Source organism: Panicum hallii, chromosome 9, assembly GCF_002211085.1.
Source record: "Panicum hallii strain FIL2 chromosome 9, PHallii_v3.1, whole genome shotgun sequence".
In the NCBI taxonomy this organism is placed as follows: domain Eukaryota; kingdom Viridiplantae; phylum Streptophyta; class Magnoliopsida; order Poales; family Poaceae; genus Panicum; species Panicum hallii.
Genome location: NC_038050.1, coordinates 53,022,266 through 53,093,075, shown reverse-complemented (window position 1 = coordinate 53,093,075; position 70,810 = coordinate 53,022,266). Strand labels below are relative to the sequence as shown.

Sequence of the window (70,810 nt, the reverse complement as noted above, 5' to 3'; positions counted from 1 at the left end):
TTCCCAGGTAGGACTTGGTCAACTCTATAAGTCCCAAGCCAATTTGGAGACCATTTGCCATACACTGCATCCTTAGTCCCCAATGGTAACAACGCTTCCCAAACCAGATCTCCATCTTGGAACTATTTTGGCTTGACTTTCTTGTTGTATGCGCGGGCTACCTTAGCCTTATTTTCTTTGATCTTCTCAAGTGACCAAAGTCTGAGCTCCGTAAGATCCTCAATATTGTCGTTCATCAGAGCAACATATTCTTTAGCCGTTAGGTCATTTTGAAACTCTATGCGTCTCAAGCCGGCCGTAATCTCCCATGGTAATACAACCTTTTGTCCATACACCAGGTGATAAGGAGAAGTTTTTGTTGCTCCGTGACACAAAATACGGTATGCCCATAATGCCTCCGATAAGACTTCATGACAATGCCTAGGATGCTCATCAATCTTTCTCTTGATCAACTTGATAAGGCTCTGATTGGACGCTTCAGCTTGTCCATTCGCTTGAGCATAATATGGAGATGACCTGATCAGCTTGATGCCCATGTCAGTAGCGAACTTTTTGAACTCCTCTGAAATGAAGACCGACCCTCCATCTGTCGTGATGGTCTGAGGAATCCCGAACCTATGAATAACATACTCTGTAACAAAATTAATGACATCCTTAGATGCTACTGACTTCATATGGACTGCCTCCACCCACTTGGTAAAATAATCTGTGATGCCCAAAATAAACTGGTGGCCTTTGCTAGATGGAGGATTAATTTTGCCGATCATGTCCATGCCCCAGCCTCTGAATGGCCATGGTTTGACGATAGGGTTCATTATTGATGCTGGTACCATATGTATCTTCCCGAACCTCTAACATCCTTTATAATATTTGAAGCAATCTTCAAGTATGGTGGGCCAGTAATACCCTGATTGCCTAATCAGCCACTTCATCTTATGAGCTGATTGGTGAGTCCCACAAGTGCCTTCGTGGATCTCGTGTAAGAGCCGATTGGACTCAATCGGCCCCAAGCATTTGAGCAACAATCCTTCTAAAGTCCTATAGAACATGTCATCCCCTATCAGGACGTACTTCATGGCTTTGTATCGTATCCTCTTAGGTGCCCCCGAGCCGAATCCTTCAAGTAATTGAAGATATCGGCTCTCCAATCTCCTTGGTCCAGTAGGTGTACCTGAGGATCGGCTCTGTCTGCCACAACCTTGTATCCCGAAGCCATCTGTGCAAGATCATTGGTCTCTGAATTTTGTATCCTAGGTATCCAATAGAAATTATATACCTAAATTGGGCCATCAGCTCTTGACATTGTACCCATAACGGGAAGAGCAACGCGCTCTCACACCTATACTCCTCTGTGAGCTGAGAAATCGCCAACTTTGAATTCCCGAAAATTTCCACTGCTTTTGCTCCAGCCTCAAGAAGCAACTCCATACCCTTACATACCGCTTCATATTCTGCTAGATTGTTGGTGCAAGAGGTAGGTAATCTGATTGAAAAAGAATATGTTGCCCCCCCCCCGAGGTGACACAAGCAGGATACCTTTGCTACATCCATCTCCACAAGCTGATCCGTCGAAGTACATGGCCCATGCGCGCACGGAGAGTGCTGCTATGTCAGTATTGATCCTTTCTGCAATGAGATCCGCCAGTGCCTGCCCTTTGATTGCCTTCGCGGGTTGGTATCGGATATCGAACTCTGACAATGCAAACATCCACTTTCCAAGTCGGCCTTTCAACACAGGAGCCGATAGCACGTGCTTGATAACATCCGATTTGCAGATGACAATCGTCTTGGCTGATAACAGGATATGACGAAGATTTGTGCATATAAAGAACAAACAAAGACATAACTTTTCAATGTAAGGGTATCTTGTCTCCGCATTTAGCATTCTCCTGCTAAGGTAGAAACACAACCCTTTCTTTGCCGTCATGCACTTATATTACTACTGAAGCGATGGAGGTGTCACCTACTGATAAGTACACGTAGAATGGCTTATCCTGTTGGGGTGGAACTAACACAGGTGGTTTTGACAGATACTCCTTGATCTCTTCAAATGCCCGTTGTTGCTCTGCCCCCCTAGTGAAACTCATCATTGGCTTTAATTTTCACAAACTCCATAAAAGGCTCAATCCACCCGAAGAGATTGGAAATAAATCTTTTGACAAAGTTGATTTTACCAATGAGCTGCTGGAGCTCCTTCTTTGTAGCAGGTAGCACCATTGTTTTTACAGCTTCTTGACTCTTTAGGCCGATCTCGATTCCACTTTCATGAACCAAGAAACCCAGGAATTGACTGGCCGATACGCCAAAGCGCATTTCTTCGGATTCATCCTAAGCCCGAGCCTTCTGGTTCGTTCCAGCACTTGCTGTAGGTCCCCCAAGTATCCTTGAACCGACGCAGATTTCACCATGATGTCATCAATATAAATCTCCACTAACTTGCTGATCAGATCGTGAAAAATGTAGTTCATGGCACGTTGATAAGTAGCGCCGGCATTCTTCAACCCGAAGGTCATGACCACATACTCGAACAGTCCTACTACCCCGGGCACTATGAACGCGGTCTTGTTTATATCCTCTGGAGCCATAAAAATCTAGTTATAGCCAGCATTGCTGTCCATGAAACTTAAAATCTTGTGACCAGCAGCCACATTGATCAACATTTCCGCGATAGGCATCGGGTATTCATCCTTTGGAGTAGCCCTATTGAGGTCTATGAAGTCCAAATAGACTTACCATCGGCCATCTTTCTTTTGCACAGGTACGACACTTGAAATCCACTTGGCAAACCTACACGGCCTGATGAATCCTGCTTCTAGTATTTTCTCCACCTCTTTCTTGACTTCCACCAGAACTTCAGCCTTCATTTGTCGCGCTCGCTGCTGAAATGGCCGAAATCCCTTCTTGAGAGGGAGCCGATGCTCGACTATGCTCCTGTCCAACCCAGACATCTCCGTATAATCCCAGGTGAAGCAATCTGCATACTCCTTCAGCAAAGCTATCATCGGCTCTCGTAGATACGGGTTTAACTTTTTGCTGATAAATGTTGGTTGTGGCCTATCCCCAGGACCAATATCAACCTCCTCGAGCTCGTCAACCGATGTAAACCCGTATCCTAACTTTTCATCATCTGTTAAGTCAACGCTGAAAATGGACAAAGAAAATGACAAAAAGAGTTTCGGCCGATCGTTAAGATCGGCCACTTTATAATCTTCATTAATCTTTGAAACTTTACAATTGATGTATGGCCGGCTGCTAGAGCGAGCCTCCCTGTAACTGTTATGATCATGTAAAATGCTTGTCACTAAAAGTTTACATTCTATTTTTTGGGGCCGATCGCAGGGATTAGCCTTGCCAAGTGTGTCAGAGCAGCTCGTCTTTGTGCTTTGTCTACTCTGTAAGGCCAGTGGATAAGACCAGCCTCACCCTATTTTTTGTAGCTTTGACGCGATCACAGCCTTCCAAACTGATCCCTAAGATTGGCTCTTGATCTTCTGCATCCCAAATGCTCATGGCGGCATGTGAAATCTCGATCGAGTCATCCGCATGAACCACCTCTACCTCGTCTCTATCCCACTGAATCAAACATTGGTGCATCATGGAAGGGATGAAGCAGTTGGCATGGATCCAATCCCTGCCAAGTAGGACAGTGTATGTACTCTTGCTGTTGACGATGAAGAAAGAGGTTGGGACAGTCTTGCTTCCCACGGTCAGATCCACACTAAGGATGCCTTGTGCCTCTGATGTTTGGCCATTGAAATCACTCAGCGTGACGTTAGTTTTAATTAGATATCCAGTGGACCGCCCCAACCGTCGCAGCACTGAGTACGGCATTATGTTGACTGCCGCTCCTATGTCGACCAACATCTTATTAACAGGCTGGCCATTTATGTAACCCTTGAGGTATAAAGCCTTCAAATGCTTGTAGTTCTTCACTCGGGGCTTCTCGAATATAAATGGCCGCGGCCCCAAGTCAAGCTAGGCTACCGGTAACTCTTCACGGCGTTGGGCATGGAACTCCGCGGGTAGTACAAACACCATATGTACATCAGCCGATGTCTTCACATTGGCTCTAGTTGGCTTTGGACACCACTCTTTCTTGGGAGGGCGCGACTCCCTTTTCTGGGTGTAATGAACTTTGTTTGCCAAATCCGTGCACGCCTTTCTTAGTGTCTCAAGATATCCGGTCTTGGCTTCTTCCAGACTGCGCAGCCGCTGTACCCTGCGTTTCTAGGAACGATTAAGTCTATCAGGGCACCAGCGCGGCCGGTGATACTTATCTTCCTCTTCTTCAAAGTCCACCTTTTTGTACGGTGGCTGAACTCGCTCATGCTGGGGCGGCACGGGTCCCAAACGTCGAAACACCGAGACCTCTTCTGCATCACGCTTTCGGGATCTGCACTCCGGGCAATCTTCGACGGTAGGCAATCGGCTCATGCAGAATCCCAGCAATACTTGAAGAATGGGCAATGCCAATAATCACGTGTATCTCCCTGCTTCTTCAAACTTTTCCCAGTATGGCGCTCATATTCTTCCTCCTCTAACTCACGCTGGAGACGTTGCTAGTACTGGTATTCATACTTTTTGAGGAGACCGGAAGAAACCATCCGCTAATTCCTGACATGCCTTACTTGTTCTTCCGTGATATATCCCTTTTCCCCTTTTTGGGGCCGATCGCAGGGATCAGCCTCTTTGTTCCTAGTGTGGCAACGTGGTGAAAGCCCTTCCATATTAATACCAAGTGCGAAGTCCAATTGTCGTTTCGCAGATCGGTCATAACCCTCGACCATATTCATGCTTGGGAAAGGCTAGGTATCGACCTTCATGGCATTTTGACCTAAGATCAATCGGCCTTACTCAATAGCCGATTGGATTTGCCGACGGAGTTCTTTGCAGTCACTGGTGTTATGAGTGAAAGAATGATACCACTTGCAATATGATCTCCCTTGCAGCTCCTGTGCTATAGGTAGCTTACAGCCTTCAGGTAACTTCAGCTGCTTCTCTCTTTCAATAACAGATCAAATATCTGCTCAACTTTGCTCACTTTGAAGTTAAAACCTTTTGCAGGTGCCTGTTGCTTCACCCATTTATAGGACACAGGATTCGCCCCCCGAGTCCACTCTGCAACTGCTACTTCTTGGTCATCCTCAGAATCCTCAGCATTTTCTGTGTCGATCAGTGTTACTTGACGCTTGAACCTGTCCTGGTACAGTTCTGGGTGGCGCTGCTCATATGTCGTTAACTTCTGCACCAAGTGCGCCAAAGAATTGAACTCCAATTGGAAGAGCAGATCTTTGATCGGCTTTACTAGTCCCAAGGATGCCAACTCGACCGCCTCCTTTTCTGAAATACGGGTCGAGTAGCATCAGTTCTTGACCTCTCTGAAGCGTTGGAATATTCTGCCACGGTTTCCCCTCGCTTCTGCCGGACTTGTGCCAAATCGGCAATCCCGGCCTCCGCAGCTTCCGAGTGATATTGTATGTGAAACTGCTCCTCCAGCTGCTTCCAGGTGTGGATCGAGTCAGGGTCTAATGATGTGTACCATCCAAAGGCTGGCCCTGTAAGAGATTGCGAGAAGAACCTCTTACTTGCAAGGGATCCAACACTGAAATCATTCCTAATTGCGCCAAGTATCAGCTCACATGCTCGATGGAGCTAAATCCTTCCGCTCCACTGAACTTGGTGAACTCAGGGAGCCGATACTTGGGCGGCAGGGGAATTAGATCATAGTCACTAGGAAATGGCTTAGTATAAATTGCCCGCCTCTTTGGTAGAATACCAAATTGATCTCTTAAGATGGCACTAATCTGGTCCACCGTCTGCGCTCCAGGGGCCGAGTGCGTGCTGTCATGACTCGGCCCGGTGGCATAAGCAGCTAGCCACGCTTGTTTATCGGCATTTGCTCCAGAAACTCCTCCAGCTGCCCTCTGCACCGAATGTATGGGATTATTGTTGTCCGGTATATAAGCACACATGTACCCGTGCTGGATCTCCTTGGGCGGCTCGCTGAAGAACTGGTTATCCATAGGGTCACCTCCCACTTTGTAGATGACGTAGGACGGGGAGCCGTGTGACTCTGGAGCCGTGAGCGCATAAGGCAGCGGTGGCTTGGCCTGGAACGGCAATTCTCCTTTATGACTCCCCAGGGTAGGTCTCATCGAAGAGTACTGATGCTTCATGATCTCCTAGACCACGCGCAGCGCGACACGCTTAAAAGCTTTCACCAGGCTCTCAGAGTGCCGATGCAGTGAGTGGGCCACCATGTAGTTTACTTCCTGGCACAGAGCTCTGGTACGATCTTCTGAAGGGTGGATAGGTCCACATCATCAAGAGCGCCTTCAGGTGAGAACCCCTTCCACCTAACGCCGTGGTGGCGGGTCTTCTCAAAAGAGCCGATGAGATCGGCTTCGAAGAGGACCTTGATCTCATCGTATTTCTGCTTGTGCTCAGCAGGCAGGTCCTCGTACATGATTGGATCCTCCCTTGTCATCCCGATGGCAGAAGTTGATGTAGTCGATGAAGATGAGTTGATGAAGAGGGTCCCACCAGGCATGCCAGAATGTGTTGTCGGTCAAAACCCACCGGCGAGCAGTGGCAGGCAACACGAGGAGCTGGGAGGCTCCCGGGACTGCTGGTGGGCTCCGGTCCCTCGGTCAACGGCCAAGGATCTGGCACACGACCTCGTGTTTGGGTTTGCTAGGCGTGCCACCTGGCCTTGTACCTGATCAGGAAGGTGTAGAAGTGTTTTCAATTAGTTTCCTGCATACACAGACATGTTCAAACATTAGTCCGAGCCGTAATCAGCTCATTGGGTGACCCCCGATATCGGCTGTAAAGAGCCGATTGTGTTCCAGTATCAGATCGGATCTAAGTATTTAAACAAAGCGCATATATCCGATGGTAATATAAACTTGCTCTGTAATCGATAAGCTAACTCAATCTACGATAGTTAAGCCCTCACCGCACAACCGGAACATCCTACGAGTAATTGAGCCTAACAGATAAGAAAGGTAACAGAATATCAACCTAAACAGAGGCCTAAAAACCAACAGAGAGTTGATTCCCGGAACAATCCCTCTTTAGATTGATAAAAGCATCAAGCGTATTGCCGGAATGTTCAACCCGTTTGAAGGGCCTAATCATGCGGATATTAAGCTAAATTTTTTATGAACAAAGACCAACCCTAACAGATTGGATCTACTAATAAAAACAGAGCAAGGTGCTGCCCCCACACCCGAGATCGGGCACACAGACAGCTAGACGCTTACAGGTGACAAGCAACGCATGAATACGGTATGAAGAAGCCGATGCATCCTTGTAAGCGTAAGATAACTAGTGTTATTCGCCATCAACAACGCTTCAGTACGAGAAACACAAAGGTAAACAGGCAGGAACGTTGCTGCCCGCGATCTGCGTGATCGGGGCTACATGGCACTTACCTGAGAGAAACCCTAGAACAGGTGTGGTGATATGCCGAGAGTTGTTTGTGAATGGTTGTTAATTCCGTCCTTCATTCGTGACATAGGATACATATTTATAATTCGGAGACTTGCCTCTCCTAACCGATCCTAACTGACTACGACACGAATCCTGGCTATCTCTATCCCAACTAACTTAAATGCACATATCTATCTAGATACATGGCCATCCTGGCCTTAAACCGCCCTCGCTGGAGCCGATTCGGAAGCCCATTACAATTATCCTCTGAGCCCATCTTGCTCGCGGCCCACCTTCTGGCCCAGCCAAATTATGGTAATAACAAGTATCTATATTTAACCTTGGAAACTGAACTACGAATTTTCTAAAAATTTACTTCTAAAGTATAAGACATATGTAGTTGTAATGTGTATTTCAATTAAATATCCAAAAAATTATATAAATTACTAAAATATCTCAAATGAATGTGGAAAAATAAGAATCTTTCCTTATAACATATAAATGTATTTATTTACTTTTATAAAATGATTTGAGTCATAAAACACTACGTAATCTACAAATTTCATATACTTGTAATTTATGAAAAAAAACAAACTCTGAAAATATTTCCCTTGGCGGTTGCTTATGTCGACCGCCGACATAAACTCCACATTTCTGCTGGCGGCTGCTTATGTCATCCGGCAGAAATACCACCATCTATTGGCGGGGACGAGTGAAATTTTCCTAGTCCTTGCACGCAACCAAACAGCCGCCGCTAGGCTGCCCAATTTTTTCCTCCGCACCGGCCCGTCTCCACTCCGCCGCCACTGTCACCTCTTCCTCCGCACCGGCCCCTCGCGCCACCGCCCTAATCCCGGCCGCACTGCCATGGCACCATGCCGAACCAACTGCGTCATGCCAGACCGACGACGGCCGCGACTCCGGCCTCCTCTTCCTCTGCGGGCCCGTCCTCTTCGTCTATGCCACCATCTCCTCTTTCTCCGTGCCATGACCTCGTCCTCCGCTCCACCGAGACCTTGTCCTCCGCGCCGTCGCCCCTTATCCTCCACGCCGCCGGTTCTTCTTCATAAGGGTAAAATTTAGTCAAGTACACTACAATCTATCTGTCGGAATGAATTATTGTGTTTTGAGATAGGGTTATTTGAGTGTGACTTGATTGCAATTTGTTATTTGAATGAAATTTGATAGAATGTGTTACTATGATTAGGATTTTGTTATTTGTATGAAATTTGATAGAATAAAATTGTTGATGAATAGGCATATGGCAAGTCATGGCTTTGATCATGGTAGTGTTGGTCGTGGCCTTGGTCATGGTAGTGTTGGTCATGGTACGGAGCATCAGGATTACCCTTTACCCGAGGCTCACCCTCCAGGCATCATGTTCAGCAGAGTCAGCCGAACTAGACCGACTCGATGTCCTCAAGCAACCATACCAGCTCCAGAAATAGTAAGATCTTTTTTTTCTTATTAAGATCGTTTTAATCCTTATTAATGTTACATTACCTCTAATGCAATAGATCAATGAATCTCTTTTGAGACACCAGTGAGAGAAGATCTAGGAACCATAATTCCAATATCGCTAGTGGCAAAGAATCACCTAATGAGATGACTTATGAAAGAAGTGGCATGGAAGCTTGCCTGGCAGAATTTGAGATGCATGGTTATCTAATTTCGATTTTGTCATGGTTCAAAATCATAGCGCTTCAACAGAATGCATGATATTGTTAGTCTCTATAAGAGACTTGCACAAGGAAACCAAAATGACATGGTAGGTGAGTTTTTGCCAATTTAATAATATTATGGTACTTTCTTTCATTGTGTCATTGTGTGAAGCAGTTCATAATATTTGTCTACTATCCCTGTTGTAGGATGTGTTTGGTAACACCTTCACGGCGATGAGTTTACAAATTATTTTATGCCAAGTTTCGGAGAAGTTGGGTTATCATTGGTACGAATCTGGGACACCCCGTACTAGGGAAGGCCTATACCAGACTTTTATTGAGGTTCGATCTACCTCGTCTCCTGCGGCGGAACCAATGTTCACCATCTATGGCAAAGCACTTCCTCATTGATCCGTGCTTTGATTTTTATTGATGAAAGCCTGGGGTACAAAATTGACGATGTTAGCTATGTTCAGTACCTCTTGCTTAAGAATAATATCAACTAGATGATGTAATGTAGGCATGCAATTGAACATTTGCATCTTGGATGGAACAATTAGAATGTAATATGTATCAGCTTTATCGAATATTTCAATCGCCTTTATATTTAGGGCCATGCAGATGCAGATGTGGTTGTATATGTATATCAATCTATTTATATATATTTGATTTTTTGCAGATTGAACAAGCATTTGTGCTAGCGGGTCACCAACCACCAGCATATCATCTTTGTTGGCGGTCATCATCTTTGTTGGCGGTCAGGAACCGCCAGCACAAATGAATCATTGCTGGTGGGTTTGCTCAACCGCTAGCAAAGATCCATTTGGCGGTATAATTGGCCATTTATGCTGGCAGAGAGCCGCTAGCACAATGCCAATTAGACCGTCAGCAAAAACCTTTTATGTACTTAGTGTTTATTATAAGCTGTGTTAATATATCATCCAATTGTTTAAACATAGCTTAGATGCAGTTTCCCAGCTTCAACAAGTAAACTAACATCACAAAGCACCATCAGCTGTTCTAATCACGCTGCAAAAATCTTTCGTGCCAACCAGCCACATGATTTACACACTCAGACAGCTGAAGGACATTGAAACCAGCTGCAACCAAGTGACAAATGCTAGGAAACAATACCGATGTGTATGACATCAGAACCTTTCACCAAAAACAGAAGGAATCATCAAGGAAATGATGATTTACAAAGACCAACACTGGTATGCAATGCAAAGCATAAACACAGCCCTTTTGGGTTGCTGTTCTTACTACCAACTGGCTCGATCCCAAGTGTTTCTTTCTAACAGCAGATGCGTTAGGTGCTTCCTACTCAAACAAAATAAAACATGTTCTTCGTTGGTATCTCGGGTAAATGGATTGTACAGAGCAAAACTTATAGCAAATAATATTTCCGTTCGGCTGATCAATGGGTGGTTCCGATTCAGCACTTCCTCGAGGAAGAACCATGTCAGTGGCACGGGCCCACGGCATCTCACAAGTATTGAACACTGTAGGTAGAGTCTTGTGCACATCACGAGTCAAAGTCAGGAATTGTCACGATCCAAAACTAATAAACATGATAAAAAAAATTTAAAAACATCATCATGAGCATCATTCAAACATAATGGAGCATCATGTGCATGTGATTGTTTGAGTTAATTGAATTTCTTGCCTTGATGAAGAGAGGGTTGCGAAGAAAGTTTAATTTGCTAAGTACCTATGCTCCCAAAAATTTTACTCAAATACTAGATTTCAAATGGTGAATTTTGAATATTTTTCAAAAATTTTTGATGTTTAACCCGAGCCATAAAATTCTTGGAAAATTTGATAACTGCTGTTTTGTTTAAATCTTTGTGAGCGATCCATAATAGCTTTTTGAGTTTTTGTTGTTGCATTGTGTTCTTGGTGATTTAATCTTGCTCCACTAAATTTTTTGTAATTTTTGGAGCCCTGGAAGTACAAGATTTTGAATTTAGAATTTGAATTGCTGTTTTTCTTTATTTCTCACTCACCCAGGCCCACCCGTCAGCCCCTCACCCCCGCCGTCAACGCGTCCCGGCGTCGCCCGTTGGCCAGCCGCGGCAGCATCACCATGCCGTTGGCCGCTGGCTGGGCCAGCGTGCCCGCGGGGCGATGCCACCCTGGTGCCCGCCCTTCTTTCCCTCCTCTCTCTCTCTCTCTCTCTCTCTCTCTCTCTCTCTCTCTCTCTCTCTCTCGGGCGCATTCCTTTTCCCTCCCCGCGAAACCCTAGCACCGCCCGACCCCGCCACCGCTTATTCCTCCTCCAGCCGGCCGCCGTGATTCATTGTTGTCGGTGAGCCTCCGCCCAATCCCGCGTGCGCGTAGCACCCTCTGCACCTCCTCGCTCGACCCCGGCCCTCAACCGCCTCCCTCCTCCCTCGCAGCGACCCCCTCGATGCTCACCCCCTTCCGCCGCCGCCGCTCTTCACCGCGCCACCGCCCGTCGCCTTGAGCTGCCCGTCTATGCCGCGGATGAGCTCCTCCTGCACGCTCCGCCTTCGCCCGTTCGCACCCCTGGGCTACGGCCCCTAGCCGGCCACCGCGACGTCGCGCTGCGCACGCGTTCGCGCGCGGGCCGCGTTGTGGGCGCGCTCTGGCCGCGCCCCGCGGCGAGTCAAGGCAGCGGCCGGCCTTGACTCAGCCCGGGCCAGTCTGGCCTCCTGGGCCCACCTGTCGGCGCCTGGGAGCGCCAGATCCGGGTGGCCTTAGCTTTTATTCAGGATTTTAGTTTTGTTTTATTATGCTGTGAACTTGTAAATTGCTTAATAAATTGTGTAGGCATCCAAAAATTGTGAAACTTGATTTTTTTGGTTCCTAGGTGATAACTCTGCTTAGGAAAATTGTTGTTGTTCATGTTAATATCCTATACACTTAGTTATGATTTATTTTCACCAAAGTGAATAAATTGCTTGATAAATGTTAGGATGCTCTAAAAATGTCATATTAAATCTTATTGGAATCCTGGTGAAATTTTCTGTCTAGGGGTACCACTTGTGCAAATGAAATTATGCTGTTTTATAGGATTTTGGTGTGTTAAATGAATTTCTGCCTGCAAGCTTGTCTAATTTATAACTTTTTTTTAAAAGGTGATAAAATATCTAAACCACTTCTGTTAACTTTTCTGTAATGTTTATTTTCCCTGTTAATTTCCGGAGAATTTATAGAAATTTTTAACATGTCTTTTGAGATTTAACTTCTTTAAAGTAGCTAAAAATTGTGGATTTTATAAATAATTCTAATAATATAATTTTGCTGCAAATCCAACTCCCATGAGTTTCTTGTAATGTCCTCTATATGCAAACATTAACTCTTGATTTATGCTTGCTATACGAATTGTTTTGAGCAATCCTCGTTTTGGTCCTTATGTTTGCGAACCTAATCGGCGAGCCCCTTTATCTAGCATTCGTGTGTTTCTTTGTTTAGTGTGATGTTCATTTCTCTTTTCATCATTTCATTTTCATATCATCAATATCATGCTAATACATACATTCCATTCATGCATTATAGTGACCAAAACGCCGGAGAACGAGCCCGTTGAGCCCGCCGAGATCGTCGAAACCGAGCCGGGAGTTGAATTTGTTGTCGAGCCGGAAGATAACCAAGGCAGCAGCTAAGCATGATTTCTTGACCCACTTAACTTGATTTGGATTTAGTTATCTCACTCTGGTGTGTGTATATATATATATATGTTTATGCTAAATATTATCTATTGCATTGTCGATCCTATTTTTATACATTGACCTTCCTTGCTTTTATATACCCATGTCTTGACACTTATAGTTAGTAACTAATCAATTGAATAAATGCTTAGCCATGCTTAGAATTAATCCGTAACTTGGAAGAAATTGTTGGGAATAGGATCACTTGCACACTACATAACTTTTACCATGCTCGCGATTGTCTGGGTTTGGGATGTTGAAAGTTTGCATCGGTCTAGTTGGAAAAGAAATGGTTTCGTGATTTGGGCGGAATGTAGAGCCTCGAGAAAGGAGTCTCGTAGGCATAGTCTGTTTGAATCGGTTAAGGACCATCCGTGGATGACCTCGGTTTTGAGCATGTTATAGTAGTACCACATATCCAATCATGGTATGGATGAGCCGATTACCTTCTAAGTATTAATCTTTGATGCACGGTCCTAGATGCGTGGCCATAGGGCTTTGTAGAGAGGCTTAGGGGTGTCCCCGGTGGACCTAGGTAACTCTCCTCGCAAGTTAGGCGTGATGTTCAACGGTTGAGACTTGTCGAAAAAGGTTGATGCGAGTACCCTCTTGCTCAACGTGATCGGTTGGGTGAGTCGCATGGTCCTTGTGTCGTGTGGGTAAAGAAGTACACCCTTGCAAGGTTAATTAATCAATTCAAATTGCCGCGCTCTCGGTTATGAGTAAGCTCAATATCCAATGAATTCTTTGTAGGAATATCGTTTTTGTTCGGACTTGGTTCATGTCAACTCTTGATACTCATTTGTTTTGTAATTTATTAACTAAAAGTTGAGGTGGTTTGGGCAAGATAATTAAAATGCTAGGAAGCTAGGTGTTGGATTAGAGAGCTCATGCTTATGCAAATTACTTAACCCTAAATCCTTATCTTGTGAGCCTTCATTTGTATAATCCTTGGTTATTAATTAAATTGCGTAAGTTTTGCGAGTACCTTTGTACTCATGTTGCTTTGTTAACTAAGTTGCAGGTGAGCCAGAGGTTGTGTTTGGCCACTTCTACCCCGTCGACCCCGGTGCGGGCGAGGAGTAGGTCGATGCGGCCTTGATGGTGTCCTTGAGCAAGACCCCATCATTTCCCCATCGTTCTTTTGGGGACGACATGTTCAACTTTTAATTTGATAAACTATATCCCTTTCTAATGTTAAGTTGTATTTTGTTGTTGAACCTTAAATTTCATATTTGAACCCATCCCTTTGTTGAACTTATAATATTTAGTTGTAACCTTTATTGCTTAAAATTTGCCCTTTGTGGTCCATCAGCGATATATGAGATTGTAAACGGTATGTGTGTATGCATGATCTTGGGCATATGGTGGAGCACATACCGGGACTACCGGATTTGATATTATTTTTGGCGAATGACGAGTTGGTCATTTATGACTTAGATTTGGGTTAACACGTGGCACGCTCTTACAGCGAGCGCGTGTTAGCTCTCATCTTAATGTTAATGACCGGTGGTTCGCTTAAAATGATGTTAAATTAGGCGGTTCTCACAGGAATTCCCTAGAATTGGTTGAATTATAAGTAAGTTGCCCCCCCACAATTTTTTTCCCATCAAGTTAGCCTTTTAGGTGCAACTAGTGGAGACATGCAAGTCGACTCAACACTAGTACCAGCAATTACAAATTGAAGGACTGAGGATTTGTCTTTATTTTTCTAGCTCTTTTTCTTTATTTTTTTATCCGTTTGGCCAAATTCTTGATTCTTTAAGTGATAGTGTAAACTGTACTGCAATTATGGCATTAACTTCCAGATCCAAGATGACAACCACTAGTGATATGGCATTAACTTCCTGTTGTTAGTTTTGTGGGTTCCTCAAAATAAGCTTTGGATTCTGGCGGCTCCTGCTTCTAAGGCTTCCCAACTTGTCAAGAGTGCCACACTCTTTACTCATGTTAATCCTCCTATCATTATGAAGCACAAGCAGACTACTGAAACCGCGAGTCACAGGCTTCTCCAACACATGTTCATAGCCGGTTGCAAATAGTGAACAACATCTATCGCCACCACCTACCTACAAACATTGGCAATTCCCACCACTGCTGTGCCCGCGATAAGGTGAAGCTTCGAAGATGACTGCTGCTAAGGAAAGCTCTTCCGCGAAGGCAGCGCAACATCCTCCTATACCGTAGGTTCATCAGTCTCTGGGCCATGTACCGTGCACCCTTAGCACTGGACAGTATCACTCTCAAGCGTCAAGCCAATTCCAAATGCCACCCATTCGCAATACACATTACGTTTTCCCAACCAATCCTAACCTAGCCACTTCACAAGCTTTCGAAACTGTACATGTGGTGGCTGAAAAATGCAACCGCTACTGTCACTAGACAAGTGAAAAGGAGAGGAATCTAGTGATTATATAGGCCACCAACTTCACATTCCTCTCCTACCTCACCTTAAAGGTGTAAATTGGTATCCACATTTAACGATCGTGTCAATCTGCATTGTTTAAACCACATTGACAAACTGCACGATCGTGTCAATCTTTTGATTGTTTAAACCAGAGTTAGATTTTGTTTCCCACCTTCTACGAGTAACGGAACATCAGAAAGCACTACCTGCTTTCATAATCACGTGGCCAAAACAAAAATCCTTCCTGGTCACTAGTTAAATGATATACTCAGAGACAGCTGAAGGACATCCTATTAGCTGCAAGCCTGCAACCAAGTTCCATTACTAAAACCTTTCACTAGAAACATAAGGAATCAATGAAATGATACCAGTGGAGGCGGGGAGCATGCAAAGCATCTCAAGTTATGCATACCATAGACCTCACATTACTAATTTGCATAGCCAACGCCAAGCAGTCAAGCCACCTTTTTATTGGTTAATACTTAATATTGACCCTTTACAATTATGCTGACAAATAAGCACTTCCAGAAAAATGATATGAATGTGGTTTTAGTTTCTGCATGAAACTCAGCACACAACAGATGGCTACAATAGTGGTTCACAGCTCCCAATCCAGGGCACAGTAAAATTATACAACAGTATCTTGATTTTTCCATTCCGCTGATTCTACAGGGCATATACATATATAACATATGGAATTCTTCAACAACCCCAACATCTAAAATGGCAACAAAAGTGGGCCTCACTTCTCTCTGTTGAAATCAAAAGTCAGGGGAATGCAAAAATGCAAAAGCTGTTCTCCTAATTGCCTATTGGTTGCTTCTATCCACTTACGTAAGTACACAAACTAAACCCTTGCTCTAAATCCACTTCCTCTTGTAAATCCACTTTCTCTTGCTAGTATGCAAACTAAACCTCTCCTCTAAGCAGGCTTGGAAACTGGATGACTCATGCTGCTAGGTCTGCTAGCAGTAGAGAGGAGAGGAAGGCACAAATCTGGTTATACATATAAGCCAACAACCTTGCATTGTTGTCACAACTTATTGCCCCCCAGAAGCTACTCATTTGGTTGGAATTTAATTTGTTGGACTCATGGCGCCACATGCGTTGAGCTGAGCACTGAGTTGCAAGTGTGACATTCACGGATGGAATACTACACTATGAAAATATTCAAATAGTGGATCGGATCAGACAACACACAAGTTCAGTGAGAATTTAAAATACTGTAAAAGAAAGACATATGGAATGTATGTTTAGTCATAGAATTAAGTGGAGTAAATGACAACACACAAATGGTCAAAGGACAAGTAAAAGCTACTTAATCGCTGCAGATCATTGCTATGAAATGTCAATTCGACATTCAAGTGTGTTAATTTAGTTTTCCTACATCTCAGGTGGGACTACAATACTACATTCACAAAAGAAAATTGGAAAAAAAAAGAATAGAAAAGAACATGCTAAGAAACCAGAAAATGTCTAATGAGCACATAATTCCTCTGTTCACTTACTATCCTCTGTTATAAATAGCACCGAAGAGAAAATGTCAAGCATAAGCAAACAAAGTTTCTGCTCCTGCTACTCCGGATGGATCTTTTTCCTGTTTTCAATGAAAAACAGCTCAAGAATATAAACAACCTACAGCAAGAAACAGGTGGTAACTGCTAGGAAGCAACACTGTTGGTCTCAATACATTGCCAAATTGGTCAGTGTGATTTAGCTGATCCACATACATATATACCTCTATCAACCAACCAAACAATCAAAGAAACTTAATCCCACACATTTGAAGCTTTTCTTTGTTGCGCTTCAATACTTTTCAGTTTTCACAAACAAACAAACAAAAAGACAAATAGCAATAAGATTAATCTGCAATCTACATAATTTATCTGAAGCCCCAGCCCCCCCCCCCCCCCCCCCCCAAGCTTAGCTCACCGCACCGACCAATCGGAACTCACTCCCAACAAAATGTGCATGCACTGATTTTTACATTCCCAGTACCATTACCACCCACCCCCAGCCCACCTTTACTATCTGCCCCAGATCAATCACTTGTAGTATCAACTTCATCTCGGTAACATCCACACAAACCAACTGGTCTCAAAACAGCTTGAGTCTGGATGGCTCCTGCTGCTAAACTGTTGAGGAGGAGCCTAGGAAAATGTCTGGTTATACAAAGGGCAGCCAATGCTGCACTGTTGTATTGTTTCATCTTACTGCAGCACCCTATTGGGTCTAGCAGCTAGTCCTTAGCTAGGGAATTAGTTTTAAGTGGCTGGTGATATCACATACATTGAGCTGAGTTGCAGGCGTGCAAAATTTCATCCACAACATGGATGAAATGAAAAAGATTAATATGGAAAATCAAAGACATACTCCCAATCAGTTCATCTGAATCTGCATCCCATGTTACTTACCAAAAGGCATAGCAATTGGTATACTTTAACTAGTAAGAAAAATACTCTAATAGTATGTCTGAGACAAAAAAAAAAGATGATCGGTGTGAATCTAAACCAAAAATTAAGGTAAATATGTCAAATATAGGCACAATGACACAGCTGCAAAAAACATTAGTGGTAAGTAGGAAGCAAAGGTCAGTGGCCAGGCTACAGCTGCATAATCTCTACTGATCGTATCTACGAATTCTGGCACTGATTCATCATTCAGCTGGAATCAATTAGTTCAGAAAAGAAAGGGAAAAGAGCACAAAAGGAAATGACAAAATCCACTCGCACTTCTCTATTAATTTCATCTCCTCCTTCAATACAAAAGCACATAAAAGAGAGCATTTCAACTGTAAGCAGTCAAGATTCCAGCTCCTGCTACTGTGTCTGGTTGTTTTACATTGATCAACAGCTTAACAACAAAAACAACTGGCACAGCAAGCTAGTGACAGCTACTAGGAAGCAACACTACAGATGTCAAACCTCACAATGACATTGCCGAATTGGCCAGTGTCATTTTAGCTGCATATATACCTCCTTCAACCAAACAAACAATCATAAAGAACAAAGCACCAACTACAAACCCAAAAGACTTTCAAGCTTAAACTTTAATACTTCTCACCAACACACGAAAGACAAGGACAACTACTAATATACAATCAATTGTAATCTACATAATTTACTCTGCAACTACAATCAGGGCAAGTGGTAATCAGTCACCTGCAATGCAACTCCAGCTCCCACCCAGCCAGGTAGCTAGCCCGGCAATAGGAACCTTGTTCCCATCAAAATGTGCATGCACAATGCCAGGGAGATGGTGAAGATGGCCATGGACTTGGCACCGAGGTACTTGACAGCAACTAGTCCCCTCTCAGCGACCTCATCACGAGCGATGACAATGCTTTTCCTGGCCCCATCAGACATCCGCTGTGCTAGGAAGTCAAGGAAGGAACGGACAGTTTCCGCCGTGACCCTGCCTGTGACGTCCAGAACGAACCTCCTGTTGCTCGGCACGGCCAGCGTGCTTGACACCCTCTGGATCACGCAGTTGGTGTCTGAATTGTGCGCCACACGCTCCATTTCTGCTGCCTCAATGCGAGCAATGGAGGCCTCCTTAGCCAGCTGCCGTGACGTCCTGAGGAAGGTTTCGACGGCGCCATTGCAGACGGACACGGCCAGGTCCTTGACCTTGGCCTCGTGCCTTGGGTTGGAGAGGCCAGCGAGCAGCTGGTCGTTGGTGCGCACGGCAGCTGTGCGGTCGAGGTAGGCGGCGACAGCGGAGCTGACGAAGACTCGGACGAGGTCCGCGGCGGCCTCCTTGCCCGTGGCGCTGCAGAGCGCAGCCAGCCACCGCGGCTCCTCGCGGTCGCCAGCCTCGGCGGAGGAGTCGGTGCGGGCGTTGCAGGAGGACAAGACGAGGTTCCTGGCGAAGCTTCCGACGACAGCGGAGGCGAACCCGGCACCTTCGGGGGAGAGGAGGCGGTCCAAGATCCGATCTTGGAGCGGGGTTTGGGGGTTTTGCTGCTGCTGTTGACGCAATTGGTGCTGGTGAGAGGAGATGGCGCGGAGGACGCCGGAGGCGAGGGACTCGGAGAGGGAAGACGCAGCAGAGTTGACGGGTTCGGAGGCCGCGAGCTTGGAGAGCTGGAGCAGGCTCCGTGGGACTTGGTCGGAGTCGGAGCGGAGGAATTCGGCGAGGTCGGAACCGACCTGAGAGACGGCGTCGGCGAGGGAGAGGGCGGCGACGATACGGCGGCGGTGGTGGCGGTAGAGGCGGTACAGGCCGTACCCGGCGGTGGCTGCGGCGGCGGCCAGGAGGAGTCGGCGGGCGCGGCGGCGGCGGGAGCACAAGCAGGCGGCGGCCAGCGAGTCCATCGAGGTGAGGGACTGAGAGGGGGAGGCGACGGCGCGAGCTGAGGTGTGGAACTGATGCGGGTTTATTGCGCTCCCTCGGTCGGTCCCTCCCTCCCTCCCTGCCTTCGCGCCGCGCCGGCGCTGGGGAGGAGGAAGAGCAGAGGAGACTGGATCGGAGGGTCCAAGTCGTGCCCAGTCGTGCTGGTCTCTAACTGTGAGGGAGCCCCGTCATCCTATACTGCTGGAGCCACCCCAATCGACCACACCGCCGATTCATGTTCCTTTGCCGCCTCCGTAGTATACTCACCCAAACGAACTAATTGGTTTGATTCAAAAATGAACTAATTGATTTGCTCTAAATGCCATACATTTAAAAACAAATTAGCTTATTGTATACTTAAAATGGAAAAGTATTAATTAGCATTAGTATAGGAAATGAACTATAAAAACAGAGGCACTGAAGAAAGAAAATGAAGATTTTTGTAGCTTGTCGTAGTGAGATTGTAATATTATTAGCATTGCATTCTAAAATTTTTGTAATCAAGTAGCTGATGACCTGAAATCAAACACATATTGTCATACTAGGCAGGTTCAGCAAGATTGTTATGTGTCAATCTTGAAGTTTCTACAAGATACTTCCTAGGATTACAAAGAGAGCCCAAAAACATGCCAAGGTAATATGTTAGAGTGAACTAGTGAGGCAATGAAATTCAAAAAAAATAGTATATTTCAAAATGGTTGATATATGCCATCTTTTCTTTTTGGAAAATTTTGCTACACGCTCTCCTTCGTGAAATTAATTGTAGGACACTTATTTTTGGTGTAGTTTCTTTGCTGCAGGACACCACCTAATATCTTGTAGCCAATCATTCTTTTCCCAATGTCCCACAACATATACCAAGAATGAATGTAGCTTCCCTTTCCAAATTTCTTTTCTAGTTTGAGCTATAGCATTTGACAAATAACAATGCACCATCGCACCTCCTGAAGTGCTTTAATACAAAACAAATAGAAGGAAGTGAATTTGATTCAATGACGTGTAGGATGGACGTAATCCGGCAGTCACGTGACATGTGCCGGAGGGGGGCTGTAGTAAATGATGACAGTACTTAGCAACGGTAGCTGAATGTGCTCCCGGTCCTTCTTTTTCTTCAGCGATAAGAAGGGACTATTTGGGAGGACTTCTCCCAAAACAGTTTCACTAGTGAAGTCAAAACCGATAAAGCTAAAAAAATATAGTTTCACCTGACTTCTAGTTCATTTTAGCATAGGCTTACAAAACGGTTTCACGCTATAGTATCTCGATTTACGTAAAATAGGTGAAGCTAGAGTTAAAATAAGCTCTGTCAAACAGTTCTGAAGTTACTTATTGCCTAACGTTACACTCGGTATTCTCCTTTGGTAGACAGATAGTGCTGGGTCGCTTTTTTGGGTATGCCTACCAATTCTGTCTAGAGGAGAGCCGGATGGGAAGTTACGGCTGAAGTTGCTGTTTGTTGGGGACACTAAAGACCGACTTTATTGGGGGACATTGACTGTACCGTCGATGACATGCGGCCCCCACAAAGATGCAGGCCCACATACATCATACATGGAGATGGAGGAGAAATTACGGAGGGAAAGGGGGAGAAAAGAGACGCCAAGATTCATCACACGAGAAATTGCCGCGAAAAACTACTGCCATTCTTCTCTCATTACCGTACCCGGTAGACTGCAAACGGACCCACCACTATCTGTTGGTGTCGGGGGCAACGATCTCAAGGCAGGAGGACCAGCTCCCTGTCGTCGGTTTCTGACGTCACCACACGGACTCGACCGGTATAGGTATATCCATAACCATAACCATATCCATATTTTTATTTTTATGGAAATATCTGCATAGCTCCAAATATGTTGGAAAGTTCATGGAATACACGAACAGGAGTACTTATTACGATCTCGTGTCGTAACACTATCCAATGAGTGCAACTGCTATAACTTTGACAGCATCCAGCACAGTTGGTTTAACATCTTTATGATGGAACTCATTATATATGCTCTTATTTTCGCTAGATTTATTTATTATAGTCCAAATCATTAGTGAGGGTGCATGTGAGCCTTTTCTTATATATCTCATATTTTGTCTAAAATGTTCCTTCTATTTGTCCACGTATAGAGTATGGGAATAGCTTTTTCTTCAAAACACATAATAGAGGCTCGTACAATATATGTTTGGAAGGTTTCTCCTTTAGAATCATTGCTATGATCCTCAGATCTTAGAGCCTGTTTGGTGCGGATCCAGCTCTCGTACTGTAGCAAGTAGGAACCGGAGCCGGAGAAATCATAATTTCTAGCTCCATTGGTTTCTTCCCTTTCTAGCGTTCGTTTTGACCGGAGATAAAATAAAGATTTCATAGAATAGTAGTGCTATAGTAGCATGAATAATGCCTGCGTTAAAGAAGCCGGAACCATGGAGCTGACCTTATGCCTTCCACAGTGTGAGTGCAAGTTAAAATTCTAGATGACTGATACCTCATTGTGATACTTATTCTATTTTACCCACCGTGATACTTGATTCCTCTTTAAAGCTTCACTCCTTGCTATCTTCTTCCCCCGACAACCAATAAAATTGACACAATTATTCACTTTGCCCTCTGCCCCTCTGGTTCCTTTGCTAGACCACACGCACGTTAGGTATACCTTCGTTTTGTTTATTCTTCAAGCATCGATGCACGAACTTGTATCACTCCTGAAATTTTAAGCGCCGGCATCAGCTGATTACAGTGTGGCAAGTGATGCTCAAATACTCTCTCACCTGTTTACTTAACTCTAGGCATACATACTCATGGACAAAATAACTATATGCATCGAACAAATTATACAAACTCACTAAACAGAGATTCATACCCACTGGAACAAATTATACAAACTAATAATTTATACATCACAAACAAGTTATTCTAAAGTTGAAAAATAAACCCCTCATATAAACAAATACTTTTACATGACGAACAAATGCATCCCGCACTATAACAAGTTTGCCAACAACTAATGCGAACATGTAGTACCACTATAGGGACAATTTGCAATTTGGTTTATGTTTCTTAGCATCTAATTATATGAGAAATAAAGATGAATTATATGAAACTATAGAAAAAATAGGAAGTATAATTTTTGGAAAGAATATCCACTTCATGTTTAGAAAGGAAAAAATGAAGGTGACTTGTTTCTAAGGTGGACATGTGATGACACAATTTATTACCTGCGATATAAACAGCTCAAAAATTCCCATACTATGTTTTGAAATCCTGTAGTTTTAATTTTGCCTCTTTCATGTTCATGTACTTTTTTTGCATTAATACTCTGTTTTGCCATCCTCTGTTCCAAACAGGGTTAGATTTGTATCACGAGGATGGTAATGGGTACCCGAAATCCAAATTCCGACGGGTTTTTACTCTACTAGGGTACGGGTTTGGGTCAATTTTCTTACCCGTGGTTTTGTTAATGGGCATAAAGTTCTACCCGTCGGGTCCATGGACACAGGATTGTTCCTACAATATCCGGACCCATAAACCCATGAATTTTTTTTAATCCGTTCCAACCTAGTGCAATTATCGTTTTGCTTTGTGAATTAATATCTCTTCTACTTTCACTTCTTATTTTGGTGAACTCTAAATGTTTTGGTGGGGGATATGGGTGTTATTGCTTTGTTGTTGATGGATTGATGACTGGGTATGGTGCTATGATCCCTTGAATAGAGAACTTGTTATTTATATTTTTATTCCCTCTAATATTTTTTAGTGAACAATTAACTTCTTGCTCATCATGTATTTTTTTACACTATAAACTTAATGTTTATTGTATTAAACTTGTTGATTACGATAAAAACTAGTATAGTAAGGTGTACGGGTCACCTGTTAACCCGTTGGGCATTGGTTTGGACAAAATTCTAAACTCATCATAAGTATGATTTTTTTAGCAAATTTAAATATTTTTTATAGGTTTGTATTTGGAACGGCAAAACCTAGTGGGTTTAGCACAGTTGCCATCTCTAGGGAGACGATATGCCTCACAGACCACGGACATGAAAGAGAATGAACCAGGCTAGGCCCTAATTGATAGCTTAGTCAAAGAACAGCCTACCGACGGCCCAGTGGGGGAGCGCACACGATCTGATTGTTCGTTTTCTTCTGGCCCATCATCAGATTCCATCCGCGCATTCCCCCGAGCCCAGCCTTGTTTGAAGCCACGTGTGCCGTGCCGTGCTGCGCTGTGCAGGACAGCGGAGGAGGCGTGCGGTGCGGGCGGCCGCTTTGCTTGCGAGTTCCGACGCGCGTGGAACCGGCCGGATCCCCCAATCCCGTCGCCATGGCGGCGCCGCCTTCTCCTCCGTCCCCCTCCCCCTCCCCGTCCGGAGAGATCGCCGTCCACAGATCCGGCGGCGCCATGGATGCGTCATCATCGCCCTCTAGGTATGTGGTGCGATGTGCTCCCTCCCTCTTGGTCTTCCTTCCGCCTTCTCTCAACAATTAGGACGCGGGCGGGGGGATGGGCACTCCGCGCCACGACCATGGGAAGAGAGAGAAGCAGCGAGAGACGGGAAACTAAATTTAACCTATGATGAAGCATTGCCCTGTGGCCGCGGAGATGGGTTATTTTTAGCCTATGATCAAAATCGTTCCTTCCTTGTACAGAGTTCTGGTATGTAAGCTAATCCGGTTCTGATAGATAACTAGGAGAAAGTGTTAGAGCAAACTTGAAGAATTAAGCTTGTGATTTTCACGCCTATGATGGTTGACTTCAGTTGCTGTTGCTGCCAGTTATCTTCTACTCCCTCCGTTCCAAATTATAGATCATTTTGGTATTTCTAAATGCATAGTTTTTGTTATGGATCTAGATATACACTATATCTACATCCATAACAAAAACTATACACCTAGAAATACCAAAACGACATATAATTTGGAACGGAGTAATTGACACCACACTGCAGTGGGTTGGTGCTTGGTAGTCACAATCTTGGCATTGACGTCCGTCATTAGTAAACCTATTCCACTATACGAAGGTGGACGTCAAAATCATTTGTGTGGCCCTGGTACTTGTACGCCTTTGTTGTTATATTTGCACAAGTTAGTCTGTTCTAAGACTGTTACAGACTTACAGTCATCTATGTTAACGAGTCATTGATTGGGGCCATGATCTGTTTATAGAATTTTCATCAAAAGAGACATGTTTTGCAGGCACAGATACTCCTTTGACAAGCTTTGTATGCTGCTTAATCTTCTCTCTTCTGCATGTTATGCTTTCAGGACTGAGTTATTGAGCATGGTGAAGAAACACTCACATTTGATTGGGTGGACGATTGTTGATGCCGAGGATGATGCATCAGATGTGGGAATGGATCATAAATTCTGGCATGAAATGCTTGATCTTTTCTTTTTGCGTGGTGGAAAATCAAAGAGAAGTGAAGAGGATGACCTTGTCTTCTTTGTTAATAATATGGTACTCATTATTGTTCCTGCTGATTTAGTCCTCATTATTGCCTAATAGGTCGTGGTTCCATGAAAATCCGCTATATTGATATTACTGGGTGTTGATGCAGAAGTTGCATGGTTATGGGTTCAATGATAACATGGAAGATCCGCCTCCCTTTTTTGTACGGAGATGGGCTCCCACGGTAAATCAAGAAACACCTGGTTTACTTTACTGCAGATCAGCTGATGCTTGATGCTCACAATTCTGGTGCAGTAGCTTCAATAAATTTTTCATATTTCTTGCTCTTTGTTACCTTTTCTTAGTGGCACATGTAGTTGAGTTCATTCATTGGATATTATGGAAAGCTTTGACTAAACCAATCTACATTATCAATTATGGAACATATGTTTTCTTTCATTCTTTATGGAGGTTTCCCAAGATATATTTATTCCTACTTCACAGGAAGGCTGATAAAACCAGTTTTCCTCTGGATGTTTTTTCCTTGACTGAAAGTTTTGGTATGCACCCTTCATCTTTGTTGGGTTTAAATTTACTTGTGTAATACAGTGTTTTTCTTTTCTTTCACTGACACAATAGCATGTGCTCAAAGAATAAATTTGCGCAATTATCCGTTCAAATTAATAATTTGCATTGAAATTTTGAAGTGGATTATGGCTTTAGTGTCCTTTTTAGATGTTTTCTTAACTTGTCGGGGAGTCTTACCTTAGTAACTTTTATCCAACTTACATGCATATATATCCAGCATATGGAGATGCAGTATTGTAATTTTCGTGCTTGAGATAGCCATCATGTGTATGATTTGCATTTCTTTAAATATATTGTTAGGTGTTAAGTCTCTCTGGTACATTACTTTCTTTTGAGTTGCTGTGGTTACTTTGTTTTGAGTTGCTGGGCTAATTAACTTCATCTGTTTTGTGTGAAACAGCTTGAAAAGGTCATCAATTCTAATACGGCGGAGGTTGACTGGGAACGTTCCTTCTATTTGAATTTAATCGCTCACACATCGTACAGTGTTACTGTTGCAATATTTTGGTATGTTTCTGCAGCAGTTATGCCAAAGGTTGCGTGCTTAGTAGTTAATCTGAATAACGCATCAAATTTTATGCAGCAACGACCGTTTCATAATGATTTAATAAAATAAATTCTCTCTTAGTTGAATTGTAATGTGGCAGTTCTGATATGCCAACCACATACAGCTGTCCAGCCTCTTGTGTCTTGATTTGTCATCCTTTTCTGAAATGTTGCACAGTTGCGCATGATGATTCTTGTGTCACGTGTAGGATAGGGTAAAACACTTTCCTCTATTCCAGGCAACAGGTTGAGGATTGGGCCTGGCATAAATCATAGCTTACTGAACAACTAGAGCCATTGAAATTTTCTTCTTACTGAACAACTGTTGAAATTATCTTTCTTTTTCATGAGGTTGTCTGAGATGTTCAAGGAAATTGTAGTTCCTAGATTCCTGTTGCATTCATTGCCATGGACTCATTGAAAAATGGGAATCAGTTGTGATATCTTTTATTCCTTAGTTAATGTTTATGGATAGTTACTAGTTCATATGGTGGTTCTTACGGGCTACTTCCACAGCATTGGAGATCTTCGCAACGGTGTAGCGAAAAGCAAACAGTTGTCTCCAGTTTATAAGGTACAGTACAATTAAGCATTTCGATTTTGTCATCAGTGATTCTTTTCTGAAGGAGCACATATTTATATTGTTTTCTTCTTGTGCTTTGTTTTACAACTGCTTATTTTCACTAGTACATTTGAAAATCTTTTGACTTAAACTTTGCAATGAGTGAAGGATACTGAATTAATTGTTTGAGAGATGCCTGCAAATAGTATGATTTACGTTTACAAGTTATAGTATATGGGAAACTGCTCCTAATTTGGGAAACATGAAAGCCTAATTTGTGTACATGAGACTGCTCCTGTATGATAGCAAGCTCTATAGTAGATGCTCATTGCAGAAGGCGCTCTGCTATTCTAATTCCACGGCCTTCTCCTTTTCTTTATTGCCCTTTGACTGAAAAAGAATCAAAAGAAACATATAGGGAAGGCGCCCACTTATGTGACAAACAAGTAGAACTTGCATCAGAGGTGTTGAGCGGCATTTATGTTTGTATTAACTAACATTGTCACAATGTCATTCTCTTCATGGAAACAGGTTACAAAAACTGTATACGCGTCCCCTAGCCGTGTAAATTTTCATCTTGACCGAAGGAAGGTAGGGTTCTATTGTGCACCATATTTTGAAAGAGGCTGTCCATCTAAGTCCTAATAAAAGCCCATGCATCTGTTGACAGGCTGTAGAAACAGTACCTGCATATCCCAACATTTATTTTTCAGTGGACGACTTCGATGATACTTTTGATGCAGTGGTAAGGTTCTGTGTAATAATATCAAAGCTGTAGTTATACAACATAGTGTCCTGGTAATATCATTGATGTTGTTAATGCTTATTCTCTGATGTTACATGATTTCTCTAGTTTCTGAAATTGACCCTATTGAGCACTATGTTCCTTCTCATTTGAGCAGGTTTTGTCAGATCCGGAACACTGCTATTGTGTGATTCTTAATGCACATGATGGGGCAGCATTTCCCGAAGAAACCGAGTCCAAGAATCCTGGTTCAAATGTACAGCCTGGACTGAGCTGTGGGAGTGCCCAAGAAAAACCACCAAAGGTTCCCTCTCTTGTAATTCAGAACTATGACTATGAAGCTTTCTGTTTATCATGTCCAGATATTAGTGACAGCAGCCATTTACATTTAGCTTCTTTGTAGAACAGGATCAGGAATCTATGTTTTTTACAGAACCAATATATCTATTTCCTAAATAGTTTGATATTTCTCAATAAAAGGATTAGCTCAATTAGTTTTCATCCTGTTGCATAATTTACACAGAAGCCATCCATGATTGCCTTTACTGAATTTACAGAAGAATGTTTATGAGCTCTTATGAAATATACATACCTACCAAGACTCATAGGAAATAATCAAGTAAATGGTCCTGTTTTTTACTGTCCCGGGCACTGCCCATTTGTACTCTTGAATTCAGCAAGATCTTTGATTGCCATTGCAGAGAACTCTCTTCTCAGGTTATGTGAGCTACCAAAACGTCCGTGAGGCTTATGATGGTGAGAGTTTCATCTATCTACTTTGTTTATATGACATTGTTTAACCCATGGTGCTAAATTAGTACTTGAGTTCCCATGTACCTAGTACCCACTTTCCTATGTTGAGCTATTTTATACTGGAGGAACTCTTCGCTCAACTAAAGATAGGTGCTGAGTTGTTGTACTGTAGTGTAAATGTAATATTCTGTATCAGCAGTATTAACGTCACATATTCTCATGTGTATGTTTCTCCTTTTCTATAGCTGGCAGATCAAAATTTGGGAGCTTCCTCTCACTTGGGCATGACCACACTAAACTTGACAGACTTTATATGAGGGGCCCAGAAGGGCGTGGAGAAGTGGAAGTAGCTGTTTCTGGTATTGCAGGTCTGTTGTGTTTAGCATCGGAATACTTCTTCCTTTCTGTCCATTGCACATGCCTTAAAAAAAGTTTATTGGAGTTGTTATAAGAAAGGGTGCATCGAGTGCTCTCAGCTTAGGTAGTGATATGCTTCTGGACATTAAACTACTGATGCATCGAGTATTCTTCAGTCTTGCTTTTGCAAATGCTATCTATTGACAGTATGGAATCACACTAAAGTACAAATCTCATTAATGGTTTCCATTTTGGAATGATGACGAATTATTCAAAATGCAAAACTTAAGAACAGATTGCTAGTGAGTAATGACCTACTAATCTATTATCATCTTGCACCCTAGCTCACCCAAAACCACATACAAACTTGTTGCTTTGAAGTGCTTGTAATGCAGCTTGTCAACCTGCCACACATTCTCATTTGGAAGTGCTTACTGTTGTTATTAGATCAGAGCCTTGAGAAGTCAAAGAAAGATCAAGGAGATAGCTTTCGGGTCCTTGTTCACAGGGCAGCTTCTGCTGCATCAAAGCTAGCAAAGCATGCTTACGAGTCTGCATCTGCTAACAAACAAATGGATGGTGAGCTTGTGCCTCTGAAGTGCTGCTTGATGTCTGTGTCTCTTCCTTGGGACTACATTGCCCATGACCTTTTGCACAAGGTGAGTTTTTCCCAAGGTCTGGAATCCTCTCAAAATTATCTTGCTGCTCTCTCTTCCTCTGTGCTTCATCGTGCCATTCATTTAAGATTAAGCCACTGTAGTATATGGTTGATGAATTGAACTTGCTTGAAACCTTTTACGCTACAAGGATCTTTATAAGAAATGTTGATCTATGCCTAAAAAATATGGTGCATACTCCTATTAAGTTGTGGTTGTCTTGTTTTGCTTGATATAATGTGATTTGCGATCTTAAAATACAGATTGTACAGACATGTGATCGAACCATCAGCGGATTACTTTGTGCTCATATTTGATTTAATCAAGCTGATGTAGTGTTTGCATTAATCAAATTTCTCTTTGACATGACTCGTGAAGAGATTTATGGCTTTATGGCAATTTACAGGACACACCTCCATTGGATCTATGAGACTGCAATGAGATTTTCACTGCCAGGAGGAATCAATGTGTGATGAAATGTAAGACAAATAATCAAAGTGGAAGCGAGATGTACATGTGTACTTGTAGATGAAATATGCTGGAGTAGGGTTTGCAACTTGCTTTAATTTGTACACAGACAGTCATAGAATGTAAATATGCAGTTGTTATTTTTTTTAATCTTCAGTTCTTTATAATTACATAGCCTTCATGCCTTAAAGAACTTCAGTGTTCCTGGAATGGAATGGAAGGTTTATGTTTAAAAACACCCTGCAGTCAAGTTTATATATGGACTTGGCGGAGCTGTGTTAGGGTTTTGTGGTCCTATAAGCTATGTACTTTGTTCTTCAATATACTCTGATCTGAAGTGCGGAGTAGGTACAACATTCGTATATGGAGTTTGCCCATTACTTTGTTCAGTGCTTAGCTGTAATTTGGTTTGGAAAAAGGTCTATTTGATAACTCTGAATTATGGCTGAGTCTAGTTTTCAACCCTCAACTACCAAATTGTTTTCTTTTTTTACTCTTATATTAACAATTAGAAATTTTTGTGAGCAGCGTGTGCTGTCGGGCAAGTGTTTGAATAAAATAATTCATAAATGACTGAAAACACTCTTAGAAAATGTCATTCGTCCTTAGGAATATCTGTAACATAAATAATTTTTTATAAGTAAAATAAAATGTAATACAAACATAGAAGAAAAAAAAGTAGTGTTTAAGATAAAACTAAGCCATTTTTGTCATGTTGACTAAACTTTAGTTCACTACATACCAAATTGATTTAGATTTTAAATGATCACTATGTGCAGTCGGAATTTTTCTAGAAAATTTTAATTTGATTTACTAATTTCCAAATTTCGAAAACAATGACCCAATTTCAATTTAGTATGTCTCCGAACAATTATGTAAAGAAAACCTCAGCTGCATATATATTAGTGAACTTAGGTTACTGATTACTCCATAATGCGAGTAAAGATAATCAACCTTTTGGTAATACATTTAGAAAAGTTAAAAAATTGGAAAGTTAATTTAACCCTTTTTTAGGAAACAAGTTAATTTAATCTTAGCTACCACATTGTCACATCGGCAGCATGTCACCCGAAAATCATAGTAATTCAAGATATTGGTTTAGAATCAATAGTTTTAATAGATGAAAGTTGGAAATAAAGATTTGTAGTTTGGTTGAAAATTAAATCGGTGATGGTTGTAAGATTGGTCTTCCCTATTTGGTTTGGTTATCTTTTGTTTGGTTTCTGATCATCAGTGGTTTCTTTCATCAGGGGCTGTACGGTAACCTCTAGTGATGCAAGCATGATTGGGGTTCTAAAATGTGTATAATCCGTTCCATAGAAGCACATCTATTTGGTGGAATTTTATACATATGGTCTATCACACTGGTTTTCATTCACAAATTTGAAACCGCCACATTGAGACAGATTTTAAAACGGAAATAAGTCCGGAAATTAAGGCGCCCATGGCCATGGACCCTCTTGCCTCTCAAGGATAGGTTCGGCGAGGAGGACGACCCCCTGAAGCTGTAGAATTTGGTAATGGTGGCCCTGTTGGTGAACATGTGCTCTAAGTCCCTGTAGTTGGAGGTGGCCGGCATTGCAATTGCCGGGAAACACGTCTCGATGGGACGAAGTCTCCCAGCTTGTCATTTGAAGAAGAATCAAGCATCATGATGCGTCAATGCGGAATCTGATGTCTCCGTGCACGACGCGCTGCTCGTACAAGTAGAGCACCGCGTCGCTTATGCTAAAAGATTATCTGCTACTCCCTCCATTACATCGTTTCAGCTTCTCTGAATACATAGCTTAGAAAAGCCAAAACATCCTATAATTTAAAATGGAAGACCTATTATGTTTGACCAAGCATGAGTTCTTTGTTCTGTATGATATGGAGTTGTTAATGTAATGTTAGGATGGTTCTTGACTCGTAGAGATGGGATTGAAGGAAGCCGGTCGTCAGCAACTCCTAGACGAGCTCGGTGCACCACCCAATCAACTGGACAGGGTTTCGATGCCTCAGCTGGCTAATTAAGGTAAGGATGCCTACCCCTGCGTTTTTCACTCTGCCTCCCTGTGTGTATAAAATTGACACCCCTTTTGATGGCCACATGGAGCTCTTGATCGTGCAAGAACCCTCCTTAGAAAGCCCCAGATCCGCCCTAATTTCTGAGATTCACCTTGTCGGGGAATTCATGCGTCGCATGCCACAGTTCGTTGTAACTGAATATCCGAGGCCCTCTAGGAAGGTTGTTATTCTGTATACTCAAGATGTGCAACTGTGGGATGCCACTTTTTATGAATTGCCTAATTAATACCGATTCTATCTCTATCTCTGTCACTTCTATTGCAGGTGACAACAGATTAGTAGGATTTCCACCATACTCAATCTTTTTCCACACAGTCCTGTTCCGTCCATCTTGATGAGGACAAGAAGGAATATAACAGATCAGAAGGAAGCATCTAGCATGGCTGATGTCGTGTCCAACTAATGAAACAGTAGATACTTTCAAATATTCCAAAACTTGCAAAATTGAACATAAAGGGGTAGTGGTCCATCTTTATACCAATTGTAACCTTATCCCAAGCCCCCACATCCATGATGGGCTTCACGGCCACTGCAACTGCAACGCTCCTGGCCGCCTTCTTCAATTTGGTATCCTGGTGGCGCCGCGACAGGGATGCTGTGCTCGGTACTGAGGTCAATGACCCCAGCTGGGGTGGTGAGGATGGCCGCGCCAAAGCGGACGTTATAGTCGTTGGTGCTGGTGTAGCCAGATGCGCCATTTGCTATGCGCTCAGTAAGGTACAAGAAAATATAACAATTTTGATCTTTTCAGAAAGTATAACAAATTTGATCATTCCAAAGGAAGACATGTCTCCTGTAAATTTTCAGTAGAGAGAGTACAAAGGAAGAATCATTCCCACACACTACTGTATGCAAATGGTGTTAATATATATGCCGTTGATTCAGGATGGTCGTTGGGTGTAGGGCTGGATGACGAGCCAGCTCGGCTCGACTCGGTCGGCTCGCTAAGATAACGAGCTGGCTCGGCTCGTTATCCTAACGAGCACAAAAGCCTACTCGGCTTGGTTCGGTCCAGCTCGCGACCTAAACACTGATATACTCTCTCAGGTGATATACATGCATATAGATTAAATAAAAAAATATTAGAATAACATATGATTTTATTTCCATACTTTGAGGACCATATAATTCCACAGGTGATACTTCCATGATTCATCAACCGTACACGTTCCATCGATAACATATGCCCATAACCTAGCCTATCATAAGCAAAGAGGTTACAAAATATCAATGTTGGAAATAGCCCACTATAGCTTCGCGATTGCCCGCTATTAGCTTTTTAGGAGATCTACCGCTATGCTATGCAACATTTGTCCTCCACGTCCGCTAAAGGGGTTTACGAGATTTAGCAGGGCTAACTATCCGCAAAAGTGGCTTTTGCGATATTTAGCAGCGCTAAATGCCAAGTTGCTAGTAGATTTTAGTGGTGTCATTCGCTCAACGATGCAGTCAAAAGAATCGATACAACTAAATGAACGTAGTGTGGATCGTAGACAACGTAGCATGGGCACCGTTGGGTAGTTATGAGATTTGTTAGAGTTTATTTTTTGGTGTTAGACCAATAATGCTTATAATTTTATATGTGATTACTGATTATTTTATCATTCTGCTAAATAATTTAGCTTTCACTGTAGCTCGATATAGCTTTCTATAGCTTCTAGAGAAGTTTGCTACTAAACTTCGTAGCCCGCTATTTACAACATTGCAAAATACCGAGTCTTGGCATGTGTTTGGTTTGGAGATGGGTTGGGTTCGATCCGGGTTCAACCGACATAGTGTTTGGTTAGAGGGATGGGTCCAACCTAGTTTTTTATTTGGTCGGAGAGATTTATAGGATTGGAATGGATGTCTATTTCACATCTTTCACACCGTTAGCAATAGTAAAATATAGACCCCACATGTCATCCTCTGTTATTTTTATTTTTTTCCTCTACATCTTATCTTCTTCCCCAGCTCGGCCCGCTCGCCTCCGCCGTCCTCCCCGCCGCCGCCCGAGCTTGCTTGCACCACCCCTGCTCATCTTCCCGCACCAGCGCCGGCCCAAGTGCGCCTGCACCGTCTCCTCTTGCACCCGTGCCAGCCGCGGCCGCGCCTCCACCCGCCGCTGCTCCTGCTCCCGCGCCCGCCCGCCGCTGCCCCTGCTCCCGCCTCCGCCCACCGCTACCCCTGCCCCTGCACTCGGCCTCCGCCGCCTCCTCCTCGCTCGCTGCCCCTGCGCTCGGCCTCGGCCGCCTCCTTCTCGCCCGCCGTGCTCGACCTCTGCCTCCTCCTCCTCTCTCGCTGCCCCTGCGCTCAGCCTCTGCCGCCTCCTCCTTGCCCGCCGCGCTCGGCCTCCGCCGCCTCCTCCTCGCTCGCGGGCGCGCCACTGCGGCCCCGCCTCCGCCCACGCCCGCGCCCCCCATGCTACTCGCCCCTGCTCCGCCTGCCTCGCGAGACGGAGCAGAACGATGTCCAAGTGGGTCGGGATGGTCCCTTCATTCTGAAGGAACCAATCCAACCTGCATCTGATGGGAATATTTCTATGCGGGTTGGACCTAACCCACGTAGGAAACGTGGGTCCAACTGGATCGAACCCATCCCGACCTAGTTGGATCTTCCAACCAAACACATACTTGGTCTCTCAGATACATAAATTGATCGATCCATTTAGTGAACATTGGACAAGCACAAAGGCATAAAAGAAATACTAAGTCTTGACTTCTAGAAAGCCTGTAACGTAGGTGGAAATCATGTTGTACGCGTAGCTCATTTGGCTCGTGAGCTTGCGAGCTGGCTCGAACTTGCTCATTATACTAACGAGCACAAAGTTGTGCTCAGCTTGTTAGGAATTGGACCGAGTCGAGCCGAGCCAGCTGCGAGTCGAGCAAGCTAACAGCCACGAGCAATTTTTCTAGCCCTAGTCGGGTGTGTGCTATTGAGAGAGATTTGAAGGAGCCTGATAGAATGGTTGGCGAGTTGTTACAACCAGGGGGATACATGAAGCTGGTTGAATTGGGCCTCCAGGGTAACTAAGCATTGGCGCTTTGGATTTTCCATTGCTGTTGACATTACACTTCTGCAAATCTCATTTGCTGCTTTGTCATTTCTCCGGAACATACTTGTATGCAAGTAGTGTCTTGTTTTAAATGTCGTCGTCTCAGATTGTGTAGAAGAAATTGATGCTCAGCATGTCCTTGGGTACGTTTTGTTCATAGACGGGAAGAGCACCAAGCTTCCTTATCCCCTGGACAAGTTCTACGCAGATGTTGCTGGTAGGAGCTTCCGCAACAATTTCTGCTGTTTGTGCCTCTAAATTGAAGCTGTATGATCAAGCATGAGAGTGCCATCTAGCTGCTCGGTAGACTTCCAACACAAGAGGTAGTGTGCTTTTTCCTCCCTTTGATCCTACTTGTCCCACACAAGAGTACAAGCGGCTTGCTAAAATCTGGGGCAAGATGATAGGGCTCAAGATCCCAACATAATGGAGAGATGAGCACACTATACCACAACATGAATGTTCAGCATATGAGTAATTTCCTCCTATCATACGTAGTTGCAGCCTATGATGAAACAGATAATGTTGGTGTTTTATCCGCCAACCTACTGAGGGATACCTATCTCTCGGTAGTAGATTTGTAGGTGGAGTATCACCGAGATTAGGAATCTGAAGGTGCACACAACACAAGATTTAGACAGGTTTAGGGACGAGAAGGAAGTCAAGCTCCCTGCACTAAAGATAGGAAAGGTGGATGGGCCCTGCTTCCCGTCTCCCGCCGTGGTATGGAAGAAGAGCACTTGCAAGGAGAAAGATCTGTTGGGCTTGGTGGTAGAGGGTCTTCTGCAGAGCCGTGAAGTAGTCGACTGGCATTCACTCACTTTGTTGAAAGAGGTTTGGCTCTGCCCCCTTCCGATTTCTTCTGTGGATTGCTTTTCTTCTACGATCTTCAAGGAGTACATCTCAACCCAAATGGGATCATTCAAGTATCGATCTTTGTTCATCTTTGTGAAGCATTCTTTGGGATTAAGCTCCATTTCAATCTCTTCTGGTATCTCTTCCATATCAAGCCTTTCCTTGGGAAGGACAGCCCCAATGTTGTCGGGGGAGTTGGATTTCAGCTGCGCTAGGGAATGGATGAGAACTATATCGAGTACAAACTAAGAAGCAACAACTCAGGATGGCACTCAAATTGATTTTATATCGGAAATCATCAACCATGCCTCCCAGAAAGAACTAGAGTGCGCCCAAAGCACCTGGTGGAGTGGATGTAGGACTTGACAACCGCGGAGTTGTTTCAGAACCCAGAGCTGGTTGTAAGAATCAAATCTTTTAAAGCTAAAGGAGTCACTGGGGCATCTGTTGCCTGCTTGTTGTTTGAGAGGAGAATCTAGCCACTGTAGAAGTGGGAGACTTTAGGCTATGAATACCGTGGGACTACAGATCCTTCTTGAATGTCTAAGGAAGTGTTGACGGAGGAGGAGATCATGAGATGGGTGCAGCAAATCCTTTTGGATGTGCATTCCGCGCCATATATTCCCAAACTTTTCAGCGCAACCAATCTCCTGAACAAGGTACTCATGCTGTAAACGGTCAATCCAAATTCTTATCTAAGAGTTGTGCATCTGACTTTGCCTTTTCTGTCTCATACAGGATGATCTTGCGGTGTATTTGAGTTCACCTCCTTTGCCCGAGATCATCCTACCATCAATCCCAAGACAATGATCTGGTTCCACACAGCGCCCGGCCTCCTCCACCGGACTCGGATGATGATGATGAACCGTGGAGTGACTCCAACGACGATGACAAATTCTCTTTTTTGCACATGTATTGTATTGTGGCATGTTTTCAAGGGGAGTTTGTGAGCTTTGTGTGTCTCTTTTGCTGTTCTTTGTGTTTGGTTTGCGTTCTCGATTTGCACATGATCGGTGTTGAGCCCTTTTTGCCTTTTCTTGAAGGATCATGTGTTCTTGTTTCAACTGTGTCGAGCTGTTGCCCTTGTCTTTGGGGACTGAGACTTCTCATTTTGAGAGATCTTATGCTTGCCTTTCCACTTGGCTTTTAATCTGTTGGATGAGCTTCTTTTTCTTTATTTCTTTTTAATCTTCTTTGATATTATGATTTTTTGTTGGATGCTGTCAATGCACTCATCAAGGGGGTGATTGAGGACCAATGGTAGTCACCCTTAGATGATGAGTGATTGACAACATGTTGTGGAAGTGATGTCTTCCATGATTGTGATGTGCAGGTGCAGGACGTGACCTAATTGCCAACGAAATGCGGTGAAGGTTGAGCGAAAGATACATAACGATGGACCAAGGGTAGTGAAGTATGGATACAAGTAGGCTTGGGTTGAGGGACCCAAGGAATTCGGGCGGTACACACTGCGAAAGCAGGTTTCCCAGTTTGGACCTCCAAACCGGGGGTGTGTCCGGTGTGGGCCGATAGCGGTGATGGAGGGCACGTAGCGCCATCGCAAAGCTTGTGTCAAGGCACAGCAAAGTCATGAAGGCGGCGTGTGCATTCGGTGCATCTGTAAAAAGATGGACAGTTTGCCCCTGCGTGGGTTTGTAACCAAATAATAGAATTCGGGGCATTTTGGTCATTTGGCCAAGTGCATATATAGGGGGGCTGAAATTTTCAGCCATCTCTCCCACCTCCTTTCATTTGCTTTATCTAAGACAAGTGTTAGGGTTTGCTTAATTGAGGGGATTAGGCTTAGAGAGTGAGTACTCTAGGTTTAGCTCTCCTAATCTTATGAGGGAGGATGATGGGTGGTTACTAGCCACCAATCTTTGTTAAGATTTCTATGATCTAATCATTCATGGTTAATTTATGGCTAGTCTCCCTTGTTTTTCCTTTTTGGGATTTTCGGAGCTATTTTTTGTGACTTTTTGTTCGTCACTTTTGATTGCAAAATCCATGAGATTTGTTTGGAGGCTTTGTTGCTAGGATACTTCTGAGCAACACTGGTTCATTTCCCGTCAAATCTCTTACGAATTTGGCTTGAATTTTGAGTTTTCCAGAAGAACGTGTTCTTGGAAGGGCGTTCGGATTTTTCCTAGGTTTGCGATGGATTTTTGATCTTTTCGTAATCTCTTTCTTGGATCGGTTAGAATACATGGTTGTGCATCTACGTGTTTGAATTTTGTTTGAATTCATTGAGTATTGAGGGAGTAATTTGGATTTGAAGTTTCAAATCTTTTTGTTCTTCCCCTTTTCTTTCTTCTGGTCTATGTAGATCGATATCGAAAAACTCCATGAGCGCCTATCTCAATAGTAGAGGAGCAGGGTTTGGAAGATCATACATGATATTGCTTATATGATTCCTGAGACCTGTGCAAGCCAAGAGGCTAGGGATAAGTATTATGCCAACAGTAAGCCGGTTGATATTCTGCTTGCGAGTCTGCATCGTGCTGAGTTTGATAATGTCGAGGCTCCATCTTTTGCTCATGGGAAAATTCCCTGGAAGGCCCTCAAGCAAATGACGCTTCCTTCTACGGTCCTGGAAAACTGAGACGCCCTTCTGTGGCTTTCTTTTTATTTTCGTTTCCTTCCACGGCCCTCCCGTTACATCTGCAGTTAAGTCCCAGTTAAGTGGCTGTGAAAAGACCATAGTACCCGCAGCCCGCCGGCCGGCGCCTGCAGCGCGCCTCTCGCCGCCCGCCGCGCCCGCAGCCCGCCGCCCGCCGCCTGCCGCGCGCCCGCCGCCCGGCGCCCGCAGCCCGCCGCCCGGCGCCCGCCGCCCGCCGCCGTCTGCCCGGCTCCCGCGCGCCCGCCGCCCGACGCCCGCAGCCCTCCGCCACGCGCCCGCCCGCAGCTCGCCGCCCGCCCAGCGCTCGCAGCCGCCTGCCTGCAGCTCGCCGCCCGCCCGCAGCCGCCCGCACGCCGCTCACGGGATGGATGGGGAAGATGGGGTCGGGGGCGTGTGTGGGAGTGCCAGGGGCAGTTCAGACCAAGATATTTTTCTTCTCACCTCAAACCTTAAACCCTAACAGAATGGGCTAACGGATCTAACGGGAGGGCCATAGAAGGGAACGAAAATAAAAAGGAGGCCACAGAAGGGCGTCTCAGTTTTCCAGGACCATAGAAGGAAGCGTCATTTGCTTGAGGGCCTTCCAGGGAATTTTCCCTTTGCTTCATTGGATATGGTCCCGCCTGCTCATAGGATCTACATCTTGCTTATAGCATAAGTGTTTTGCATTTGCATCCAACCTGACATGGTGTTTTGCATGATTATTGTTTGGAATAGTTGATATTCTGTTCTAATTTTGTGGGCAACATACGGCCACTAACTAGTAAGCTAAAAGTGTTACTCGGTTATTAAGGTAAGGGTTGAACAACTAGGATGCATTTACTTATGGCAACTAGTTGACATTGCTAAATAACAAGGACCTAATAAATTAATTATGAGTTTAATAAATTCTATTTAGTAGAAAGACTATATTCCTTGCTTATTACTAGACAAACACTTATTCCCAATCCTTGCATGGGGCTACTTGTTTTCATTTATTCATCTATTTTTTTCCACATTTTTACAAGATTCCTATCAACAACAACTTTAGCTCCTTCGTATACAGACAATTTTAGCTCCCGGTTCTGGTTAGCAAATAATCAATATGTTGTTCTTTTTCTGGACAAGGCATATAATTATACCTGCAAACTCAATTTTGTTTGATTCTTCTAGAAATTGATATTATGATTAGCCCTTTTCTTTACTATCTACTGTCCTGCTAGGAGCTATTCATTAGAGTAGGCACTTGAGGGCACATTTCATTTATACTATCGGATTCTATGACTCAAGACCTAATTGGATGAAACACGGATTAAGAAAAATCTAGATAGTAACTATAAATTACAATATCTAGATTATAAATTTTAAATAGCTAGCCTTCGCATCGCTGGATTATAAGGTGGTTGGAGTATTATTTGTTGTGTCTATAATTTCAAAATATCTATAGAGAGAGGTAGTTTCATCTAAATTAGATGTAATTTAAATGGATTTAAGATTGACTAACGGAAAATTTGTTACCCTAGATGAGATTAAAATAAATCCTACCAAAACATGTTTAGGTAGTCAAATTTTGTTTGGCCAAAAACTCCTTTTTCATTATGTCATTCAACCAGTTAATATGTTAAGTCAAATTTAACAAACTACTAACATCAACCAAAAAACCATTTCCCCAAAAAATTTGAAAAAATATGTTCAATGAAACCGTTTTAACTTTGGAAGGTTCACACAGCCATTCAACTCGTGGATATTAATTAGTGCTTCTCCGACAGAACTCCGATCCATTTCCCAGTCTAACTACCGTAATAAGAGAATTTGTGCAAAATTGGTGCTACAACAGATGCCTTTATCTTTCGTTTTTTTCAAACCAATTATCCACCCCAACTCTCTCCAAATATGGTAGTTGGATTGGAACAGAGATATTGGAGAAGTATAAAAATAACTCCCCAAATATCAGGACATCCCTATTAGTTGATTATTGGAAAGATTTATTGAGAAACTGATGGAGATGCTCTTAGATCCCACTATCTCAAGGAATACGATTGATTCAAGCTAAGGACAGTTTTCGAGTAAGATATTTCTTAAATGAACTAATATATAACCTGTCGGACGTATAGAGATAAATTAACAACTCTGTATCATGGGTGCTTTCTGTTAAAATTTGATAATCGGAGAATGGGCACAAACCATATTATAGTAAAACATGTTCAATTGAAACTGTTTTTTTTTTACTTTAGGAGATCCAAACAACCACTCAATACGTGGATTATAGGTCCAACTACCTCAAGAACTACATTGATCCAAACTAATGACAGTTTTTGAGTAAGACATTTCTCTATTGAACAAATATATCATTGCAGATTATAGAGATTGCCTGAAACCGAACCGTGCTGGCGTGATCCTATATGCCTCTCCAAAAAATCAGTGGAAACAATTCCTTTTACTAAAACAGACTGCTTGAACATGTTTTCCTATATGCCTCTCAAAACGCGGCCATCGATCGAAGCCAAGATCTACATCTGCTTGCACGCAGTGAACGCTATGCCTCCCCGGCGCCGCGCCCGCCTCTCTTCCCGGCCCTACTCTTCCGTCGCGGCCGCGGAGCAATGCCCTAGGGGCTGGTTGGCCGCCCGGCGTAACAGGCCGTCCAAGCGGGCTCGGCGGGTGGCCACGGTGACCGCGCAAGGCGGCGAGGACGACGGCACGCCGCTCACGGACGAGATGCTCGTCGGCATCTTGCCGGCCTGCCGGCCTTCTCCGACCTCGTCCGCTGCGCGGCCACCTGCAGGCGGTGGTGCCGCCTGGTGTCCGGCGAGGCCGCCTCATCTGCCGCGCCGCGCGCCGCCGCCCGCCGCCCCTCCGCAGCCTCGCGCTCGGCTTCTTCTACTCTCACCGCGACGCCGTGCCGCGCTTCGCCGCCACCGCGTCCGCCTCGCGCCGGCTCGGCCTCCGGCAGCCGTCGCTGAACGCGCTCGTCTAGCGCCTGGACAACGGGCTGTTCGACGCGTCCCGAGTCGTTGCCTCCCGGAACGGCCTCCTCGTCGTCGAGCTCCAGCTCCGGAAGCGCGAGCGGGCCCTGAAACTCTGCGTCTGCAACCCCATGACCGGGGAAGTCACCGTCCTGCCGCCCCTCGGAGGCAAGGAGATTTCCAGGCCCTTCGCTTGCGCCATCCTCACAACCGAAGACTACGTCGACGACGATGAGAGCCACCTGAGCGATCCATCGAGCTCGCCGTCCTCGTACCGCCTGCTCCTCGTGTACGGCCGGCGCGGGTTCACAGCATGCCGGACCTACACGTCCGACGGCGGCCGGTGGGGCCCCGAGGCAAAGGCTATCAACACTGTTCGTCTAGGCAAGAAGATGACGGGCACGGGCGTCGTCGTGGTCCGCAACGTGGCGTACTGGCACGCAATGGGCATTGTGCTCGGGGTGCGCCTCGACACGCTGCAGGCCAAGCACGTGGACATGCCTCTGACCGGACACTACCCCGCCGGGAACACCCTGCTGGGCGTGTCGCCGGACGGGAGGCTGCGCGTCGTCCTGGTCGTGGGGAAAATAATGTGCGTGGCGACGGCCAAGATGAGCGTCGCGATCGGCGTGGCCACCCGGAGCGCCACCGGCGACAAGTGGGATCCCCTGGAGGTGATCGAGGTGGTGGGGCGGCTCCTGCCGGCGGAGACGACGTGGATGAAGCTGCGGTGGCTGTGCGAGAAGAGCGGGGTCGTCTTGCTCACGGCTGCGTGCGGCGACCAAACAGGTGTCGTGCACGCGCTGAGCCTCGACAGGCAAGAGGCGGAGAGGGTGGCGAGCCAACACGGCGGCGACGGGGACCTGCACGGGTACGAGATCGCTCGCCATGGACGAGGACGACCCTTGATGCGTGGCTACTGTTTTACATCGATCGGGGTTGATTCCGCAAGGTGTGTTCAATTTGTAAACTGATCGCTACATTTTAGTGAGCAAGGCCGGGGCGGCGTTGCTTGATCCACGGGGCCATCCAGTATTGCGGAATTGCAGATTTGCAGGCGGTGGCTGGCACGAACCTGACAGATCCCGCGGCATAGTTGTTCACACGGCGATGCTATTCAGTCGACCGGCCTTATTAACCAATAACCAATCTCCACGCAATGCTTCTCATCATCTCTACACAGCCACTGAGAGCTTGTTTGCAAGTGCCTTCTAAAGGCTAGAGCAATGGAGCCTGGAGGAAGTGATTCTCTTGGAGCTAGAAAAACTGCTGTGAGGTTAAGAAACAACTAGTTTCTCCCTGATCCACTTCTCGCCTAGAACCACTTTCTCCAGACTTTATCTTATATATTCGTTTTTAGCCATGGAATAATCACTTCTCAAAAAGAATTACTTTAAAGAGAGCTCCACCAAATAGGCCCTGAATCCTAATACACGTTTGCCATACACCATCAAAAAAAACAACAGTTTCACTTTCATCACTCCCAATACCACCCATGTACGCTTATGTATTCCACAAAGGACGGTCCTCGGTCCTGATAATTGGTGAGCCCAGGACCAAACTAAAGTGTAAGGCTCCTTATTTTGGTCCATCTAGGACATAAAATTTTCCATGAAAGCGTTAATTCTCACAGCAATAGCAAAAGTTCTAGTGTCCTAGTTACAACGAAGAGAAAATTTAATTTTCTCCACTGTATTTTTAGAATTACAAGTTGGCATTATAATATATTAAATTTTTATCATTAAATTATGCAAGAGTTTGCCAATTGAGCACAGCTCACTTGTCTAGGTTTATTTCATTTTTAATGATAGGGAAATCCACATAGAAAATGAGATGCGACTTTGTTAATTTCAACATCTACCGGGCCAGTCCCTTGCGTGCATTCATTAAGAGTAAGGTGTGCATTGCCTACGTGAATTTAAGTGTGCGTGGTACATGAGCGTTTACATCTATTATGTGTTTTTGCTACCAAAGTAATTTAGTCCTTTTGTTTGGAATGCAAGATTCTTTTTCATTACTTTCTTTGGGATTCTTAAAGAAATTTTAGGTATGTTTATGTGTTTCAAAATCCCAACCGACCCTATAAAAATTTTCTGAGATGTTAATAATACAGGTTGCTTAAGTAGTAAACGTTGAGTAAATGAAGTTTTAATTGAAAAATAGATACTGGTGAGTGGTGCTCTCTTTTAGGTCTTGAACTAGATCACATGAATCTTGTACTCCAACCATTCTAAAATACAAGTCATTATAGTTTTATCCGAAGTCAAAATTCGTTAAGTTTTACCAATTTCATACAAAAGTATCAGTATTGATAATACAAATAAGTTTAGTTAAATTCACCATAATATATATTTTCATAAATATTGATACTTTTTGCTATAAATTTGTTCAAACTTAAGAATGTTTGACTTCAACTTTATTTTTTGAATGGATGGAGGGAGTACACATTTTTTTTTTGTATTCATGGGAATCAAACTAAAATTTTGAGGTATTTCTAGCAGGAGTTGTAGGACGCTGAACACTATTTGTCGCAACGAGCCGTAACCAGTTCCACTTGTGGTGATTTACTGATTTGTCAATTTTAACATCTGTTAGTCTGGTCCCAACATTAGGCACCGTCGCCAGCAATGACTGAAATATTGTTCATTCTATATAGGAAAATCTGTTTTCTAAATTCTAATATTGATTCAAAATGTTTGGGTCCTATCATATCTACTAGTAAAAGTTGTCAACACAACTATTGAAATCATTTCCATAGAACAAAGAACATATATATTTAAGCACCACCGAGAGGCTGCAGTTTGCGAAGCAAGGGGAAGGGATTAATCTCAAGGCTGCACAAGAACCACAGGTTTCTCGCCTCCGGGGACTCCTTGAGAAGCTGCAGTCTCTCCGTCGCCAGGTTCAGCGCGAAGTACCCGCATCCGTCGATCTCCAAGAAGGCCGTGCCGCTCCTCTCCCCGAACCACCGCTCCAACTTGACCCGGTCCCCTGAACCCACCTGCCGAGGCGGCGGCCCCCGCTCGCCCATCCCACCGGCGATGCCGAGGACGTTGATCACCTGGTGCCGGGCCCAGGAGCTGGCCGTCTGTGTCCAAACGTTTATCTTTAGGCCCTCGGCAACGAGCAAGCTCAGCCGCGTCCTGTCCGCCGACGGCGCTAGGAGAAGCTCGTCGCTGTCGCGCCGGCAGGCGTTCAGCTGGCAGCCAGGCGGGAGCTCGATCACCCCCACCCGCGCGTCGTCGATGTGGAAGGAGACTGCGTGGTAGGACGCGCTGGACATGCACAGCCAGTTGGCGACGGTGCCGGCGCCGGTGCGCAGGACGACGGCTTGGGTTACTGCACCACGGTTGGCTTATGGTAATTTGCGATCAGTTGCTAAAAGCGCTTGTAACAACTTGCGATCAGTTGCTATAGGGTTTTAGCAACCGACGCGGTCCGTCGCTGTAAGTGGGGTTGCTAAAGGCTTTAGCAACCGTCCACTTCTTTAGCAACCGACTCTCCATAGCTGTTGTATACCTTTACCAACCGAATGTACAACCTATTTAGCAACCACAGTAAGTTATGGAGACTGATATAATCTGAATAAGTAATGTTAATTCAGAGCTATTTATGCTGTAAACCAATTACAGTAAACAAGCAGTCACATACTCATAAGTAAACAGGCAGTCCTTCACATGATGACTGAGTAAACAAGCAAGAAATCATCACAAATGACTTATATCAAGTTAATTGACTTTATTAAGCAGTCCTTCACATGGTCATAAGTTACCATCATCTTTCCAAATGATCCAACTAATGAGGCCTAACTAGCTAGTTTTGTCACAAAAGCAACCACCCTTGCAATTAGTTTACAGCATAATGTTTGCATGTTTACAAAATCTGTCACAAAAGTCTTCCATGCCATGTACTTGAAACAGTCCTGCACAAGCTTCTGGCACCCAGAATTCTTCAGCCTACACTAAGATCCTAACAGTCCTGCAATTAGCAATTCTTCAGCTTATCCCTTCCTGGACACTAAGAGGAAAAAATTAGTCAGTTATCAAGTGAAAGCAACGATGACAAAAAAAAGTGCTACTTACAACTAACAACAGGTTGAGTTGGCTGTCTTAATGCTTTAATCACCCAGCTGGTTGAACATTGTCATTTTTTTAATTTATGTCATATGCGCTACTTGCAACTAACAACAGCTATCCTAAGAACAAACAAAAGTAGTTCCAATAACAAGTAGGTTGCTGGCTGTTGCATATATAGTTCTGTCTCTATCCTAAGAACAAATAAAAGTAGTTCTGTCATGGTAAAACAGCAACTTATGAGAAGGCTGGTGCATTTGTCAACCACAATATATACCTGAACTAGCTGGTGCCTTGTTTATAACCTTCAGCTGTTAACATTAGGAACAATTATTTAATAATGGTCACATATATGAATCAAAACATAAATGCATCACCTTCTTGAATTGTTCGATCTTTTATTTCTGGATAGACTTGAAGAATGTCTTTAATTTGATTCTATTAGATATTAGATGGGTTCATATGTCAAAGATATATTTTGCTAACAAGATATGAGATGAGTTCATATGACACTAAAGAGGCTTACAATCACTTGTTCTGCGGACTGTGAAGGAACTCCATCCTTCCTCGTATGGGTCTTGACAAAGATATCATCTCTTCGTGGAGGACGACCAAGTTCCATAGCCTATATCAATTCTTGTAAGTAACAATAATGTATACAGTTTGAACAGATCTAACTACTAGTTCATGTGCTGAACATTACCAGATCTAACTACAATTTGAACAATATATATCAAGCAGATCGAACATTACCGGATCATGTGCTGAACATGCAAAGCTCACACTACCAGTTGTATGGTGTAACTGCACATGTTTCCTATTTTGTTTGGCTGTTCCAGATCGATCCTAACACAGAATTAACAAATTTATATACATTGCATAGAGGTTCTAAGCTTGGTATTGCAAAATACACGTCATATTACATGTTTCTTACCTGAAACTCAGAAGACAACCAATACTTGTAGATACTTTGCCAGTCATCATCATTGATTCTTTCATCAGGACATTCTGGAATTTCCTCTAATGTCAAATCAGGATTAAAGTACTGGTCCTTTAAATCTATCTTGAATTGTTTCCACTTCATATGTGCAGAACGCAAAAACCAGTGTATGGCAGCATCATCAACATCAAAATACTGCTTTAATTCAGTCCACAGCTCTAACTTCTTTTGAATATCAATAAGCCTCCAATCCCTATGAGCAATCGACATCTTCTTCCTAACGTGGCAGCCAATAGCACTAGAGAATTGCCTACCAATTTTACCAACAGGTTGACCATGTTCATTGAGATGTACCTTGATCTTAGACATTTGAGGTGTCCGTGAGAAGATCTCATCCATCTTAATTATGCCCCATGCAGCCCTCTTTTTTGTACCACTAGTTATGTCATCAGTCTGAGCATCTTCAACTGGACATAGCAGCAAAGGGAAAGCAAAGGGAAAAAGAATATTAGCATTACTATTGTTAAAGCAAAAGGAAAAACAATACTACTGTTAAATAAAATCAGTACCATTGTCAGTAAGAAAGTCTCCATCTAGCAGCAAATCATCAAGTACATCCTCTTCATGCTGAGGTTTGTTTCTTTGTGGCCTTGGACGCAAGTTTGGTTTACTTGGCTGAAATTCTGGTTTACTTGTTGCAGTACGTTTTTTCTACAAGCAAATGCGATGCATGTGAAACAGTAATCTGCCACAGATTCTACAAGTAAATGTCATGGGAAACAAACCTTTAAAGTTTCCGTAGCCAAACCTTGCTGCCCCATATCTTTGACAATTTCAGCGATGTTCAAATCTGTGAATCTCCTTTTGATCCTCTTAATATTTTCAAGCCTTTCCTGCTCATATTCATTGGATGACCCAGCTTTATTGTTGCCTCTTGCGTTTGGCATTTAGTTTCCTGAAAAAATGACAAACAGATCAGATATATGTACTCAAATGACAATACAAACATAAGGATATGCACACATAGGCTTACAAAATGAACCAAGAAGTCAAGGGAAAAAAGACAAATAACATAACTTACTTTCTAGATTTCTGTCCATATTTTACTCCACTGACAATTATACCATCTAGACTCTTCTTTTCCGATTTCCAACGTGATGCATTACAATTTGGACATGTATCAGATTTTTCATGCTCTTTCCAAAAGAGGATGCAATTATTTTCGCATGCATGAATAGTAGTATACCCAACTCCCATCGATCTGACCACTTTCTTTGCTTCATGAAAATTTTTAGGAAGTTCTGAACCTCTAGGCAGCACATCAGCAAGTAGGTCTATCAACAAATTAAAACTTCTATCTGTCCAACCTCCAATAAGTTTGATGCGAAGTAATCGAACTAGGAAACGTAGCTTTGAGTATTTACTGCATCCTGGGTATAATTCTTGACTATTGTCTTCTGCTAACTTACAAATTGAAGCTACATCATCACTAGGTGGCTCAAAAGATTCATCATGCTCCATACACCCTCCATCATCTAAACCACAAGCTAAGTCCCTAATCAACTCATCTATATCATCATCTTCGCTGCGTTGCTCAATAAACTCATCTATATCATCTTCATTCACAGAAGACGAAGAAACTTCTCCATGTAAGGTCCATGTTTGGTACCCTTTTAGAAAACCATCACATATCACGTGTTCTCGTACTTCACTTGCCTCTCTCCAAAATGAGTTAACACACTTTCGACAAGGGCATAATATCTTGTTCCCTACTGCTGAATTTCTAAACGCAAAAGCTAGAAAACCATTCAACCCTTTTTCATAGGCCTCCGTTTCCCTATATGCAATTCCTATGTTAAAAATAAATATAACTACAGCAGCAAACAATTTCAGTTATTATGAACAAGTTGTTCGGTACCTAGCCTCATTGGTGATCCACGATTTATCCATGCACCTTTATGTGAGATACGAAACAACTTTCAAATATGGAATCTAAAAACAGATAACAAGCATCAAAACATAGTTGCATATTTTTGTAATGTACATGCATACGCAAGGTATGAAAAGAACTCGGAGGCACACAGAGAAAATTAATGAATGGGTATGCAAAATTACCCTTTGTGTGAGCCGAGGTTTGATAAGGTTAATGTCAACCGCCTTCCAATGAGAAACGCTTTGCTCCAGCTGAAATCGGTACCTGCAAAGACAAGAAGTAGCAGTACCAATCAGTAGCTGCAAGATTTGTACACTGTGTTTACGAAATAATAATTCCCTACTGCGGGAGAGAGGGAGCAGAGCGGCCAGCGGGAGGGAGCAGCGCGAATGTCTTCAGTAATGCGGGCAAGCAATAAGTCCAGAGCAGATCGAACTTGGGAGGGAGAGAGCAGAGCGACCAGCGGGAGGGAGCAGTGCGGCAGGGCAGAGGCGGGCGCGCGGGCCGCGGTGGGCGCGCGGGCGGCAGTAGGCAAGCAGGCGTGCGGGCGGCGGTGGGCGCGCAGGCGCGCGGCCGCGCGGGCGGGCGGCAGCAGGCACGCGGGCGCGCGGGCGGCGGCGGGCCCGCAAAGGGCGCGGGCGGCGGCGGGCGTGCGGACGCCGGCCGGCGGCGGGGGCGCAGCTGTGCAGGCAGGAGCGTGAGGCACTTAGGGTTGGGGAGGGGTTGGGGGGGGGGGCAGCCGTTTGTTGGGCCACTTGTTCGATTTGGGCTGCAAATTCAACTAAAATTTTTGCGCGTAGTTTGGGCGCGCGGGAGTCTGCCCGCCTAAACCTTTAGCTACCGAATGTCGGTCTCGATATAACATATTTACCAACCGATCGTCTGTTGATATAATCGTACAGTTTTAGCAACTGATCGACTATTACTAAAACGGCTTTTAGCTACCAACTTTCCGTCCTAACCTTTTAACAACCAACAACTAGTAGTTAGTATCAGTTGCTAACTGTCATCCGTGGTGTAGTGGGTGTCGAACCACTTGCACGGAAGGCCCGAAGGCGAGAACTCCATTCCGGGGAGCCTGACCCACTCGCCCGATCGTGACCTGAAGATTTGGGCATAGAGGCTGTTGTGCATTAGCAGGCCCGACAGGTTCACGGCGACAAGCCGGAAGCTGAGGCTGTTCTCGTCGTCGTCGTCGGGGAGGAGCACGAGCGAGCTGCAGCTGATATCCGCGGCAGGAACCGAGGCGTAACGCTCCGGTCTGGAGGTGTCGATGACACGTCCCTTGACGAGCTCCGGGCTGGTGTAGCAGTCCTTGGCAAGGACTTAGAGAGGAGGCCGCCGCAGGCCGCATCTGGACTGTAGCTCCAATCTCTGAGGGTGGCGGACAGGGTGTCCCCAAGGGACCTGCGCAGCGTGGCCGCCGGAGCTGGCCCCGGTGGCGCCATGCGCCTGTCCGATTGGTCGTCGTGGTCCAGGTAGACGCAGACGCCGAGGAGGAGGGAGGGGACGAAGCGGCCGTCGAGACGCTGGCCGTATCGGCGGAGGAAAGCTGGGTCTGCGACGCTCCGGAGATGGTCCTTGGAGGTGGCCGCGCAGCGGACCAGGGTGGCGGGGTCGGCGCGCATGAAGATCTCCAGCAGGAGGTCCGGCGGCAGGAGGGATCTCCAGCAGGAACCTGTCCGGACGACCCTTAACGACGACCGGATGCGGCGGCTTCCTGCTGCCGAGGGGCTCCAATGGCGAGAGTCGTAGAAACGTCATCGACACAACGGCGGTTTCGTATTGGCCGAATCGGAGTGCAAATCAACCAGGCAAATCTGATCAATAAATATACTAGCGTGCGAGCTGTCCTGCTCCATCTCTAACTCAAACTCTCTTGACTCCGATCAGAGATGTGCTGACCTCCATTTCGTGTGGTCCGGCGATGAAGATTTCCTTGGGTGCAAGCTAGCGTTTGATCTGGTTTGTGCCCATGTATACATCTCTATCTCTACTTTTATTACTATATCAAGCAATGATTTCTTAGTTTATCAACTGGAGTTCTAATCGGAAGTCTAATCGGAATCCAAGTGACCGTACGTTAAGTTAAAGGTCCAAAACCAATTAAAATTAGCACTCAGCGGGTAAAATAGAAAATAATTGAAGTTTGCTTCTCATAGCAATGTACAAGTATATTTGCTAGTATTGAAAAAATAGGTTGCGCATCTGGTGTGTCCATGGGATGCAGTCCGTCGGGTGTACGGGAGCACCAGATGCACCACGGAGCTTCTGAATCACTTTCGATGTGCAAACTGACGCGCGAGTTCGATGTTACTTTAGGCTAGACCAAGAACACGAACACAAAACCAGGTATGTCTCATGACCCACGACCCCGCCTCCTCCTCCCCCACCGCCACTGCCGCCGCCGCCTCCACCTCCGTCGGGCCAGCCATCCTGCGCTACTCCGCATACGCTCCTCCGACGCCCCTCCGCCAGCACACGTAGCGCCGGGGCCAGCTGGGGCCCCACGCCAGCGGATCTGGGGAGTCTTGCAACTCCACCGCCACCTCCAAGATCCGACCGCCCCGTCATCGATCCGGTCGAATTCGTGCCGGAGACGCCACCCGCTCAGCAAGGAGGCCACGACACCCCTGTCTCCTACGCGGAGGCCGTGAGACGTCGCGTCCTCGCATTCGCTTCGGCAACATTCACTGCGGGAGCACACCACCAGCGGCCGGGCCATGGCAGCTAGCCGGCCTTTATTGCAGAGGTTCCGAGCTACTCCGCCTGGTGCAGGGGTCACCGCCATGAGGGCCAACCTCCCTATCGCGGACAGGTTGAGGCTCTGCATTACCGCCGCCGTCAAATCGACCTATCGCCGGAGCCGGGGTGGACCAAAGCCAAGCCACCATATTGGTGGAGAAAGGAGCAGCATTCAAGTGCCCGACCGCATTCCCCGCTCAGGAGACAAGACCCCCACTCACGCATGCACGGGGCTCCGGGCGTGGCACACTCAAGGCTCAACGCTCCGCCATCGGCCTCCATCTCGCCGGCCTTTCACGAATTCAAGAAGCGTACGGAGGGATGCTGCTTCATTTGCCTTGCAACCTCCCACTAAGCCAAAGACTGCAGGGACCCAGTGACGTGTTTCAGGTGCGGGCGGTCTGGGCACATCGCTGCCGATCGCGAGCGGCCGAGGAGGCCGGTGAGCGTGCCACCCCCACCACCGCGTGCGACCCATCGCCCAACCATCCCGCCACCACCGCCACGCCACCGGACCACCAACCTTCCCCCACTGCCGCGTCCTTCACCGACCTCGGTGATGGCGAAGATGGGCGACCCAAGCACAAGGCCTGACCAAGACACCTTCGTCCCTACCTCCTTCGACCTGGAACAGGAGGTGTTGGAGTGGGAGAGCTCCGCTGTGGTGGTGATGGCGATGCGCGCCCCGGCGACTACGGGCGTGCGGGAGATCGAGGCCGTGGTCCTTGATGAAATGTGCCTGCACCGCAGGGAGGTGACGGTCTCGCAGCACCAGCCGGAGCCGTTTCTCATCAAGTTCGCGCACCGTCGCCACGCTGATCTTGCTTGCAAGATGAGCTGCCTCAAGCACCACAGCGTCACCATCAACGTGCGTCCCTAGAGAAGCCTCGCTGCAGCGCTTGGGGCGGCAATGTTCTTCAGGGTACGCTTGTGCCTGGATGGAGTGCCAGTCCACGCTTGGAGGCCAAAGATCATCGAACGGCTTATCGGCCGCAAGAGCTACCTGGAGTGCATCGAGACCAACTTGCTGCACCCTGATGACACAAGAACCGTTGACCTGTGGGCGTGGACAACGAATCCGAGCGAAATCCCAAAGAAGATGTGGCTGATCTTCACGCACCGCTCCAAGAATGACATCCCCTAAGTCTTTGTTTCAGAGACACCTCCTGAACACTTTCAGCAGGGAATCAGGTACTGCATATATGTACATCTTGAAAGGATCTATGACTACACTGCTGTTTCTGCTATTGCCTTCGCTGGTGCTGGTACCCTGGGGCAAAAGCTGCCTGATCCAGAGATGAGGAGGCTCACTTGGCATAGGGGAACGGTGGATGGCGGCCAACCGTCGGTCCCGGCGTTCCCTCCCTTCAATGTGCTACTACCGTATCATGAGAGGCGGCAGGACCAGGAGGGGCCCCGGCCAAGAGGCCGCTCTGTGTGGGCGCCGGTCCAGGAGGATCGTGGCTCTCGGGACAGCCGCACGGGCAAGGTCGTGCCCAAGGACGACAGGCGTGACGCAGGCCACGCCGACCGCGATCGGCGCGGGCGCCGCGGGTACAACAACGACCACTCGGGCAAGGCGTGGGAGCCCAGGCGTCGTGATGACAGCGATGACTTCGACGAGGGGCACGTGGGAGGCGGTCGGCCTGACCATCGCCTCCGCGATGCTCGCGGTGTGGCCGACGAGCCGGTCTATAGGGAGCGTGACCGCTCCCTTCGTCGCTGTGGGAGGAGCGGGAACCGCTCTGGAGGTCGTCGACACGGCGCCTCGCCTGGTGAGCGGCGCCGGAAGGATGATGGAACCCCATCCACGCACCACCAGCAGAAGCAGAAGGACGATGAGCTCAGGCTCCTCTTCTCCCTGAAGGCATCCTCTTTCCAGGAGGTGATACAGAACCTGGTGAAAGAACGCGCACGTGACAAAGCCCAGCTTCAGCTTGATCCTCTGATGGACAGTTTTCTTCTCAAGGCGTCTGTTCTTACGGACAAATTGCAAATGGCTTTTGAACCTTCTGTCCAGTACAGAGGGAATTAAGCCTTGTCCGCTCCTCACTCAGAGATCTCAATGTTTGATGATATTCCTGTTCCTCTAGTGTTTGAATGGTTCAAGGGAGCTTTGCAGGAAACAACTGAAGAGCAAGAGCCGACTGTGGAGTTGGTCGAGGCGGCTCTGGACCGCCTTGTTGTTGCGCCGTGCCAGGACCACGACGAGCCTGTCGAGAGTGGGCTGCCTGCTCCACTTGTGGGAACTTCTGTTGCTCCTGTGGTGGGCACGGACACAGCTCCAGCGGCAAGCGTGGCCCTCGGGCCGCTACCACAGGAGGACCAGCCACCTGAGATGGCCCTCGACGTCTTCTTCGCTACTCCGCCGCGACCTGCTGTGCTTGTGGAGCCACAGGTCGAGCGGAAGACGACAGCGAGACCCCGGCATACCTACGACATGACGAACGTGCGCTGGAGCACACGGCTAGCCAAGAAGCTGGCGTTGCCGGCGGTCCAGCAAGCACAAGTCAACTTGTGCCGCAAGCTGGGGCTGGCAGATGAGCATGTCTTGGTGGAGCAAATCCTGGCAGAGTATGTTGCCATGTACAATGGGCCGCTGCCTTCTCACGTGGTGGCCGCGCTCTCCACGGTGTTCCGCCTCGACGACAAGCTGACGGATGAGCTCGATGATGCAATGCTGGAGCTGGTGGGCGAAGGAGTAGAGGAGCTCCAGGAGGGAGAAGGCCTTGCTGCCCTGTAAGAGCAGCCTGGAATGATAACAGCTTTTCATCTGCTCATGTATCGCACGTCTTTCAATCTCAGCGTCCAATACCGTAGCGTCTTCATGCTTCTTCGTGAGTCCTTGCCACGGAATTGCCGGGCAGCTAGCGTCTTCATGCTTCTTCGTGAGTCCTTGCCACGGAATCGCCGGGCAACTGTTGTTTCTTCATGCACTGAGGCTGTCCAATGTGGTGTAACTGATTTGCATTCGGCCAGAGCGTCGCTTCATCGGTGCAACATTTTTGGATTGATCTGTTCAAGACAATCCTTTCATCGCTGCTTGAGATCTGCCCCAGGTGGACGCGGCCACATGACCTGTGAGATTCCTTTGTCCCTAAATGATAACACCCATTATTGACGTGGTTTGCTAGAACATGAGGGGATTAAACAATGCATCACGAAGCCTGGCCATGCATGAGATGCTGGCTGCAACGAGCTGTCATTTGGCATGTCTTCAAGAAACTAAACTTTCAAACATCGATGGAGCACTAGCAGGCTTTCTAGGAGGACATCGGCTAAGCACTTTTGCTTACAAGCCAGCGGTGGGAACAAAGGGTGGCATCCTGCTGCTCTGGAATGACGCGGCACTCGATGTGCAAAACATTGTCATTAGACGCTTCTCCATCACGGCAACGGTGACACTACGAGACTGCCTCTCCACCTTCCTCCTAACAACAGTTTATGGTCCTTCTAGAGACAACCATAAGAGAGATTTCCTATGTGAGCTGCGAAGATTCAAACCTGATGATGATCAAAATTGGCTAGTGCTGGGAGACTTCAACCTCATCTACCGTGCTATAGACAAAAACAACACAAACCTGAACCTCCGCCGCATGCGACAATTTAGAGCAACATTAAATCGTTGCCAGCTCAAGGAAATACATCTACAAAACCATAAATACACCTGGAGCAATGAGAGAAGGTGACTGACCCTAGCCCGCCTCGACAGGGTGTTTTGCAATGAAGGATGGGACCTTGAATTTGGGCAGCATGGCCTCCAGGCTCTCTCGACCGCTCAGTCCGATCACTGCCCGCTACTGCTATCTAATATGGCAGGACTACGACGGCCGCGACCGTTTCGCTTTGAGAATTTTTGGGTCAAACTGCCCGGCTTTAGGGAGGAGGTCCAGCGTGTGTGGAGCCTACCCACACCATACACACAGGCCTTTCGCATCCTGCGTCATTAGCTGTTGGGCACGGCGCGACATCTACAAAAATAAAGCCGCACGTTAGTTTCTGAGGCAAAACTGCAACTTCACATGGCAATGGATGTCGTCCATCAATTAGACATTGCCCAAGAAACCCGAGAGCTGACTAATGCAGAGTTTCATTTGAGAAGAAAGCTCAAGCAGAGAATAATGGGTCTGGCAGTCATTGAGGGAGCATGTAAGCGGCAGGCTTCGCGCATAGTCAATCTTCGGGAGGGTAATGCGAACATGAAATTTTTTTCATCTAAAAGTAAACGCATGTAGAAGGAAAAATCACATCCAGAGATTGCAAAAGGATAGAGGTTGGGCGGCCGCACATGAGGAGAAGGCAGCACTAATTCAGGATCACTTTGAGGCGACCATGGGCCGGCCACCACCCAACAATGCGACTTCAAGTCAGACAGCCTAAATTTGCAACAATTCAACTTGGACTCCTTGGTGGAACCATTCACAGAAAAAGAAATCCATGAGGCGCTCCTTCAGACCTCTCCAGATAAAGCCTCGGGGCCAGATGGCTTCACTGGGGCCTTCTTCCGTTCATGTTGGGCGATCGTTAAAGGGGACCTAATGGCAACCATGAACTCAATCCATGATGCAAGATGTGTTAATTTGGACCTCCTAAACTCAGCCAATGTAATTCTGATTCCCAAAAAAGAAGGCGCAGAACATATCACAGACTATAGGCCCATAAGCTTGATCCACAGTGTGGCAAAATTGTTAACTAAGGTTTTGGCCCTCGGATTAGGCCCGGCAATGAAAGAGATTATCTCCAAGAGTCAGAGTGCCTTCATTCGAGGCTGCTCTATACATGACAATTTCCAATATGTAAGAACCTTAGCGAGACGTTCGCACCGCAACAGAACACCGATGCTGCTCATAAAACTCGACATTTCCAAGGCCTTCGATTTAGTCAGATGGGATTACTTGCTTTCCCTACTTCAACACATCGGTTTTCCGGCAAAATTGCGAGATTGGATCGCAGCCATCCTTTCTACATCCTCCTCACAGATCCTCCTGAATGGCATCCAAGGGCAGCATATTAGGCATGGAAGAGGGCTTCGCCAAGGCGACCCACTCTCACCCCTGCTTTTCATCTTGGACATTGATCCACTACAGCGCCTCTTGAACCTTGCGACCGAGGCAGGCATCCTCAGTAAAGTGGGGAGGAATAGAACAAGATTGAGTACGTCAATGTATGCCGATGATGCCGTTATTTTCCTTAGGCCAATAAAGGAGGAGGTGGCCGCACTTAAACACCTTTTGCAACTGATTAGTGAGGTCACTGGGCTATGCACCAACATACACAAATCTTCAGTGGCGCCAATTCGATGTGATAACTTAGACCTTGATGACATACTCTATGGTTTTCCAGCGCAGCGCACATCTTTCCCGATTAAGTACCTTGGCTTGCCGCTAGCCATCCGACGATTGCGACGAGTTGACTTCCAACCTTTGCTTGACAAAGCGGTAGGAAGCTTGACTGGCTGGTGGGGCCGAAATATCACTCAAGCTGGGCGGGTAACACTGACCAAAGCGGTGGTGTCTTCACAATCCGTGTTCCTACTAACGTCCCTCAATGCGCCCAAGGAAGTGTTGGAGAACCTCGACAAACTCAGGAAACGTTTTCTCTAGGTAGGGGACGATGCACTAACTGGAGGGAAGTGCAAGGTGAATTGGCCAACAGTGAATAGGCCAAAAGACTTAGGAGGGTTGGGCGTCATGGACTTGGTAAAAGTTGCAATAACTTTACGACTCTAGTGGCTGTGGCTGGAATGGGTGGAACCAACCAAACCCTAGGTCAACCTTGGTACGCCGTGTAATGACAAGGATAAGCTCCTCTTTGCAGTGGCAACAACAATTGGATTTGGAAACGGGGCCAAAACTTCATTCTGGCACTCGGCCTGGATTCAGGGAAGGAGGCCAAAAGATATCACCCCTGCAGTATTTAGCATTTCCAAGAGGAACAGGACAGTGCTTGAGGCTTTATCAAATAACAATTGGGTGCGTGACATTAACCTGGCAGCGTAGCTCTCGGTCACACACATTCAACAGTTCGTCCATCTATGGGACCTCATAGCAACCACACCAACCACACTAGATGCCGACGACACCATTTCCTCGAGGCTGACCCAATCGGGATTGTACACTACAGCTTCGGCCTACCGTGCGCAGTTCCTCAGCCATACAGGGCAAAATTCGATTCCACTGATTTGGAAGCCGTGGGCACCACCAAAATGCAAATTCTTTGCTTGGCTTATCATGCAAAACCGAGTCTGGACTTCTGACCACCTAGAGACAAGGGGGTGGCCGAGGAATGCTTACTGCCCACTTTGCCGACGAGACCAAGAGATAGCCCACCACCTGCTCGCCGGTTATTGCTATTCGAGACGTATATGGGAGATGATCGCTGATTGGACACACTACCCACAACTTAAACCGATCCAATGGGAACCAAGTGACAATATGGCCAATTGGTGGCTGATGTTGGGAACAAGAACGGGAATTCCACGGAGTGGGCTGCGCTCAATTATTCTTTTAGTAGCATGGGAGCTTTGGAAGGAGCATAATGCACGATCGTTCCAGCGAAAAGAACAGACAACTACGTATATACTACTCAAAATCAAGGAGGAAGCCCGAGCATGGGGCCTGGCAGGGGCGAAGTGCCTCGTTTCGCTGATTACTGGTGCTTGAGCACCTTCACAGATACTGTGTGTAGCTCTTTTCTTTTACCGACCTGTATTCGCTTCGCTGAGAGCGCTTACTTGTAAACTCCTTCTTTACTAATAGAAATGGCACATAATCATGTGGCCGTTCGTTCAAAAAAAAAAAAGAACATGAACACAATATGTATACCGTGCCTTCCACTAGGGTCTCGGTGGCATCTTGGTCTTGCGCACGATCGTCGCGTGCGTCCCTGTGCCGCGGTTCATGTGTGTGCGTAGGCGACATTGCCCCGGCCACCTCCCTCCTTCGTAGGCGCGAAGCTACGTTTACTCTCCCTGGTGCACATGCATCATGGTGAAAAAAATTTCCTACTAGTTGACTGAAATTTACCGTGTAAATTATATTAGTTTCATTAAATGCAATGGAGGGTGCACCAAGGCCAATTCTATCTTAGCTTCGCCACTGCTCCTTCGATCTCGTCGACTAGCCTCAAGCCCTCAACTCAGCAGAAATCTATCTGAGGAGCAAGGAGGATTGCGTATGAAATCGTGTTTGCGATTGGCCAGCCAGAAGGAAACGCACGGCGTGAAAGATTTATATCTATAGCCTGCAAAAAGTCTTCTCGCCATAGTAGCCTAACCCCGATGGCGGCCTAACCACCGGTGGCCACTCCGGCGCCGGTGTCCATCTTCCCTCCTCCTCCTTCTCGTCTTCTTGGTGTTCAAAAGGAGTCCTCTGGTTCAATCATGGTGCCCTCAAGACTGGATTTTTCCCATGGGGTTCGTTTTTCAGCAAAGGTACGTGCAGCTCTTGGAACTTCGGTGGTGTCACACACGCCTGATGACGCGTCTAGCTTCTGGTTGATTGCCTCTTTCAGCCATTCCAAATTGCGGTTAGATAGTGACTCTGTGAGTTAGATTCTTGAGGCTTTGTTTGGAGGCACAGCCTCTCTCTTTTCGGTGGTGGAAGTAGATCATTGGGTCTACAAATTCTGTGTTGCTTCTTCTCGAGTGGGTTTTATGATTTATGCTCCCAAAGCTTTTTCCTGCCTGGATTTCAAGATTCTGTTTCATCTCTGAAATGAAAATGGTCTCTCCCTGGCCAAGGCCTCTGTTATTGCTGATCATACGCCAGCTTATCAGTGGGTGCAATGCAAGTTCATTCAAAACGATCTGTGAAATCTTATGCTGAGATGACAAAAAAGCTACATGTTCAGAATCTGGAAGTTAGAGGCAACCCCCTCACTGGAAGTAATCTGGTACCGGTGGGTCGTGTTTTTGATCGTTTAAATCTCCCCACTTCTCAAGACAGAGTTTCTGTAATATAGCACTTGCCCGATCTTCCGATAGATATGATAGTTTCGATTGGTGAAGAACTCGACGTCGGCGATCGTAGCTTCTAATCAGACACAATTCGAACCCTGCAACCGTTACATCGCAGCTCTGTTGGTTATCAATCAAGCACAACTTGATTGACCTCACCAAGAAGGCTAATTCTGCAAGCGAATCAAAAAACACAAGCAAGAAATTATAAACACGCAATCTGAAATTGTGGATGTGTATGAAGCAATGACAAGTATGGGGTTCAAGCTCTGATCATAAAAGAACTCATCACCACAGTGGGGAAGAACAAGAACGGGGTCCTGATTCACAGCAAAAGGACTCGACGTCACAGTTACAATGAAGATGTCTGTTTCTCAACGGAAAACTAGAACTAAACAAAACCCAAACCCTAATATGGCGGTAGCTGCTGAATATACGAGGGTTAGGTCGTGGATGACCCCCTGGATGTGCCCCTATGGGTTTCAACACGATACACGGGCCAACAGTCCAAAAGACGATGGCGTAGCACCCTGACAGATTATGGAAATCCACTTGTTTTGACGATTCCTGTCGACTCCGATGGAATTTTGATGTGGGACCGGTGCCATTGGAAGCTCTATAAAATTCCATTTCCATCCATATAAAGAACGTCCAAAAGGACTCCGTATGCGATCTGCGCGTTGTTTTTTGTACATGCTGCTCCTGGACTTCGAGGTGGGCTCGAACTTGAATTGCTTTGGGCCTCCACCTTGGCGACTCGAACTGAATTAGTCTTGAGCCTCCTTCTTGACTTGGACACACTAGCTGGACTCCTCCTTCTCCATGCCATGCACCAATCATGATGGTATTCATGAGTGTCATGTCCTCATCATCCTCCCCTTCTTGATAAAAAGCCATCCTCGACGTTGATTGTGCGCTAAATTGATCCTGCACAACACAAAGGAAAACGGAATTGCAAAAACAAAGGAAACCGAAATAACTGTGAGGAGGAATGTGACCATATATCCAATTTTCTAGTGTGTCATCACGCACAAAAATTGCAGCAAGCATGTAGGCTCCTTGATCGGAATGTACACGTTGTTGGTCAATACTATTCTGCAAAAGATTAGTACTAACAAGCGGTAGCATACGAGTAGATGGCATATGAATATTAGCAGCGACATTGGATCCATTTAGTTGATTCCAATCTTGCACAATAAAAGAAGAATCCATATTGCTACTAATGTAAACGTGTTGTATCATGTATTGTCTGTTGTTTTTATATTTGCCAACAACATGATATGTGTGTCTAGAAAACCATGATAAATCAGCATATCCAAAAAGTCTCTCCTCCAAACAACTTAGATTACACAATATATCAAATTCAATGTAATCCAAAATATTTAAAGAAGATAGTAACTGCAGCTCATCTTTATCACTAGCAATATGAATAACATGTCTACTTTCAGCACAAGTGTGGGGTTCCAAAACACATACAACATGATTATTCATTGGTACAGCATAAGCATTGTCCCAAACTTTTACTTTTTTAGAAAATTATTTTTTTACTGGGTACATGAATATAAAGACCTGCTCATAAACGAAGTTTAGAATCGTAAGAACATACCGCAAAGTCCACTCGCAGAAGCGTCTCCATATTTTCTCACTCCACCTTGCATACATCTCATCATCCAATTGGTGGTGCAGCCTTGCAATCGCATTCATGGTTGTAGTGCAAATGTCGAAATCCCCAACGATGCCATGAAGAAGTTTGCCATCGATCTGAAGCATTGTCGGGATCTCATGTATGTACCATATCCTAAGAAGAACAAAGAAGTAAGCATATTCATTCTAACAGCAATGCAGTTAACATTGATTAGCCCAGATCCCAAGTGTCGCTTAATTACCTCTATTTTTCTTGATCTGTGACTTGTCTTAGAGCTATGTCAATTGACAGCTGAGCCTCTAATGTAGCATTTTTATGGGCTAGACCTACACAGAAGGGAGAAACCCCAAACCTTGCTCGAGCCATGAAGCATGCGGCATCTACTAAGATGTCATTAAGTACCATCAAGTGGGTAGACCCTGGATCCTTTGCTCTAATAGCTGTTATTGCCATTTTAGTTTGGACACCTAGCAAAAAAGGTATTTACGTGTGGTCAGTATACAATACTGCAACATACTTTCGTTGGCTTACCCAGCATCTTATGCTTGTTATGATTTGATTACCCGAGGCATCGTTTCTTATTATTGATAGCGGTGTTGGGCAGTTGTTGGTTCCAGTCCCTTTATCTTCTGTTAGATTCCCAAAAAATACAACACTGTCACTTTTTGCCAGCAGTAATAGGACCTATATTCCTATTTTTCCCCAAATGGAACTCTTACCCAGAAGTGCTAACTCCATCTGTATGTCCTCCTCTATCTCTATCTCTCTATCCGTGCTCCATGAATGACTCCTTTCAGATTGTGGTCTCCCTGAACATCATATTTTTGAAAAATGGTTTACCAGGTGTACTTGGTTAATTTTGAATTTTTACCCTTAGTATTGGCTGTTGTAATTTTTTTTCTATCGACATAGCAATGCTATGAAAACCGTGAATTGCCATCCTCGCTGTCATCAGTGTCAGATATGATGTAATATTCTATCTCACCGGATCCTCCTTGGTTGCACTCTGGTTGGTCTTGTTCTTGAAAACCTTGAGTGCTATTGTTTCGTCCACTCTTATGGAGTATGCCTCCATGTCCATCCCTTGAGGCGTATGTGCTTCGATTGACCAAGTACCCAGTGCATCGTACATGCCTCCTATTTACCATTCACACAATATTAGTGTATTTATTATTTTTGTTAACATGCTTAATTGTTCGTTATGTACTATTTTTACCTTGCGACTGAATCACTCCTTGCTCCGCAGTTCCAATTGCTTGTGTATTCTTGGCATATGAACTCAAGCATTCGACTACGCTTCCGCTCGTCTCATCTGTGGCTTTGCTAACGAGTAACTCCTAATTGCTAAATGCTTTCATTACCTTTTCCAGCATTTTGTCAGCATCCGTATCATTCACAGTACACTGCGCAACATTAAATGTTTCTAGAGCTCGGTTTACTATATAGTTCTATTGTGTCTTTTTAAAACATTTCTTTTATTTGAGTACTGAATGTAAACCCCAAACCTGCAAGTTCTGCGCAAGCCTGCTCCCTCTGCCCTTTAGGTCTGTGCTACGGCTGTATATGACCGTTTCTTTTGGTCGTAGCTGCAGAAGTGTACAATGTTTCAAAGAATTCATAACATGATTCTAGGTTCAGAACTGACGATGTTTTTACACCTACCTTATTGCACCCATAGAGTGTCATCCGTGCTCCGGTGGTCTTCACCTTGTCATCACGCGCTAGTTTTTTAACAAGACCATATGGGTAGTCGACAGTACATGGCAGCAAGGTTTGGTTGGCGGCCATTGCACCAAAGTTTACATTGTCTAGGTAGAATACCTGCATTCCAGTGATTACATATATTGAGAAAATTATTTAAAATGCCATTTACCAGGAACGTTTTGAGCACCTAAATGCATGTTTAATATGGTTACTTACCACCCAAAAGGACAAGCAGCCGTCTAGAGTTACTGTTTTGTTTCTGCTTGCTAACGACCTCTGCACTCTCTTCGCCGAGTGCAGCAGAATACCAAGGACATATCCACACCGATTGAGATGTGATATGGATTCAGTTTCTGTTATAATTTTGTACATTTCTTGGTTGATTCTTGCTTTTGCCCCCTTTCGAGCCATGAAATAAGTATCAGCATACAAAACTGTAGCAACCTTGAATGCTTCTACTTCTTTTTCAGTCATTTGAGTACCATAATCCCTCAGCAGTACTGATTCAATGTATTCTAATGTAACATCCATATCCTGGTCCAGCAACAGCTTTTATTTCACAGCAGACACATCTAAGGCAGAGATCGGTGAAGCACACTAAATGTTTTTATGAGTGTGTGGTAATCCAAGAACAAGTTGCACATCTGCTTGACTAACAGGAAAATTCTCACCAATTCTAAAGCAAAGTGTTGATATTTCTGCATCTAATTTCGTCAACAGGCAAAGCACTAACATCCTAGGGAATTTGATCTGTGGATGTAAGTTAAACAGGCTTCCGAATCCCATGGATTGCACAATATGCCTTTTTTGGTCACAAAAACTAGAGAAAACTCTATGGACAGCATCGACAGATAACGCAGTTTATACCTGCCACCTGCCCTTCCTCTTGGGGCCACATGAACTCTGTATCTGATGTAAAATCAGTGTCATGCTCATTATCCCCCCTACAGGATGAAGCGCTACCAACGGCTCTCCAGGCTGCACGCTCCGAGACTGCTCTGCATCTGAATCCTGTCGGCGTTGCCCTAGCAATCTTCTTGTCTCCGCCCATACTCTTCCAGATCTTCTGTTGCATGGCCTTCCGTCAACTGTTTGCTCCGCATCTGATCTGAAGCTTGTTTCGCTCTCTTGTGAATCCATCTCGCTTGTCCGCTACAGAGATCCAAGCATTAGGGTTCGACTATTTTGCGGGTACGGAACTATGAGACTGAATAGGATACAGATGTCTGGGTAAACCGAAGGAATGCTTTACCTTTCTTGATTCCGCCATTTCTGACCCACTGGTGTTCTTGTCCCCGGCCATTAGAGTTCGCTCTTTGTGTGGAAGGATGCGGTGGCTTTAGATTGTTGGGATGGAGGGATGAAACCAGAAATTTCAATCTTTATGCTTTCACTTCTCGCAAGCGGGTTGTCTGGTCCTCCATGGTTGGGCCTGCCACATAACCCTCTTGCCGTACATGCTCCCTCTAGTAGCAACATGCCTCCTCAAGCGCGTGGCAAAAAATGCTGTGTTGTTACAGCTCAATTAAGGGTTGCTCCTTTCATTTTTTTAACAGTTTCTTTGACAGTGCTTACTAATGTGTTTGTATGCAAGCTACCTAAAACTGCCTTTTTGCAACGTTTCATTGTTTTCCTAGCTTGTTTTAGTTAGTTTCTAATGAAGTACCCTTTGCATTGTATTTGCCCATATCCACCATTTAGATAACAGTAGTGCACATTTTGAATTTCCTAGGTTTTGCTATTCTACTATTTTTTGTAAATACTTTGTTGTTTGGCTGAGGTTAATGCGTTTAACTTCTTTCCCAGGCTCTCTTGTTGGCCATGCACGACCAAAAGTTTGTTTGGGTGTAACTTAATATTGATGCACAGTACGAGTCAAGTTAATGCGTAGAAGAGCCCACTTAAAGTTCAATTAATTTTCAGCGAAGGTCAATGCATATGTTTGACCTGATGCTTTTACAAAAGGATCTCGTACCTTGTCAAGCCCGCGTAACGCTTGCTTGCGCTGAATGCACAAAAGCTCACTCTCGTAACTAGCATTATCATGAACTAATAACTTCTTGGCCACTAGCAATAACAGGCTCTAATAGCCATCCCAAAAGCACATCCTCACGGTAATTGGCTGACTAATTACCGACGCGCTACAGACGCGTGCGGCAAGCTTGGTTGTAAGCATACACGCGGCGACGCTTGAGATTGCTCGTGATCTCATCTGTTGCCAGCACTTCCGCCTCGCTGTTTGTCGTCAATTCGGTATCAGAATCATCCTCTGCTACAACAGAGTTGGCGGCTCCCCCTAGTACGTCGTCGCTATCTCCAACCTCTTCCTGGAATTCAAGTTGTTAGAATCACAAGCTGGCGTCAGTAAGACTGCCAACGATATCTTGAATGATATGGAAATCAAGAACGATACAGTTGGCAGTCGTATTATTGACGAGCCCGATCCTTTTATTTGGCTTAACTCCACCTTAGTATTTTGCTATCGTATTACTCAACAAATTAGAACCAATGTTTTTGCATCACTGCTTCAAGCAGTTACCGAAATACCACGTCCCTTTCGTGCATTGCAAGAGTCGTTTTATATTACAATACCCAAAGGTTTTCCTTCTCACGTCGATGCAAATGCCATAAAGTAGCAGTTTTAAAGCTAGTTATTCAGTTCGTCACAGGTCTCTCCGCCCTACCATCTGCCAGCTAATCCTCTTCGCAAGGTGGGACACCGCCTTGTGATCAGTTTGAGGCTCTATCTTTGTTGTGATAACAGTTTGCCCACTGTTCTTCTGCATAATCGCTGTTGTACCCACCTTTAGCTTCCAGCTCTGCCAGCCTTTCAGCTGTTTAGCAAATCTCGATGTTAGCAAGGAAAAGGTAATGATTGTCTTCAAAAGAGCCCGCCAGACGAATTACCTATTGTTTTCCTGTGTGCTACTCTTTTTGTATCGCACCCTCTTGCTTGTATCTATATTAGCTGCATCACCATTGGGCGGTTGTAGTCCTGGATTTAAGTTTAACATCAGTGGAACAAAAATTCTAATTGATAAAAAGGAGTTACTCGGCAGCAATTATTTGAACTTTATCTCTAACCTTCTTCTCGTGGACTCATTTTCAATCCTCTGAGCTGTTCTGATTTGTGGTCTTTTTTCCTAGTAGGCACCGGTACCAGTTAGTATGAGACCAAAACCATAAAATTGAATACAATTGTGTCTAAAGCAGGTTTTCTGATGCCTTACCTTGATCTTGCACTTGAGCCGCCCTTGTGTCACTGTAGTCAGCCTTGTTGTATTCCCTCCCTGCAGGTTCCTCACATGGTGTGCTGCCCCCACCGCACTTGCCCGGATCCATGTTTTGCAACACTAACTGTTATGAATCTTTCCACCATTTTTGAAATATCTTCTGTTTCCCGATCATTATCACGACATAGTAGTTTCCATTTTTTTAATAAAGAATCACAATATTCTTTGTTGTGGCAACATACCCTTATGACATGACTGCATAGCATTCCAAAGTGTTGGTATAATCCACATTCACAATCATATCTTTCACCTTCGTTGCAAACTATCACACTGAACTTTTCTCTCCCCCATGGAAGCTTTTTGTCTTGTTTAACATGTACAACCTCATATTCCTTGTTGAATATTTTCTCTCTAGCAAAATATTTAGTTGATTTAGAAACTTCTTTGCGGAACAGTTCATAGGCTGCAGCTGTGTAGAACTTCATAGCATGCTTCTCCACTGGCCATGCCCGGTCTCGCACATTATTGAACTGCAGTTATTCACATAAATTATGAAATAATTTTTTTGTTTAAATGCTAGGAAGAGCTTGAATAGAGAAGCGTCTTACTATTTTTGTATCATACTCTGCACGAACTTCAGCCCTACTGAGGGCAAACAGAAGCTTGTTGAACTGAACAACAAACCTGTTCATAGAACAGTTCCTAGGGACAAATCTCTTGAGCATGTGATTCGCACTCTCACTTCTTTGCGTACTTGACATTCTTGCACAAAAGGTACCCCGGAAGTATGCTTTGGCCCATTTCCCCCTTTTGTTGTATATGTTAGCCAAATATTCATTTTCAGTAAGATTGAAATGTTCTACCATGTATGCCCAAGCCCTCTCAAACTCATCTTTTGTTAGCATATCATTAATAATTTTGTGGAAGAGTTTCCTGACAGGAGACCTTTTCTATATATTGGACCAAGCTTGGCACTTGCATCCTTGAATATATGCCATTTGCAGAGTAGGTGTGTTGAATCTGGCCATACCATAGATAAAGCAGCTGCCATGGCAGCACATTGATCTATAGAAAAGGTAGCATAAGCATTTCGATTTTTTTTTCCATCGTCATAAGTTTGAACTCTAAAGGTAGGAACACTTAATGAGTAATAGAATGTACCTGTAAAAACTTAATGAGTAATAGAATGTACCTGTAAAAACTGTCTGCGGAGCCTTTCCACCCATCAAGCTCAATTATTCAGTGAACACCCAACTGAAACTTGAAGTTGTCTCTTCCTTCATGAACACCCCACTAAAACTCATTGTTTGGAAGTGGTTATTAACACCAACAAACAAGCCAAATGGCATCTTGTATATGTTGGTTGAATATGTCGTGTCAAAAGTTACCACATCTCCGAAATATTGATATTACTCCCTACTCTTCCCATTAATCCACATTAGAGTCTTAATCTTATTTTGCTCATCCAGTTCCACACTGAATTGGAACCCTGAATCCTCAGTCCTTATTTGTCTGAAAGTATCAAGTGTCTTTTGGACGTCATCATCCATCTGATCTTTAGCTATCTGGCGACATATAGCACGTATCGATCTCTTAGTTACCGGTATATTTTCCATTGATCCAAACATACTCCCCATTATGCAATGCACCTTGGTTAGGGATACATTGTTTTCCCTTAGATATTTTATCATGTCTGCTGCACATGGGTCTAGATTCCCATGTGATTTCCACTCTTTTTTCTGACCACAAGTGTCTGTTAAAGGGTGATTGTGTTCTGCTACATGCTTGCTAATATACCATCCATCGTCTTTTGATCGCAACATCCTAATCATTGCTTTGCACCCAGTCTTCTTGGTTTTGTACTGAGCATCTTCCCCAGAACCCTGCTCATGAAGCAAAAAAATATCAGCTTTACTAGTAAGTTAGGTACTGAAATAATAAAATTCTTAGCAGCCATAGCACTTACCGAACAAAGACACCTTAAGTCACGCCTAGTTTTGAACCCTTGTTTGTTTGTGATCAATGTATCCTTCTTAATTCCAAACCCAACTTCCCACGAGTACATGTTGTAGAAGTCATACCCTTCAATCTCTGAATCAAAAGTTATTCCAAGTAGTGGCTCGAAAATATATTTAGTCTTCCGATATGGTGCATTCCGCAAAACTATCTCAATCGGCCCCATACCTTTAGGCACCCTGCAATCTGTTCTGGTTTGTCCTTTTGGCGATCTATTCCTGAAAGATACATATCCAAAAAAAAAATCTTATTGGCAATCTATTCCTGCACTGCATCTTAGTAGCTCAAACAATAATAAGCTCAACAAATTGTTTTGGTATGATCTGCGCTGAGCAAACCCAATATGAAAAAATACATATTGTTTATAACTGTACAGTAAACTAACCTCTTCTTCCAAGATGCTGCCTCACTGTACACCTTCAGCCAATTCTGTCATCACATGCATAAACGGATTTCCATGTATGCAGGGGCAGTCTTCCATTTCTCCTTGTTGCGGTGATCCGCTTCCAATATCACCACTATGCATCAGCTGTTCATCAGCATTAGTTGTGCCAGCATTGCTATTAGAAGTTGAGACATCGATTCTGCAAGAAATTGTTTTTCAGTGACGTGCCTTGACCCATAATATAGAGGAACTTCCGTGAACTACAAATATTTCCATTTACTCTAAATACTAGTGGGTTACCTCTGTCGCGCAGCATGACATTCAGCTGATGGAAACATTGTACAGTCATCAATATAGTTATCATCCTCAGAGGCAACATCATATCAAGATGATTCTGAACTATACAGTGTAACACCATAATTTTCAAATTAGAAACCTAAATAATTTTTACTAGATTTCTTTTAAGATCTATAAGGTTTTTATTCCATCATTTTGATTTTAGAGCATTTACCGTGAATTAATAGTAATTGACTTAACCATAAAAATAAATATAAGAAAATATAGGTTTTGAGCATTTCATGCCGTATTGCATTGTTTTATTATTTGTCTTCCATTTCAATTTAAATTTTAAATTCAAATTCAAATACATTTGAATGCAATTATTTTTCTCTCTCTTTTTCTAATTGGGCCCAGCCCACTCTCTCTTTTTATTTTCTCTCTTTTTCCTCCTTGCAGCCCAAGCCCAGTCGGCCTTCTCTCCTCTTCCCTTTCTCCCGGCAAGGCCTAGCCTAGCTAGCCTTCTTTCTCTCTTTCTCTTCCCCTGCGAGGCCCAGCCTAGCTCCTTCTCTCCTCTTCCTCCACCGCGCGCGACCTACTCCTCCTTCCCTGGCCCAGTCCGCCCGCGCGGCATGTTTCTCTTTCCCCTCCCCCTTCTCTCGCTGACGGACGGACCCCACCTGTTGCGTCGTCCCCGACCTCGAGCCAGACTCGGGCTCGAGCCCGAGTCCGGCCGCGACACGGCACGGCCGCCCCCCTGTCACCCGGGCCCGCACGCCAAGGCCCGCGGCCACCCTATTTAAAGCGCCGCTCGTGCCCTAGGTCCGCATATCTCGCAGCCGCCGCCTCTCGCTCTCGCAGCCCTAGCCGCCGCCGCCATTGCCGTCGCCTCTCGATCGCTGCCGCAGTCGTCGCCTCGCCGTTCCGCTGCCCGCCGGAGCTCCGCGTTGCAGTGAGGATCCTCGCCAGCCCCTTCTCCCCCTGAGCCTGCGTCCCGGCCTTTTTGTGCAATAAACCCCTCCTTTCCGCGCGCCCGATTCCTCGCCGTCGCCGCCGTGCCACACGCCGCCGCCATGCGCCCTTCTCCGGCCTCCGCCTCGCCAACCTGAGAGTTTAGATGAGTTACCCGTAGCGCCCGCGTTCTTCCAGTGCAACCCGCGCTCAAAACTGTGGACGGACGGGCGTTTTCGGCCAAGTCCGGCAACCCGTCGCGGGCGCCTAGCGCGGCCGCCTCGCTCCGTCAGCCGCCCCCGGCCGTTGGATCCCGATCCAATGGGTTAGATTAGATCTAACCCGAGTTAAGTAAACCAGATATCGGTCAAACCTAGGCTATTTTGCACTTTAGCCCCTAAGTTATATAGGAATCAACTCGCAGTCCACGACAGTTCAAAAGTATTCGCGAATAGATCCTTTTTCTTCTGAATAGGCCCCTGTCCTTTTCTAAAATAGAACCCGCCATCCCTAGCCCCTCTATTTTGCAATCTAAACCATAGATCTAAGGTTTAATTATGTTCTAGCCCTTAATTTTTTGCCCAGAGCCCTTCTAGTTTCAAATCTTCTACAAATAAGCCCCTAGAATCATGTTTTAACCATAACTTCTCCGTTTTAACTCCGTTTTCATCGATTCTCGCACTCACGCGATCCTTGCGACATATACAATAGCTTTATAATATTATTTTACTCTATTTATATTGTTTGGTATACTGTTTCTTATTTATTGTATTATTTATTTGTATGTACTTGTGTGTTACGGTAGACCGTGCGCAGTTTGAGGGTCCCCAAGAGCCAAGCTTTGAAGAAGTTCCCGAGCAGCAGCAGTTCTTTGATGAAGGCAAGTGGTCCTTGATCATATTCCAGTCCCTATAATTTTATAAATACACATATTTACTTTATTTGTATGCATGTGTCTAGAATATGATGGATCCTAAACTAAGGATATGCCTAGTTTCTTTTGAACTTTCTTGATTAAACCTGGGTTGTTATATTTATGTTATAGCTACGCTAGTTGCTTTTACTAGACTTTGGTTGGATAACCTGAAATCATGCTACACTGGTCTACTCATGTTCTGGAATACTTTTATGGTGATAATTAAGATCATTGCATTAATTGGAATATGGAGAACCACCCAGGAAAATGCAACCACAATACTATATGGCTCTAGTCTTAGCTAATTAATTAGAAATTCTAGCTTGTAATGGTCTTACCGAAAGGGCAAGAGAGGAGTGCGTTGATGGGGTATAGCTCGGTCCTCTTGAGGTGTAGATATGATCCTGGTTAAGGCTTCTTCCTCACTAGGGAGGGTTATGACCACTGCGGTCTGAAATCTTAGCGGACCGTTGCAAGTTAGGGAATCTTTGTAAAGGTCTCATAGTGAATCCGTGCCACTCACCTTGAAAGTGTTTAAAGGCCTTGCAAACCCGGGCATCAAGGGAAATACGGATTTGTGGGTAAAGTGTACAACCTCTGTAGAGTGAAAACTAATATATCAGCCGTGCTCACGGTTAAGAGCGGGGGTTTTCGAGGAATCCAAATAACCTCTGGGTTTTTTCAGATTTGGCGAGCATCCGGAATAACTAGTGAATTACAACTCTATTGTACCGCAATCGGTGCATTGATTTTTGCATCGTTAATGCTTTTTGCTGGTTGGTTCCATTATCACAAAGCTGCTCCCAAATTGGCTTGGTTCCAAGATTTAGAATCCATGTTGAATCACCACTTAGCGGGGTTATTAGGACTTGGGTCTCTTTCTTGGGTGGGACAACAAATCCATGTATCTTTACCAATTAACCAATTTCTCGACGCTGGGGTTGATCCTAAAGAGAT

At 45.1% G+C, this 70,810-nt stretch overlaps 4 protein-coding genes across 6 annotated transcripts; 2 read left to right on the top strand and 2 right to left on the bottom strand.

Moving 5' to 3' along the window:
- Positions 1-16,316: 16,316 nt before the first annotated feature.
- Positions 16,317-19,677, bottom strand: LOC112878208 (protein PHLOEM PROTEIN 2-LIKE A10-like). 2 transcript variants are annotated; one of them, XM_025942641.1, is made up of 2 exons: positions 18,338-19,677; positions 16,317-16,334 (listed from the first exon to the last, which is right to left on the bottom strand). In XM_025942641.1, exon 1 carries the CDS (start codon positions 19,490-19,492, stop codon positions 18,374-18,376), a length of 1,119 nt encoding a protein of 372 aa, XP_025798426.1. In that variant the 5' UTR covers positions 19,493-19,677; the 3' UTR covers positions 16,317-16,334; positions 18,338-18,373. The 2 variants fall into 2 exon arrangements, with proteins under 2 accessions (XP_025798426.1, XP_025798425.1); XM_025942640.1 differs by lacking the exon at positions 16,317-16,334 and adding an exon at positions 16,408-16,773.
- Positions 19,678-23,720: 4,043 nt separating this feature from the next.
- On the top strand, positions 23,721-29,879 carry LOC112877167 (uncharacterized protein KIAA0930 homolog). Its single transcript, XM_025941382.1, has 12 exons — positions 23,721-23,922; positions 24,760-24,952; positions 25,053-25,127; positions 25,872-25,978; positions 26,534-26,591; positions 27,111-27,170; positions 27,250-27,324; positions 27,482-27,628; positions 28,026-28,080; positions 28,323-28,445; positions 28,882-29,093; positions 29,497-29,879. The coding sequence occupies exons 1-12, from the start codon at positions 23,819-23,821 to the stop codon at positions 29,518-29,520; spliced, it is 1,233 nt and encodes a 410-aa protein (XP_025797167.1). The 5' UTR covers positions 23,721-23,818; the 3' UTR covers positions 29,521-29,879.
- A 2,259-nt stretch (positions 29,880-32,138) lies between these two features.
- On the top strand, positions 32,139-36,324 carry LOC112873132 (WAS/WASL-interacting protein family member 3-like). Its single transcript, XM_025936151.1, has 3 exons — positions 32,139-32,342; positions 33,706-34,080; positions 36,253-36,324. Exons 1-3 carry the CDS (start codon positions 32,139-32,141, stop codon positions 36,322-36,324), a joined length of 651 nt encoding a protein of 216 aa, XP_025791936.1.
- Positions 36,325-59,050: 22,726 nt separating this feature from the next.
- On the bottom strand, positions 59,051-63,465 carry LOC112876463. Of its 2 annotated transcripts, XR_003225326.1 has the most exons (6): positions 61,589-61,816; positions 61,092-61,509; positions 60,936-61,001; positions 60,614-60,839; positions 60,334-60,525; positions 59,051-59,654 (listed from the first exon to the last, which is right to left on the bottom strand). XR_003225326.1 is itself a non-coding variant. In XM_025940583.1 (5 exons), exons 1-5 carry the CDS (start codon positions 63,377-63,379, stop codon positions 60,508-60,510), a joined length of 594 nt encoding a protein of 197 aa, XP_025796368.1. In that variant the 5' UTR covers positions 63,380-63,465; the 3' UTR covers positions 59,051-60,507. The 2 variants fall into 2 exon arrangements, 1 of the variants encoding a protein (XP_025796368.1); XM_025940583.1 differs by lacking the exons at positions 60,614-60,839; positions 60,936-61,001; positions 61,092-61,509; positions 61,589-61,816 and adding exons at positions 61,878-61,958; positions 62,035-62,193; positions 62,944-63,228; positions 63,329-63,465 and having other exon boundaries at positions 59,051-60,525.
- Between the last annotated feature and the right edge of the window lie 7,345 nt (positions 63,466-70,810).

What these genes read in the sequence shown, in the direction of transcription:
- LOC112878208 (XM_025942641.1), bottom strand. Translation starts at nt 19,492, where the DNA reads ATGGACTCGCTGGCCGCCGCCTGCTTGTGCTCCCGCCGCCGCCGCGCC.
- LOC112877167 (XM_025941382.1), top strand. Translation starts at nt 23,819, where the DNA reads ATGGCGGCGCCGCCTTCTCCTCCGTCCCCCTCCCCCTCCCCGTCCGGA. An exon ending in ATGATACTTTTGATGCAGTG is followed by an intron (nt 27,325 to 27,481) that starts GTAAGGTTCTGT and finishes TCATTTGAGCAG; the next exon opens with GTTTTGTCAGATCCGGAACA. An exon ending in CCCAAGAAAAACCACCAAAG is followed by an intron (nt 27,629 to 28,025) that starts GTTCCCTCTCTT and finishes TTGCCATTGCAG; the next exon opens with AGAACTCTCTTCTCAGGTTA.
- LOC112873132 (XM_025936151.1), top strand. Translation starts at nt 32,139, where the DNA reads ATGGGCTTCACGGCCACTGCAACTGCAACGCTCCTGGCCGCCTTCTTC. An exon ending in TTTGCTATGCGCTCAGTAAG is followed by an intron (nt 32,343 to 33,705) that starts GTACAAGAAAAT and finishes CACCCGTGCCAG; the next exon opens with CCGCGGCCGCGCCTCCACCC. An exon ending in CGGAGCAGAACGATGTCCAA is followed by an intron (nt 34,081 to 36,252) that starts GTGGGTCGGGAT and finishes TGTCTCATACAG; the next exon opens with GATGATCTTGCGGTGTATTT.
- LOC112876463 (XM_025940583.1), bottom strand. Translation starts at nt 63,379, where the DNA reads ATGGCCGGGGACAAGAACACCAGTGGGTCAGAAATGGCGGAATCAAGA. An exon ending in AAATGGCGGAATCAAGAAAG is followed by an intron (nt 63,229 to 63,328) that starts GTAAAGCATTCC and finishes GGATCTCTGTAG; the next exon opens with CGGACAAGCGAGATGGATTC. An exon ending in AGAGGAAGGGCAGGTGGCAG is followed by an intron (nt 62,194 to 62,943) that starts GTATAAACTGCG and finishes ACTGGAATGCAG; the next exon opens with GTATTCTACCTAGACAATGT.